The 72,089-nt window shown below is 45.6% G+C and overlaps 1 protein-coding gene across 1 annotated transcript; it reads right to left on the bottom strand.

The window, feature by feature from the left end:
- Positions 1-45,659: 45,659 nt before the first annotated feature.
- STEEP1 (STING1 ER exit protein 1) lies at positions 45,660-70,255 on the bottom strand. Its single transcript, XM_072817318.1, has 7 exons — positions 70,023-70,255; positions 67,122-67,239; positions 53,166-53,207; positions 50,528-50,666; positions 49,891-49,980; positions 49,208-49,300; positions 45,660-48,017 (listed from the first exon to the last, which is right to left on the bottom strand). Exons 1-7 carry the CDS (start codon positions 70,144-70,146, stop codon positions 47,955-47,957), a joined length of 669 nt encoding a protein of 222 aa, XP_072673419.1. The 5' UTR covers positions 70,147-70,255; the 3' UTR covers positions 45,660-47,954.
- Between the last annotated feature and the right edge of the window lie 1,834 nt (positions 70,256-72,089).

Below are 72,089 nucleotides of genomic sequence, written 5' to 3'. Positions count from 1 at the left end.
TAGAACATATGTAATAAAGACTCTGTAAGTGGTAACTGATCATTGTTAGGAGGCAGTGAAGGTTTCAGGGGCTCCAGAATCAGAAGTGCTTGGATTTAAGGGGTGTTTGGCTGGTTCAGCCCATAGAGCATGTGACTCTTGATCTCAGAGCTGAGTTCAAGCCCCACCTTGGGTGTAGAGCTTACATACATACATATATAAATGTGTTAAATTTTTTTTTTAAAAAAAGAAGTACTTCAATTTGGATCCTGGCTCTGCTGTTTACTTAGCTGTATGACCTTGGGCAAATCAGTCTCTCGAGTCTCAGTTTCCTCATTCATAAAATGGGCATATAATGGTGCTAAACATATTTCCTAGGGGTGTTGTGAGTGAGGATTAAGTAATATAAAGCATGTAGAACAAGCATGGCATCTGGCATCCAGTAAGCAAGCATTCCAATGTGGATTTTTCACAATTATGCTCCATTTTGTTGAATGAAGATTTGCCTAAGCAGAGCACTACATAAGAATGAATTCAGCCAACAGACACATGAAAAGATGATCAACATCATTCATCGTAGGGGAAATGCAAATTAAGCCCACAATGAGATGTCCTCCCTCACACCTGTTAGAATGGTTACTATCAAAAAGACAAGAGATAACAAGCATTGGCAAAGATGTGGAGAAAAGGGAAGCCTCTTGCCCTGTTGGTGGGAATGTAAATTGGTGCAGCCACTATGGAAAACAGTATGGATGTTTCTCAGAAACATAAAAATAAAAATGCCATAAGATCCAGTAATTTCACGACTGGGTATTTACCCAAACAAACTGAAAACACCAATTCAAAAAACACATATGCACCCCTGTTCACTGCAGCATTATTTACAACAGCCAAGATATGGAAGCAACCAAGTGCCTACTGATAGATGAATGGATAAAGAAGATGTGGTATATATAATGGAATATTACTCAGCCATAGAAAAGAATGAGATCTTGCTATTTGTGACAACACAGATGGACCTGAAGGGTAATGTGCTAAATAAAAGAAATCAGAGAAAGCCAAGTACCATATGATTTCATTTCTAGGTAGAATCTAAAAACAAAAAAACAAGCCAACAGACACACAAACAGAAACAATCTCAAATACAGAGACCAAACTGGTGGTTGCCAGAGGGGAGCAGGGTGGGGGGATGGGCAAAATAAGCAAAAAGGATTAAGAGATACTAACTTCCAGTTATAAAATAATTAAGTCACAGGGATGTAAAGTCCAGCATAGGGAATATAGTCAATAATATCATAATAACCATGTATGGTGACAGATGGGAGACTACGGTTATCCTGGTGAGCATTGCGTAATGTACAGAATCGTCAAATCGCTCAGTTGTTGTCCTGAAACTAACATAATATTGTATGCCGACTATACTTCAATTTGAAAAAGAGAATGAATTCAAGCCTACTTTTCTTTTTTCTGCAACAGACTAGACATACTGTGTCACATTTATATAAAATAAACTTCAGCTTAGGTATTTTTCAGTTGTATATTTGATCCTGGAAAGGGATAAGGGGCTCTCCTCTTAGGGCCGCCAACCACAACACAATGGAACCCAAACCCCCTCTCCGGTTATTACGATAGATGTGGGCTCACTGATCTGATAGCTATTAAAATAAACCTGGGACCAGGCATTAATGATCAGAAAGCAAGAAGTGGTGCATCCTACAATTGGGTGGCTGACATTGATGAGGGGTTTTTTGTTGTTGTTCTTTCTATTCTTGTTGTTCAATGATTTTTGAAATTTAATTTAAAGACAAAGTGGTTTTAATCTCTCCAAGCTGTGCAGGATAGTGCTATAGAATTCATTATGTCCATTATGTTCATGCGAACATTGATGGTACACAATCTTAGCAACACCCTAATTTATGCCGTTGTTTTGTTACTATTCAATGCATAACAGAATCCGTGAAGCCTGATTCCAGGTGAGAGAGCCAGAATACAGGTCAGCTCGCGCACAGCCGCGCTTTCCATTCCAGGGGCCTCTCCACTCAGTCACTGGAGGCGGTGTGCTGCGGGTGCTCCGGACCGCCGGAGAAAGAAACCAGGGGTGTCTCCCCACAGGGGCAGTTTTCGTGGATGGTAAGTCATTTAAGCCATTATTTTTGTATGAAAAGAGATGCAGATATGTTAGAGAGTCTCTTGCACAATTTGAATGCATTTTAAAAACATAAGCTGCAAAGAGAGTTCTTGTGTACAGAGGACCATTGCTGGCACTATCCCCAGACCCCCGGGGGAACCTATTCAGCTCCTCTGCCATCATGGATACTTTGGTAGAAATTTTTTAAAAGTCCTGCCGTACCGGGTAACGGATTTTCAAGTGTCAGTGTTACTGGGATAAATTTCATTTCTCCTGTGAAGTTTGCAGGTATAGCATTTCTGATTTGGTGAGTTGTTTTTCTTTTAAGATTTATAACACAATTATTATCTCTACATGGTAATCAAAATCAAAGAGTAGAGGAAAGATACAAGACAGAAAGCAAATCTCCGTCCTCCCTCTCCTGTCCCCCGTGCCTCTCCTCAAAAGTAACCATATGAACAGTTTCTGGTAAATCTATTCCCTCCAAAATTGACGGGTATTGTAATAGGACTTGATTTATTTTTATCGGAATCATATTCTGACTGCTTGGATTCAAAATGGCATGGTTCTTTCAGACCAGTGTCAGATTGTGGGGTATACCGGGACTCACAGATGCTGTCAGAGGCAGGAGCATTGTGGAAGGGGTAGCCTCTGGACTCTGAGCAAGGATTTATTTCTAAGTGTGACCCTCTGTTAAAACCCCAAACCAGTGCTTTCCTTTCAGGTTTTAGCTTTGGTTGCTGAGCGACCTGGGGGCAAGCCACTTCTAACATCAGAGCTTTGGTTTCTCCTGTAAAGTCCCTTCCAGTTTCAGATGTTCTCGAGCTCCATCATTTTTACATAAAGCCGAATCGGTGAAAAGACTAGGATTAGGTGATTTAATCCTTCCAGAGAACATTTTTAAATATCTAACACAGTTGTAAGTGAATAGTCTCTGACTCAGAGCAGTCATTTGCAGACTGCGTGGGTGGGTTGGCGTTGGCAAGTAAAATTACAAATGTAAAGATTTACATTAATTTCGGGACCAAGAAGCTGAGCAACAAAATTACAGCTCAGAGTTTGGGTCAAAGGTGACCTGATTTACCTCCAAATAATTAACATCTGTCTTTTCAAAGCCCGATCTTATTATGTATAATGTGCACTTTGGTATGCAGGTGGAGATTTATTTGAACAACAAATACTGGATGTGGCAATTTCTGGACACAAAAAAAATGCCTTGTGTTCCACTTAAAATGTTTGGAGGAGCTTTCCCATCATTTCAGCCATTATTTGCTTTATGTGCAGGTGAACAAGTTCAGATGCATGGTGCTCTTCTTAGCCAAAGGCTTAAAAGAGCCTTTGGTATCCTGGCAACAAATATAAACAATGTTCAAGTGACAGATTGAACGGTTGTTTTTACTGGACCCTCTTCAGAGACAAAACTGAGTTAAATTAAAAGAGTCTATGAATCCATGGCTTTTCCATGACTGTCAAAGAAGGGGACAGTGGAAGAGAGGTCCGATTTTGATGGTCGAACGTTCATTCTGGGATTTCATTTCCTTGGGTCACTTTTGCAACGCAGGCAGAAGATGTGGCATGGTCGAGATTTAAGAGAACGTGCCACATTTGATCATACGACATATTTCACCGACTCTAATGTTTTCACTCCCAAATTGGAGATGGTTGTGGCTGCAAAAACAAGCCAGAGCAAAGTCTGTACTTCACTGTTTACAGACAGATTTCCCAGGGCCCCGCGTTTGGGAGTGAAAGGGAAAAGTCTTCTGTCAAAAGGAGATTCCAGTGGCCTGCTGGGCCAGGAGCAGAGACGTCTCATGGCTGGCCGGAGGCAGATGCACAGCGAAGCTAATGACACTTTGGCTTCAGAGCCACCCCTTGCCCGGTCCCCTTCCTAGCCCTGGAAGGCACCATAGCAACGTATTCATTTGGTCATGTGGTTTTGTCAAATGTTCAAAAAAGTAAGGTATGCTCGTGTTTTTGAAAAGAGGGTTCCAAAATTATATAAGCTGGAGTTGCCACAAAACCTGGACCTACTCCTGCTGGTGGAGTTGGGGTAGAGGAAGGGATTCAGGGCCAGCCCTGTGCATCGGGGCAGAGACCTCACCCAAGCTGGGGACTCCGATCTCCCCACTGTTCCCCACTTTCGCACTCAGGACTCGCTTGTGGGACTCTCGAGCTAGAGGTGTCATTTTTTTTTTGAGGTGTCATTTTCAAACACCAAACTTTCTCAGGTGACAACCAGCCAATTCAACTGCCTTGTGCCTCAGTTTCCCCATCTGGCATATGTGGATACCTAGAGTATCTACCCCACAAGAAGATATTAAAAGGGTTAATATGTGTAAAGCACTTAGAAAAGTGCTGCTTTACATTATTTTCATTTTACTCATGGGATTTATCCCTGCCTTCCAGATTTTCTAAAATAGTCTCAAGAAAATGCCACAGGTACTTACAGAAAGTGAATCACATTCACACACACACACACACACACAATTATAAAGAAAGGGATACTTTTGAACTGGACTGAACTGGAACACGAGGTTATAGTGATAATTCTGAGCTCTAACTCAAAGCACTTCTTTTACAACAATGATTATGAAGGGGAGCAAAGGCCAAAAAAAAAAAAAATTCCTCCTGCCTCACACCCAGACCCCACTCACTGCCGGCCCACTGGGTACTGTGTGATTACCAAGCAGCCTTGGCTCTTATAGTATTTCAGGGAATCCATGGGGTCCCAGCCTGATTTCCCAACCCTGTGACTTCACTCCCCAGGGAAAGAAGCTGCTGGAAAGAGGTGACTTACTAAGACCTTTGAAAGCAGAAGGATCTCTTTTCACTTTTTCAATGAAACTCGGAGCTCAGGAGTGCATTTATTATAAAAATGGAGACTTGGGGTCGATTTGTCCCAGAAGTGAAGGTCAGGGGGTAAAGGCAGGTGCGTGGGCCACTAGGTAAAAGCATGCCATTTGGCAATTAGGATAGAAAGCAGATTAGATAGAAATCTGGCCAACCGACATCATCATTCCACTTCAGCCCCGTGCTTCTCTGTGTGTCTTGGATCACATCATACCTCATTGTGGGCTAGTGCCTTGGTCCGTCCACCAGGAAGACTGGAAATCAGCTTTTCTTGTTGGAGTTACGGTATCATTTCTTAGTTCTCCTACTAGGGGCTTGTGGCCCTTTTCAGAGTTTCCAGAGCCAGACAGATTGGATGAAGCAAAGCCTGTTTCTTGTGATTAAACAACTGATGCAAACAAGTACCAGTGACTTTTAAACTAGAATCAAGATAAGAGCAATTGGACCCCTTCTACGTCCGATGTTGTGCCAAGTACTTCTCAGGACATGGAGGAACTCTCCTGGTCCCCTAACAGGCCTGAGAGATAGGAATTCCAATTAATTCTATTTCACAGCTGACAAGACTGAGGCTTGCCCAGGCCAAGATAATGCACTTTGAGCTGTCTGACTTGACAGAGTTTCCAAGAGCACTGCAAGGTGATCCTGTCCAACTCTTTATGAGGGTCACAAAACATATTAAAATATGAAAGCCAGCTAGTTTCAATAACAAAAGACAGAATCCACTTGACAAATATGAAAGAGAAATTGTAATAACCAAAGTATGGTTTACAGAATCCATTTTTAGAGGATGGGTTATTTTCTCTTTGTAGCCAATTTAAGAATTATTGTTGTAAAAAAAAAAATCACTGGCACCTAAAGCTCTAGTGTAAAATTTTACTTTATTCAAGTTTTATCAACTTTTTCAGGACAGACCCTCCTTCTAAATGAAGGCTCTTAGCAAAGAAAGCTGAGCCCCTGTAAGATTGCAGTCCTGGAGGCTCAAAATATGGGGCCCTTGGGTAGGCCAAACCGAATAACACAAGCACATGGCCAGGTGGTGTTTGGCGCCCCCTCGCCTCTCGCCAGGGTTGGATCCCAGAAAACTGCGGAGACCTGGCTGGGCCTAGGTCTATTTTCCCTGATTGCACCTTACCTGGAGAGACAGTCCTGTGCACCTCTCATTCTACTACGCTTTCTGTGCATGCTTTGCAGTCCCAAACCAAGCCACTTGCATTTGCTGGTCACACTGTCCATCCACTTTCAGGTTTCCAGGCTTTGTGGTACTATTACTACCCCCCCCAACCCCTGCCCCAGCCTGCCTCTTGGCCAGGACACCATCCTTCAAGACGCAGCTGAGATCACACATCCTTGTCCTCCTCGAGCCTTCCCCAGACTCCATCACACGGGCTCTCTGCCCTCTTCTTTGAATGGCTAAAGTAGTCGGTTTGTATCAGTTCCGTGAGCACAGTGACTTTGTCTATATTCGTGGTTGTATCCTCTGGGCCTAGAACAGTGCCTGGCACATAGTAGGTATTCAAGAAATAATCATTAAGCGATTGGAGTACAATGTTTATTTCACAGTATGGTAGCTACGTGTTTATTTGTCTGTTTCCATTAGGGCCTCTGTCTTGATCCTCCCTACATTCCTGACACTGAGCGCAGAACCTGACACATAGTGAATATGTAGTAAATGTCCAGTGGAGAGAAAAAGGAAGGAAGGAAAGATGGAAGGAATGACGGACATGTGGAATTTGTTCCTTTGGTTATCTATCAACATAAGTGAATTTTGGCTGCATCCAGCCTCTTGCTACCTGGGAACAATTCTGCAATAATAAACGGCATGGGGCCTTCCTGACTTGCATCTGTGGTTTGTCCAGTTCCTGGGCTTACAGGGAGGATACAGCAGGGGTTTGGAAATCCTGTACTACTGGTATGTTGTCCATGCTAGAGAACTAGAGAGCCAGGGGCTGGGGACACCTCCCTCCCCAAATCTGCATAAAAACGGGTCTGAGTCCACATCAGGTGCTCCTACCATCCCGGGAACATATGCTGCCCATTTGATCATAACCCCCTAACACAGAGCCCTCCATACCGTAAATACTTGATGGGTATCTGATTGTGATGGTGACAATGCTGAACACTGATTGTCACACAAGATGACTCAGGCCACTCCAGGGGAGAGGAACAGGCATGTTATTGGGGCACCTGAGGACGCTGCCATCAGAGCTGTACCAACTGCACACCCACGTGACCTATTAGGGCTGATTAGACCAGACATACTTCTGCGTCTGGGCCTGATGTTCCCAGCTCCTAAGACAGCATGGTCATTGAAAGCAGTCAGAACCCTAGAATGAACATGACCCTCTTTGACCTGCTCTGAAAGCGAGTGAGTTTGTTCTTTCCCTCCTTCTCCCCCTTTCTCTCTCCTTCCATCTCTGTCTCTCTGTCTCTCTGTTTCTCTGTGTGTGTGTCTCTCTCAGGTGGATGGGAAGTGCCTGGGGGTACCAGGGTCTTGGTCTCTTACTGCTCACCCATAGTCATTTCTTGAGCATTTTCCTGTGGGCCAGGCACTCTTCTAATTGTGTTTGGATTCTCTCATTCAATCCTTTCAGCAGCTTTCTGGTGCGAGTGCTATGATGACCATTTCTCAGGCGAGAAAACCGAGGCACCTGACAAGCCACATAAAGCACCTGCGGCTGGACGCAGAGGCCCTGCCACTTAGAGAGGGCCAGGGAGCAGCGCAGGATGGTTTGGTGCCTGGCAAATGAGCAAGGAGAGCTGAGGAAGGGGAATGGTTCAGTCTGGGAACCATCGGCCTGTTTGGGGACTGATCCAACGTCAGTCAGCCGTGAGAAGCACTCGGTGTAGTGCTTTATTAAGAGCATGACTCTGCCTCTTTCCAGCTGCGAGGTGGTGGGCAGGATACTAAGCTCTCAGGACCTCAGCTTGCTCAGCTGTGAAATGGGGTCAAGAACAGCACTGTAGTGCGGAATAAATGAATCCGTGTTTGCGAGGTGCCTGGGATAGAGCTTGGCACCCAGTGCGTACGTAAGTGGGGAAGGCCTGCCGGGCCAGCCTCATCCTTTTAGAGGCCGGCTTTTTCAAGGGACACTTTGTAGGGGGCGCTCTCAGCGTGCCGGCAAGGTAGTCCGCTGTCAACGGGGGAGTGGCGGAGGGAAACGTCCTCACCTGCCACGGGCGGAACCGAGGGCGAGCACCGGGCAGAGAGGAGGGCTGGGTGGGCCTTGGGGGGAAACACGGCTGTCATGGGCCTCGTGGCGACTGAAAGCTGTTGGCAGTGCCAGGCAGGATGAGAGACGCAGGCTGAGAAAGCCCCAGCGCAGCGGCCGCGCCCCGGCCGGGCTCCAAGCGCCTCCTCGCGGCTGCCTGCAGAGGGCGCGCTCCTGCGCCCCCGCGCCCCTCCGCCCCTCCGCCCCTCCCCCCCGCTCCTGCGCCCCTGCGGCCCTGAGCCCCGCCCGGTCCCCCCTCCCCGCCCCCGCGCCCCCGCGCCCCCGCGCCCCCGCGCCCCTCCGCCCCTCTGCCCCCCCCCCGCTCCTGCGCCCCTGCGGCCCCGCGCCCCTCCGCTCCTGCGCCCCTGAGCCCCGCCCCGTCCCCCCTCCCCGCTCCTGCGCCCCTCCGCTCCTGCGCCCCTGCGGCCCCGCGGCCCCGAGGCCCCTGCGCCCCTACGGCCCTGCACGAAAGCCCTGCACCGCTGTGGCCCGCGGGCCCAGGATGCGGTGCCCTCTGCGCAGGCTGCTCCCTCCCCATCTCCGGCCCCCCCACCTCTTCCAAGAAGCCCCCTCTGACTGCTACAGACTCATGCTTCCGACGACCGACTCCCAACTTTTCTTCCACACTGGCGTAATTTAGAACTTGGATACGTGCTGGCTGGTTCCCTAAGTGTGTGGATGCACAGAGCAAGTCTGGGCGGTGCAACAATAGCATAGCTGGTGTTTCTGCCCCCATCACACTCAGCCCCTGGCACACTGGGAGCGAGTGTCCAGCAAACACTTGACTTGCCTTTCTGAGGTCTCGCTATAGTGACTCCTGAGGGAGACTCTCAGGGTCTGATGTCACAGAGCCTCGGGGGTGGCAGAAGAGATGCCTGGCAGGATGCCTGCATGGCCTCCGTTTTTGCTTTGAACCTTCGCTAACGGGATGGGGGGGGGGGACTGGGAGGCAGAGCCTTGGTGTGGAGGGTACAGGTCTGCAGAAGAGACTACTGATGGGGAACATTTCAGTACAGAGCCCTGTGCTGGGCCCCAAGGGCACAGGTATAAATAAGCTGCTTCCCCTCATGGGAGGCAGCGTGGAAAAATGGAAACGAGAGATTTCAAGTGGAAAAATACCCCCCACTCTAGCTATGTGACCTTGGGCACACCGTGTCACTTCTTTTAGCCTGTTTCCTCACCTGCATCTCTGATGGGGTCTAGAGTGGGGTGGGGTGCTCAAAGAATACTGGAGTCAGGTCTATAATGTTTGCATTTTCATAAGGAGAATATATTTATCTACTAAGTAATTTATATTATATTTTACTATTATTTTTAATTTATTCTTCAAAGATTTTTATTATTTTTTTATTTATTTATTTTTTAAATATTTTATTTATTTATTCATGAGAGACACACAGAGAAAGGCAGAGACATAGGCAGAGGGAAAAGCAGGCTCCATGCAGGGAGCCCGATGTGGGATTCCATCCCAGGACCCCAGGATCAGGCCCTGGGCTGAAGGCGGCGCTAAACCGCTAAGCCACCCGGGCTGCCCTTTTAATTATTTTTTAAAGTAATCTCTGTACCCAACATGGTGCTCCAACTTACAACCCGCGAATCAAGGGTTGCATGCTCTACGGACTGAGCCAGCCAAGCACCCCTAAATTACATTTTATAGTTGAAAAGTAAAATGGCAGTGTAGCATGTTGTAGCAGTCAAATGATAAAATATTTATGAAACCTCTTTGTTCATTCAGAGAGGCTGCACAAGGCTTGATCAGTTTTTCCATTGCTAAAATACATAGTAGCCAGTTGGTAACTGCTTCTCAAGGAGAAAGAAAATGTTTTCCGGGTGATGATGTGAACAGAAGGCAAGTGACAGGATCCATATACAAATGTGAAAGTTAAGAATGCAAGAAAGTCTAACATGTGCCGAATGACTTGTCCAGACACTCGAGTTGTCCAGATGGCAAATGCTGAATGGCTTCAGAGTCGGGAACGATCGCCAATCACTGTGGGCTGGTGGAGGCAAGACTCAAGTCGGGCCTTGAGGACTGGACTGGATTTCAGTAAAGGAGCATAGGGAAGGGCATCTAGACAGAGGGAATGGCAGAAATAAAGGTGCAGAGGCAGGAAGGTATGAATGGTTGGGCACTGCAAGTGCCAGAGGGCAGAGAGCAGGGCTCTGCTTTGGCTCACTATGGTAGCCCAGTGACTAGCACAGTCCTTGGCACATAGTAGGCTCTCAGAGAGTGTTTGTAGAAGGAACCAACAAATGAGCAAATGAATTTGGCCAGGTTTGAAACCAAAGTTTCCCATAAATTCAGAAAGTCAGAGGACGCCTGGGTGGCTCAGTTGGCTAAATGTCTGCCTTCAGCTCAGGTCATGATCTCGGGGTCCTGGGATGGAGCCCCATGTCAGGGTCCCTGCTCAGCAGAGAGCCTGCTTCTCCCTCTCACTCTGCCACTACTCCTCGCTTGTGCTTGCTCTCTCAAAATAAATAAATAAAATCTTTTAAAAGAGAGAAAGAGAGAGTCAGGACAAACAAACAGAAACCAGAAGGACACAGTGACTTAAAGCAAGAACATCACTCACCCACACCCACCCCCCGCCAGATTGGAAGCACCCATAAGGGAGGACAGAGCCATGCCTGGCCTGTTCATCCCTATATCCTCAGCACCAAGACCAGGAACCAACACATAGAAAGAGCTCTAGAAACATTTGACGGAGAAGTGAGTGGGTGGATGTGGCGGTTTTCAGAAAGGTATAGACTGTGAAGTCAGAGAGCCCTGAGTTTGAGTCCTGGCTCTGCTGATTATTGCTTGGCTGACTTCTGATGAGTTGCCTAACATCTCTGAGCCTCATTTCCCCTTCTGCCAATAATACCCACTTCACCGGGTTGTCCTGAAGATGCAGTGGCATAATGTGTATAAAGTGCCTGCTGCCACCCTCAGGAACAGGTCGGAGGCCTCGCCATCACACCCCTTCAGCTGGAGCAGATGTGGGTGTCCAGCTGGGGCAGCGGGAAAGATGGAGAGAAAGGGATGAGGGGAAAGGATAATCAAGGGGCTTTATTTTCAAAAGGAGACCACAGGGCAATGCCTGGAAACTAAAAGGGGAGATAGGAATGAGCTCAGAAAGAGACAAAGAAAAAAAAAAAAAAAGAAAGAGACAAAGACCTGCCAAGTGGGCTTTACCACCGGAAAGCAGGGAGCCCCCAGGCGACAGGCAGGAGGACCCAGAAGACTCACAGGGGGCTCTGCGGTTCCTGGTCAAGGAAAGGCCCCCTGGCTGCTTCCCAGAGCCTGCAAGGTTTTCGGGCAATGGTATTTCCCAGGACTTTTAGAGACTCGCATGCATTGTCTTCTCTTCTCCCCAAATGTCAGAAAAGCACAGTCCACAAGGGGGCAGCTGACATCTGGCGAAGTCCAATCACCGTAGAAACGCGAGGATGTGAAAAGGCTGGCTTCCCTTGTAGATGCCCCAGCAGGAGAGCCACCGGGAGCAGGATCGCCGGTGGCAGTCCTTCCCCCGCCTCCCTAGCCCGGGTGTGCGGGCTGCGGAGCCCTGACTGATGCCAGGGGACCTCGGTTATTGCTCAGACTTGGCACGGCTGCTGGCTTCTGGCCTAGCTCTCCGGCAGCCTTGCTGTTTGCATCTGCCTCGCAGGGCCCAAGGAGGAACAGAAGGGTCTGATGGCTAGCAGGCCTGAAGGGCTGAGCAGAACTCCTGCGAGTAGATGGATCTTGCCTGTGCCCACTCCATGCAGGGCCCCGGGATTGGGTGTTGGGAGGCGGAAATCCAGAAGAAAGCCTAAGATTCTTTTAACGACCTGAATCTAATGGAAGCGAGGAGGCAAGACCACGCTGAGTCAGAGATGGCTCTGGGATCAGAGAGACCTGGGGTCAGATCCCAGCTCTACTACTTCTTAGCTATATGTCCTAGGACAAGCTATTTAACCTCAGTTTTCTCATCAGGAAAATGGGGAGAGTATCAACAGTACACACCCCACAAGGTGGTTGTGGGGTTTCAGTGAGATAATGTGTCAATGAGATAGTGCCTGGGCAAACAATATTCAATAAATGGTAGCTGGAATCCTTGTTACTGTTCGTAGTAACAATGAAACAATCTGGTATTCACTGAATATAGAAAAAACATAGGAAGACACAGTGGCAGGTAGTTGGAGGTGGGTTTTATCCTGAGTTGTTGAAGATGAAGAAGCAGGAGTTGTGAGCACAGAATGGGGAGGGCATCCGGATAGAGGGAAGGAGACAGTGTCTTCAAGGTTGGCAGGTGGCTTCGTTTGGATGGCCCACTACGCCCGCATTGGCAAGGGTGGAGCTGCCTTACTGGGGCTGAGTGGCTGTAGGCACCGGCAGGCCAGACGAGAGAGGCTGCTTGGCTCCTCATCTCAGCATTAAGAAGCTAAGGAAGTGATATGAGGAAAAGAATGTCTCAGGTGTTTGGGAAAGAAGTCTCGTGGTCGCCAGCCTCAACGTTTTAGAAGAGGAAGGTAAATCCAGGTGAGCAAGTACATTCGAGTTTTCTATAGAGCAACAGAGCCAGTAGAAGATCGATATAGATCAATGAGAGAGAGAGAGAGAGAGAGAGAGAGAGATTTATTATAGGAATTGACTCATGTGATTATGAAGGCCAAGAAGTCCCAAGAACTGCCATCTGCAAGCTGGAGACCCAGGACAATGGTGATGTAACTCCATCCAAGTCTAAAGGCCTGGGAACCATGTGGCCGATGGCATGTTCCAAGTCCTAGTCAAAGTCCAGAAGCCCAAGAACCAGAAGCATTGATGTCTGAGAGCAGTAGACGATGGATGTCCCAACTCAAGCAAAAGAAAAAAAATGCAAATTTGCCTTTCCTCCATCTTTTTGTTCTCTTTGGGCCTTCAAGAGATTGGATAATCCCCACCTGCATTGGTGAGGGCAATCTTCTTTCCTTAGCCTACCCATGCTGATCTCTTCCAGAGACCCCCTCACAGGCACACCCAGAAATCATCTTTTACCAGTTAGCTGGCCATCCCTTAACCTAGTTGGCACACAAAACTAACCGGCACAGCAAGCCGAGGAAGAAGAGGCCCAGTGTTCTCTCTGCAGGTGCAGACCCAGGGGGAATAAACTGAGAATAGAGAAAATTCTGTGTTCTGGACCCCAAGCACATACCCAGAATTCCAACGTGGTGACCCAGTAGGACCTAGAAGTCAGCTTCTACCCACAAAACCCTCAGCTGTCAGCTGCAAAATGCTCATCCCTGGGCGGTGCCCTCCCCCCACCCCCACCCCCACCCCCACCCCAGGCCAGTACTTTGGAAGGAGGTTCTCCATATTTTTAGTCCCAGGGCCTGGTCTAAGGCTTCCATTTCCATACTGATTTTATAAGCTTAAATTTCCCTGTTAGCACTTCCTCTCAGGGCCAGCAGAGCTGGGCTTATTTCCTGTCTGCCCAAATGGTATGTACCCCTCGAACCCTTGTTTCCTCAGGCCCTGGGGGGCAGGGGGCGCAGAGGAGGCCTCAGCCTGAATAGCCCCAAACAAGAGAGAATAGAAGAAAGAGCCTTTTATATTTAGCTTTAGGATATCACAAGTGATTTTTTGGCAGCACATTTCCCTTCCTACATAGGATTGGATTGGGCTAAATGAAAATTAACTTCAGGAAAGGCAGGAGAGCAGAGTGGTTAAAAGCATGTGAGCCCAGCAGCTGTGGGCTCGTCACCATGTGGTCCAGTTTCCGGTCGGCCACCACCACTTTCCCAGCTGTTCCATTTTTGTGGGGCTGAGTTTCTTCATCTGTAAAACGAAGACAGCCAGAATGCCTTCCTCGTGGGAGATGTCTGAGAGGAGCGCCTGGGAGGGAATGTATGTAAAGCCCTGAGCTCCATGCCTGCCCCACGGAAACATTCCAGAAAGGGTAGTGGTCATACCTACTATCCCATCATTACCTTTTGCCAGCAGAAGGGATATGCTTGGCAGAGAGGAAGCCTGGAGGTGGCCTGGGGCGGGGCGGGGGGGGGGGTGCGGAGGGGGTGCGGGAGGGAGGGAGTCAGAGCAGGAGTCTAAACTGTCAACATAAAATCCAGAAAAAAACATGCCACACCGGAAAACTGACTTATCCACTTGCCATCACCAAAGCCACCAGAACCTACTTTGGCTCCCCTTAGCAGGTTCCAGCTTGATGAAACAGGAGGCATTGGCCGATGCCCAGCTGGCCAGAGTCGACCGGGAAACACTTCTCCGCACTGGGGCCAGGCCCGAATGGGGACAGGGGCGTGTCTGCTGTCACCCACAGAGTCACCTTTGTCCACGAAGGGCGGACGACGCAGTCAAAGCTCGTGCAAGGACAAACTCCCTTCTGCCTTGGGCAGGGCTAACCTGCCTCCGCGTTTTTGCGGGGTCATCGGTTTCCTCATGCGATGTGCTTGGAAAAACTAGAAAACACACGTCTCTTTCTAGCCAGGATGTGGTTAGAAGACCTCCTGGAAATAACCTCCACAGCGAAAGCCCAAAGTGTGTCGCCCTCGTCCCAGCCCTGGGTGTGTGCAACATCTGCTTGGTCTTGCCACAGGAGTACCGGCGGGCTACCCGTTGGGGCCTGCAGCTCTGGCCATACTTTATCAGGGCTGGGTATACACGGAGGCCACTGAGGCCTTGCTCACGGTCAGCAACTTGTCATCTACTCCGATGTACTCATGTTCTTTACACTTCTGTTCGGGGTCAAGCCAACGCTTAGCTCTGACCGCTCTTTGGTGGTGGCTTTTGCCTGAGGCTAGGGTTAGAAAGATTTCGATGCCATGTTCTTCTTGGGAGAGTCTCTAGGGACACTCAGCTCAGCATTTGGGGTCGGGAAATAAACTGCAGGAGTTTCCACCCCCGCCTCCCTGCCAGAGCTGACTTTTTCAGAAGCATCCAAGCATCCAGGCACTGTCCTCATTCTCTTTCTCCCTCTCCCTGTCTGTGATGTGACTAGGGGACAGGCTGGACCCCTGCACTCACTTGATCCATATAAAAGGGCCTACAGAAGAAAGAAAAAAGGGGAAATGGGAAGGTCGCTCCTTGTCCTGCTCTGTCCCCATAAGGATTATAAGCCCAGGGAGGCAGCAGGACAGAAGAGCAAAGAGAACGGAGTCTGGGGTCACACTACCTGGGCTGGAGTAACTCTGCCATCTATCAGCTGTGTGACCTTAAGCAAGTTATTTACCTCTCTGTGCCTCAGTTTCTTCAACTATAAAATGGGGATGATAACTGGACCTGCTTTAAAGGGTCGTTATGAGAATTAATGAGTTAACAGATTGCAAAGCATTTATTTTTTTTTTAAAGATTTTATTTATCTGAGAGAGAGAGGGAGAGAAAGAGAGAAAGATAGAGATAGAGAGAGAGTGCACAAGCAGGGGGAGGAGCAGAAAGAGACAGAGAAACAGATTCTCTGTTGAACAGGGAACTGGACTCAGGGCTCAATCCCAGGATCCCGGGACCATGGCGTGAGCCAAAGGCAAACACTCAACCGACTGAGCCACCCAGGCGCCCCTGATTGCAAAGCATTTAAAACAGTGCCTGGCATATGGTAAATGTCATATGTTTTAGAAATAAAAATGACAACTTTCATGTTAGTGGTTCCTATGTCGGATCCATGTCCCCCTAGTCCCTGGCTGTAAGTTTCAAGGCTTCCACTTATGGATCTGGGGCCCCTTGGTGCATTTTTTTCATAGTGGAAAAAGCCAAACGCTGTGGTGTATGGTGCATCTCTGACACAGAGGGAAGCCTAAAGGATAGACTCTAACTAGATAAAAACTCCTGTATGAAGGCAGGACTGTGCTAGCTGAAGTCCTACGACAAGGGCTTTTTCCTGGGGCTGCTCTTGGGGCCCCACTCCATCTCTAGGGAGTTGAGAAGAGCTCTCCCGGGAGCCTCCCCAGCCAGTGCCTTCTGGGAGAGGTTGCTCTGGCTGTTGAGCTGGGCTAAGCACTCAGCCTCCCCAAAGGAGCCTGTGCTGCCATGGCAACGGGCCTCCGTGGGGGGGCGGGGGGCTGCAGAACAAGATACCAGCCCGGAATCCAGGTCCAGATCTTGGTGGGCATCGGAGTTCATTCCGCCAGATTGGTAGGCCAGGCCCCAGACAACAGAGGTGCCCTGCGCTCTTCAAAGGGCTGGGTCATCAGCCCAGCACCTCCTAGGCCTTCTCCTGTTTCTGTGTTAACCTGACACAAGCGCTGTGCCATCCAAGTGACCTAGCACCAGAAAGATTTTCAGAGTCAGCTCCACAAGGGGCTCCTGGAAAGTTCCATGGGAGGAGCCAGGGACTGTCATCTAGGAAGGCTTCAGAGCCTCAAGGGTGGGTCCCAGACAGCCTTCGGTCACCCTTGAAGACTCACTCAGGTTTTGGCAACCTACAGTAATGGGAACCCTAATGGCCCTGACCACGTACACCTACATTTCCTGTGCTCAGGCAGGACCAGGCCCTACTGTGCCAGAGCAGTAGGGGTTCAAAGAGTACACCACCTGGTCCCAGGTGTCACCCAAACAGAGTTTAGTGCAGTTCTGTGGAAAAGGGGGGCGGGGTGCGGAGCGTATCCTTACCGACCGATCCACATGGGGACTCATTCAGCAAACCTTTGTTGAGTGCCTGCTGTGCACAACGCCCTGTGCCAAGTATTAAGGGGAGGAGAAGAGGATACAGAGATGGATTAAGTGCGGTTCTTGTCCTAAAGACTTTGCCCTCTACCGGCGAAGCCCGCTCTATGTGTATATATATATATATATATAGCTAATTAGCTAACTAACATGAGAGGGCAGCCCAGGTGGCTCAGCAGTTTAGCGCCACCTTCAGCCCAGGGTATGATCCTGGAGACCCAGGATCGAGTCCCAGGTTGGGCTCCCTGCATGGAGCCTGCTTCTCCCTCTGCCTGTGTCTGTGTCTCTCATGAATAAATAAATACAATCTTTAAAAAAAATAACTATAACATGAGACCAAAGTCCTTTACTGATCTGACATCTGCTGAATACATATTCTGGGCAGGGCATAGCAGAGAACAAGAGAGAAAAGGTCGTACCCCCAAGGAGTAAAGGAGGAAGGAGACAATTACGATCTAGTGTGACAAGGGGGTTGATAGGGGTCTGGAGACACAGCCTTGGGAGCAGAGGACATGAGTGCCTGATCAGTGCTTGGGGAATCTGGGTAAGCTTCCACTTGGCATGGCTGCAATGCGAACGGCGCCCCCTGGAGTTGCACACCGTTTGTGGCAGCCCAGGCTGAGCAACACGTAAGAGTGAGCCAGGGGTACTGGCAGGTGTGGCAAACTGACAGAGGCTCACAATGGCTAGAGCGCAAGTGCCAATCAGTGTCTGTGGGTGGAGGGAGTGTGTCAAGCAGGCTCCACGCTGAGTGCAGAGCCCGATGGGGGGCTTGATCCCAGGATCCTGAGATCACGACCTGAATCAAAATCAAGAGTCGGATGCTCAACTGACTGAGCCATCCAGGTGCCCCAGAAACTTGTCATTTTGTGGCTATCAGTATAAGGATTGGATCAGACAAGAATTATCAATGAATGCTAAAACCGGTGGAGATTTTATTTTTATTTTATATTTAGAGAGGCAGGGGTAGGGGCAGAGGGAGAGAGAGAAAGAGAGAGAGAGAGAGAGAGAATCTTAAGCAGGTTCTACACACCCAGCCTGGAGCCCCACAAGGCCTGGATCTCACCACTCTGAGACCATGCTTGGAGCTGAAATCAAGAGTCCCATGGTTAGCTGACTGAGCCCCCCAGGCGCCCCCCAGTGGGGATTTTAATGAAAAGCAGGATATTTGATGGTCTTAAAGTGTCTCCCCACAGACTGTTTATTATATGTAAGGGGGGGGGAGTAGCTACAGGGCAGAGAACTTGGACATTACCTTGGATTGGTGATCAAAATTATCATCACCAATGAGAGAGAGATATACACTGAGTGCCCCCAGATCGGACCCCATATTACCGACACGGTGTGCCAACAGAAGCAGATCCCCAATCTAATCATGAGGAAGCACCAGGCAAACACAGCATGATGAGCGGTCTGCTGAAAAATGTTGGCAGGAAAGAAAAACGCCAATATGTATGTTGGCAGGAGGGGAAAGTGATTTGTCCAAACCCAGCAAGGTCATAAAAGACCCAAAGATGCTGTGGGGTGTTCCAGATTAATTCAGGCTAAATAGAAAGGACACCTTTCTATTCGTGGGATATCTGACTCTAGAGTAGCTTCTATACTGGAAGGGAAGAAATATTCTAAAGGACATGAGTGTGTCACCTGACAAAACTGCAATATGGACAGTAGATTAAAGTATTGTCATACTAGGGGCACCTAGTTAAGCGTCTGACTCTTGATTTCGGCTCAGATCATGATCTCAGGGTCCTGAGATCAAGCCCCACGTTGTCGGGCTCCACACTCAGTGGGGAGTCTGCTTGAGATTCTCTCCCTCTCCCTCTCCCTCTCCCTCTGCCTCTGGCCCTCCCTTCTGTGCGTTCTCTCTCTCTCCCTCTCTTAAAACAAAAAAGTATCATAACACTGTTCCATGTATGAAACTGAAAGCCCTGCTATGGCTATGGAAGAGGGTATCTCTCTGCTTAGGAAATTCACTGAAGTATAAGAATAAAGGATCATGATGTATACAACCTACCCTCACAGGACTCAGAAAAAAAATGTGTACATGCGTGTATAAAATGGATACACAGATGTGTATATATAATGTGTGTATATATAATGGATATACATAACGTGTGCATGCATGCGTGTGGAGGAAGAACCCAAATGGTAAAGGCAATAGAATAAAATGTTAATAGGCTTCTCTGGGTAAAGGCTATGCAAGTGTTCCTTGTGCTATTTTTATTTTTCCAATATTTTCTAAATTGGAAATTCTTTGCAAATAGAAAGTTAAAAAATGATAACCGGCTGTCAGGTACAAAGGAATGGGGGTTGGAGGAGCAGTGAGGGATGAAAACAGCAGCCAGCCCTTTGTTTTCTCAGCTTTAGGGAGCTATAAGTCACAGATAACATTGTGTAAGTTTAGGATGTACATGATGGTTCGCTACACTTCTCTATTGCAAAATGATGACCACTACAGTGTTGCTAATACTTCCATTGCGTCACATACCATTTCAATTTGGGCCGAGAACATTTAAGATCTACTCTCCTAGCAACTTTCAAGTATATAATACAGTCTGATTAACTATAATCGCCGTTTTGTGCATTAGATCTCTAGAATTTACTCATCAGTGCAAGTTTGTACCCTCTGACCGACATCTCCTCATTTAACAGCAGCCAGATCTTGAAGAGACTTGCAAATTATGATTGGAATCTGGACTTTAATCCTGAGGACAATGAGGTATACACGGCACGTATATACGTAGAAAAACAGACCTTGCACCACCATGCTGACGCATGTTTTGTTTTGTAATTTGTAGCTTTGGGTAGTTTACAGGTTTGGAACCCTGGTCACCTTCAGGGCATTACAGGGCTGCAGGGCTGAGAGAGGTAAAAAGTGCCTTCCCAACAAATGCAGGGAGAGGGGGTGGCCTCGGAGGACGAACAACCACAGAGGAAAGACCGGCCGGTTGGGCTGCCGGCTGAGCAAGGAAGGGAGAGGCATCGGGGTGATCTTCTGAGCCCCTGTTATGTTTGGGGGGCACTTCACCCTGGAGGGACAAAGATGAATGGGGCACGGGCTCCTCTTTCCAGGAAGTCCGGTGGCGTCGCCGTCCTGGAGGACTGGTGGCGTGGAGTCTCCGATCTGTCAGGGGCAGCCGCCGAGGGCTCGGGCTTGCAGAACTGTGCGGGGACTGGCAGGGCTGTGGTGCTAGGGGCCTGTCCCTCCGGATGGCCTACAGGGCCTGCGGGATGCGGCTGGGAAGAGAGACTTGCATTTTGTGAAAAGTTACCACGAAAGGCGAAAAGCCGCCTTCAGACTCCCAGGAGGCTTGGGACCCACCCACCCAGAGCAGAAATGGGGCGCTCGGGCACCTCTTCCGGTCAGAGGTGTCAGAGGAGAGAATGGGAGCTACTTCGACGGCCCCACCCCCAATTTCCTCTCCCGGGTTTCTGCCTCCTTTCTGGAAGGAAGCCCAGACCACATCCTGGGAGATCCTAGCGCTCTCACCCTGGGAAGTCTCAGATGGCTCCACCCTGGAGAGACTACTGGGAGGGAGGTTTCCACCCAGTCCTCAGCCAGGGCAATGCCGTCCTCTGGGCACACTTTCTTCTAGGTAGCCCCCTCAGGACCCAGCCCAGCCCCTTTCTGGAAGCCACGTCTCTTGAGTCCGAGGAATCCCCTCTGGCCCTGCACACATGCTGCGCACAACCCTACTCTGGGCCTTCCACTGACTTCCTCTCTGGTGTCAAAACTTACTTTTCACTTCACATTCCTTCCTTGCCGCCCAGGAAAATTCGATACCAGTAGGATAAATCAGGGAAGCTGGGTTCTGCCCATATGATTGAGAGTGAGCCAGCTCATATGTCAGCCCATGGCCCCAGAAATTACTGAAATAGGGAGAACTTTAGACACCTACGCTTGAACAGAAAGATGCATTTGGGCAAGTGGGCTTTCTCCTCACTGTTTTGGGCACATCGTTGGGGACTAGTTTATGGACAGGGCTGAGGACAGTGTGCGGGGTGGAGTAGGGATGCTGGGAGGACTGGAGGCAAGAAAGCACATGGAGAGGCTGTTACCGCACTTTGAGAGGTTGGTGAGCTGACCTAAAGTCTTGACCGGGTGTGCGGGGCTACCTTGATGATGCACGAATGTGCAGGATAGAACGGGCTTGTCCTGGTGGCCAAAGGAAGTATAGGGATGTGGGGTGTAGGAGTGGCCAAGTTTCCTGATTGGCCAAGTAGATGAACAGCAGTGCAATTTCTTGAGAAAGGGATCGTGGGACAGGACCGACTGTGGGCTTGAGGAGGGAGGAGAGGATGATAAGTGTAGGGTATGTGAAATTGCAGTTGCCTATGGGACGTCCAAGTGACACTTGGATTGGGGGCTCTGGAGCACAGGAGCCAAATCTGGTCTGGAAACAAAGTTTTAATATTTTCACACACACACACACACACACACGGACCACGGACACCAAAACTTCCAAGCTGGTATACTCAGAGGGTCATTCAGCCCAGTATTTGTTGACAGAAGCGGTGGATGTGCTCTCTGGAGACGGGCACAGACAGTCCATGCATGGGGTTTTACGATGCCTCCTTAACTGGAATCCAGCATTATTATAAGGACAGCAGTAACAGCGGGCCCAGAGACATCCCACTACCGGAACTCCAGGGCCATGCCTCTCTGTGGACTTCCTAGTAGGCCACCCCCCACCCCGAACCCCTATGAATGGTGTTGTCCAAAGGCGTTTGCCAGAAGATGTGTGGATGCTGGCATGCATGTTGGATGGGGCGTGGGCGCTTGGCAGGGAGTGGAACGCTTGTAAATCTGTCCCCTTGGATCTTCCCCACCCTTTCAGAGTGTATTGAACTCTGTGTCTGGGTCCTCGCCCTGGTCACTTCCCATCCTGTGTAATATAGAGAGTGGAGCCCCGGCCTCTCGGCTGCACAGGATGTTCTCAGGCTGCTGCCAAGAGAGGTGGCTCCGGGTCAGCACTTGGGCCAGCAGCCTCGGGCAAGCACGGGGTGGGGCGGCGCCCGTGGGGGTGGGAGTAAAGGTGACTTTTCTCTCAGGTTGGAAGGAACGCAACTGGCATCCAAACTTCCTGGTTACAAAGTCTAGCTGGTAAAACCCCTAGTGCGGGTAGGGGTGGGGAGGGGGAGTTTGCTCTCCCCGCAAGTGTTAGCAAAAATAAAGGACACTCCTTATGCAAGATTCCAAAAATGAGCGCTTCCACACAGGGCTCCACACTGTGCTTCTTCTGTTTGACCAGGAAGAAATCTTGAATGTCCGCCAGGCTTGCGCTCATTGATTCATTCAGTCACTGAGGGCTGGTCTTTGTACTGAGTGCAGGGCGGGGTGGGGCTGGGGACTGTGCCCTTGGAGAGCTGCCAGCCTAGGTGCAAATACAGAACACTCATTCATGCAGTGGCATCAGAGCAGAACATCCCAGCATGGCCCAGCTGTATCAGAGCAGTTGGACCTGCTAAGTTGCCTGGGGGTGACCTGGAGAGCAGAGACAAGTGCACGTGGCCTGGAAAGAAACAGGGTTCATCTGTGGCCTGCACACAGAGGATGACGCAGGATGCCGGGCAGACTTTTCCACCAGAGAGAGTCATATTCCAAGACACACCAAGCCAGTCAGCAAGAGGCCCAACCAAAGATCCAAAGTCACTGCCACCCTCTGCTGCTGAAAAGGAAATGGGCTCAAAATGTAGACTCCAAGAGGAAACACCGGACCACCCTCAGGAGTGACTTCCAGGGCTCTGGCTAACATCCTAGAGGCAGGAGGGCAGGGTTTGGCCCCCCTTCCCCAACCTACAGTCTCCAGGGTCACCCGCCCTTCTGCAAAGTCTTCAATAAGAAATTATAGCCCAGGAGTAGAACCAAGTGAACAGAGGGCTGAGCCTGAGCTCTCTCCTCCCTCAATCCTTCATCCTTCTTTCCCCTTTAGTCTTGAGTCCTTGCCAGATGTGCCTTCCAGAGTCACTGTGAGTGTCCCTGGCTCTCTTCCACCTCTGCTCTTTTTTTTTTTTGGCAGAAAGAGGCCACTCATCCATGGAAAAGCCTCTAGTGTCACTCTGTCCCCAGTGCCCTCATTCAAGGTGGCAACTAGGGTTAGCTCTGGAAATCAGGAGCTCCCCATCCACGGCAGTGGGCTGGGAGGTCCTAAATTAATGGCAGGAGTAGGAGTGGGGATGAGAGTCATTCAGGACCTGGACATATAGGCAGGCACAGGGGTGTGCTGGAGCTGGCTCCTTCTAGCAGGTGAGAGCCAAAGGATACATTGTCACAAATGTGAGCTGGTTATAGTTATAATGAAATAAGTTCTATTAAAAATTAGGTAAGAAATACCCTCAGACTCCTCACTTCCTACTCATTTTACTATACCTTTACTCTGATCTGTGCCCTTAAGGTTATTATCTCGAGCATCTATGTGGTTGAAACACTGTATGGTAGTGGGCAGTCGCACATACTCTCTCAATGTAGTGACTTGCTGGTGACTTGCAATTGGCCATGGGCTGAGTGCTCATGACTCAGAGATCAGTAAATACTCTTAATCAGGCTTCAATTTATTTATTTTTGTTGATTTTCTAGACCTAAGAAAGCGAATGGGATTAAACTCAACTGTGAGCCATGTCAGTGGCTGTCACATTGTGAATAATACCAAATAATGAGGAAATGATCTTCCAGCATCTGAAAATCATTATCCTACTCATGAAAGAAGTCATTCACATCACTGATGAATTAATGAAGTTCCAACATATGTTTTTGTTGTTTCACACATAAATGAAAAGATCAACCAACATTTATGTCAGAAATACATTTGTTCAGCAATGGCAACCACAAGTTGGTTACAGATACAAGGGTCTGGCAAAAATCAACGAAAGCATTCTGTGAGAATCAGTTAGCTTAATTTAATAATTAATATTAAAATTATTAATACCAGGATCCCTGGGTGGCTCAGTGGTTTGGCGCCTGCCTTCGGCCCGGGGCATGATCCTGGAGACCTGGAATCGAGTCCTGCATCGGGCTCCCCACGTGGAGCCTGGTTCTCCCTCTGCCTGTGTCTCTGCCTCTCTCTGTGTGTCTGTCATGAATGAATAAATAAAATCTTTAAAAAATAAATAAATAAATAAATTTAAATTAAATTATTAATACCAACAATGTCATTAAAAACAATTTGTTGAATAAATTAACAAAATTTATCAATAATTAATACCTTATTAATGATATTGTGTTTTATTGTTACATGTAATTTGTGTAGTGTACATATTTTATATCAGTAAAATTTAGAATTAACCTATGTACATATATACATGTGTACAGTTCCCCCCAGAGAGCTGATTGTTAAATATTTACCAAGACTCCACCGGTTAAGCCCAAGGTTCAGAACTACTATGTGTTTTTCTAAAAAGCCAACAAATAAAAACCTTTTTTGGCTCTCACGAGGCTATGAAGTCTATGAAGGTAGGTAGGGACTTTGCCCTTCTCTCATAGTGATATCCTGGGCACCTGCTCAGCGCCTGGCTTGTAGAAAGTGCTCAGTCAATTGTTCTTGAAAAAAAAAGAATGGTTCTGGGGCACCTGGCTGGCTAGGTCGGTAGAGCATGTGACTCTTGATCTTGGGGCTGTGAGTTGGAGCCCCACACTGTGTGGAGGTTACTTAAAAAGATCCTTTTTTAAAAAAAATATTTCATTATTTGACAGAGAGAGAGCAAGCACAAGAAAGAGGAAGTGGCAGGCAGAGGGAGAGGGAGAAGCAGGCTCCCCACTGAGGAGGGAGCCTGATGTGGGGCTCAATCCCAGGATCCTGGGATCATGACCTGAGCTGAAGGCACACACTTCACCGACTGAGCCACCCAGGTGCCCCCCCTCAAAATCTTTTTTAAAAAAATGAATGGTTCTTCTATACCAACTCACTTTGATCTAACTTCCTCACAGTGTTACCCAGAGATGGCCCAGACTGGAAACCGAGGCCTATAGGCCTTAGCCTAGAAATTCCCCTCTCCACAGGTTCCTTGCTTTGCCCTCAGTCCAGCCCTGAAAGGACTCCGGCTCTCGCATGCCACGTTGGCACCTGACAGGAAGGTCCACTGCTTTGCTTCCTGGGCACTGGCTCTGCAGAGGTTAGCCTAAGCGAGTTTGGTGCTTCCACCACCTGACAAGCCCCTTTGGTCTAGATGCCAGCTGTGCTGGTATGGACAGAATGAAAGGACATTAGGGTGGGGAGGGAAGGTAGAGGTGATGAGGGAAGTCCAAAAAAGTATATCCCAGATGGGAAGCCATTTGGCTTGGGGGAAAAAAATAGACCAGTCTTTCATCTAGACACCTATGGAAATTTCTAGTTCTACCTATCACTTCGTGCCTGTAAGAACTTTGACAAGTCACTTTACCTCTCTGATCCTTAGTTGGCTAATGTAGAAAATGATCTCGAGGGGCTTCTCTAGACATCCTTCACCAGCTTTGCTGGCACTGGGGGCTGCTGCTGGTACATACACCTGCAATCTAGCAGGGATTCTGATGCGCCAAAAGATGGTATCGCTTGATGCTTGAGAGAGGTGTGTTTTGTTTTTGTTTTTGTTTTAAAGGTTTTATTTATTTGAGAGAGAGAGCGAGCATGCACAAGCAGGGAGGAAGGGCAAAGGGAGAGGGGAAGCAGACTTCCTGCTGGGCAGGGAGCCAGATGCGGGGCTCTGGAACCCAGGCCCCTGAGATCATGACTGGAGCCAAAGGCAGACGCTTAACCGACTGAGCCACCCAGGAGCCCCAGGAGAGGTGTGTTTTTAAGAAAATAATTTCTCTGTAGGAGGAAGCAAATATGTGCGGAAAACATTCCAGTTGGTGAGGCAGACTGAAAAAAAAAAAAAAAAAAAGCACTGTAACATCCGAAAAGCTTGGATAAATTCAAGGCTGACAGTTTACTAAAGGACTCAAGGGTGGTTGGGCCTAGGCATCCCATGACGCCCAGGCCCGAGTCGGAGGAATCGGGGCCTCCCCACAGTGCAGCATATTCATACTCTGGTGTTCTCATGTCCTTCAACGGCCCTGGGTCAAGTGCCTGCTGCCGCATAGGCATGCCCACACCTTCTCCCCACATCCTGAAGCCACCGCCCACAGGCAGGCAAGGTGATCTGCAAAATGAAGCCCAGTGGCTTCTGACAAGACAGGAAGCTTCCTCCTGGCCCCGCCCCCGTCTCGCTACTTCCTGTCCCCAACTGCAGTGTGGGCTCAAGCCCCTGTGAGTGTAAGTCCTAGGCCCCTCGCTCGGCCCCTATCTCATGATGCTGTGGGAAGGGTAAGGCTGGCACTTTTCAACCCGGCCACCACACGGCAGATATGAGTGGAGCCTTCCCCAGGGGTGTTTGCCTCCTGCTTCTCTTCTGTTCGGAATGTCTCTGACTGCCTGCTATTTTGAGTCCAGATTCATGGCCTGACTTGCAAGCAGAAGTTACCATGATTCCACATTCGCTCTGTGCCAGGCATCGAATCCAAGCATCCTCGTACCCCATGAACCCAGTAGCTAGTCTAGGTTAGGCTCTCCGCTATTTGTCAAATGAATGAGTGAAGAAGTAACCCTGAAAGGCAAGTGTTTTTATTCCTGTTCTACCAATTAGGAGAGTGAGGCATAGGGAAGTTAAATAACTTGTCCAAGGTCATGGCTGAAAAAGAGGAAGAGTCAGGATTCAAACCCAGGTCCTTCTGATTCTGAATCCTGGAGCTGTTTTGTATATATACATATATGGTTCTTCAAGGCTCTCCCATGTTCAGCCTCGCTCCCCAGAACCCCAGGAGGGCTCTGCCCTAGGAGACACAGCCCTGCGATATTTTTGGTTCCAGTTATTTCTGTGGAGGCAGCTGCAGCCCTTCAGGCAGGGGCACATTTGCCAGCTGCTCCATCTACAGGCACTGCCCAATGTAGATCCAGAATGGCCTGTCAGATCCAGAGAACTGGCCGGATAATAAGGTGCTGCCCCTGGCAAATTCCCCAGCCTTCCCGGGATAAGTCCCAACCCCTGGTACATCAGGCCAGCAGGCACTTCCTGGAAGTTTCTGGTGGTAGGATTTCCTTTCAGGCAGCTGCCAGGAGGATGGCTCCACCTTCTATTATGAGGGCCGCCTCCAGGTACCCCACTCTGCTGCTATGGAACCTACTGACCCCTTGTGGGCAGAGCATAAATGCACTGTGGCCAGACAGCCTCGGAGGGCTCAGCCCCTCAGCCGGGTTGCCTTTCCGGAAGCTGAGCTCCCTTGTTTTCCTGTTCTTTGGAAGCCGGTTACCCTTACCAGGTTTGATCTGTCTCTGACAGTGCTGGAGCAGGTAGGTCTCTTGACCTCACTGCGCCTTGGTTTCTTTCCCTGTAAAATGGAAATAAAGAAAAAGACCTCCACCGTATTTTAAGACATGAGAAAAAGCTTTGACTGGGGGAAATGTACGGGGAAATCCAAGATGCCAAGGCCCCAAGTGGACACTCAAGAAATTCTTGGTGCCTGACCAGAATTATTAGAGATCATTCAATAATATTAATCAACCTTTTTCATGTCACAGCACACACAGAAAATATTTGGCTAGCACACTGGGATAGAAAGGAAGAGGCTTCTGTGGACCAGAGCTGCCGCAGGCTCGGCCCAGCTCTCCCAAAGCCAAGGGCACGGACGACGCTGCTCTCCGGGAATCCTTGCACGGCACCTGAGGTGTCAGCGCTGCTGTGTAGAAAAGCGGCGGCGGAAGCGGTGGTGAGCCTTGCTGACGTTCTCTTTCCCCTCTTTCCTGTCTGCCAGCCAGCAGAGGGCTGGGGTGGGAGGCCTTGCTTTCAGAGACACGGGTGGGAGTGGTCGCTGAGCAACAGGCGAGGGTCTTCTCTGCCTGGCTTTGGCCACAGGCAGTGCTCTGGACGCTCTGGCTGGCTTCCGCTCCTTTCCTAAAGCGGGAAGGTGAGGCGATCACAGCCACCCACAGACCTCTGGGCAAAAGCAGCTTGCATGTCGGGATGATCTGGGTCTATCAGATGCCCAAGACGGGACATCTAGCGGAGCAAAATCGTGAGATCGGGGCATCTGCCTTCCGTGTCGCCCCAAGCTTCTTGGGAGTTCTCTTTTCTTCTCCTGCTACCCCCTCACACCTCATTGACTCATTCATCCTCAAAGCCCTTAATAAGTGGCAACCACTTGCCAAACGCCGTGCCAGATACTGGGATTATGGGATGGAACTGTTGGCTTCAAGGACCTCAGTCCGGTAGAAAGAAAGACCTGGAAGGAGAGGCAGTGAAGAAGGTGCCGTAAGTCCAATGGATGTCTGTAAAGAGGTGGGGAAAGCCAGGGGCGGGAGAGAGCCTCGGAGTGCCTGGAAAGTTTGCAAGGACTCTTGCAGAATAAATGGGGGGGGGGGCGTGGGGTGGGGAAGGGAGCAATTAGGCAGCTTTCCCGGGGGAAGAACATGTACAAAGGAGGCATTGAGACAGGAGAATGAAGCATGTTCAAAGCACTTCAAGTAGTTCCAGTTGTGCGAGAATAGAAAGGACTAGATGGGGTGGGGTGGGGAATTGGTAGTGAGGAAGCCAGGCAGGCAGTAGCCAGATCAGAGAGGTGCCAATTACAGGAGTTTTTACTTTACGCTAAAGGCAACGGGGCCACGGAAGCATTTTGAACAGGGGAGCTTCATGATTCAAATTACTTTGGAGAAACACCGGTCCAGCAGCAGAGGGAAAGGCAGGTGTCAAGGCCGAGAGAATGCTGAGGAGGCTGTCACCATCATTTGGGTTATACAGGTCCAAAGCTCGAACTAGGACATTGTCAGTAAGGGCATGAGGGAAGGATTCTAGAACCTTTGAAGAGGCGGGATCAACAGAACGTGATCGTTGTGCAGAAGTAGGTGACAGGGAGAGGGGTCATGCCGAGAATAGTGCCAGTACTGGTCTCGAGTATGAGGTGGTCCCACTCGCAGGGAGGACCTGGGCAGGGCAGGGGTGAAGACAAGAGCCATGGTGGATAGGCTGGCTTTGAGGTACTTGTGCGACATCGGGGGGTGGGGGTGGGGGATGTTTAATAGCCACCTGGATATGACAGTGTTATCACGTAGCAGCAGAGGTCTGGGCTGGAGATAGGCATTTGGACACCTTCAACATATGGGGGTAGTTGAAGCCATGGTCATGAACGAGATCCAGAATAAGAAGAGAAGAGGGCTAAGGGTGGAGCTCTGGACATCACAGCATTTTAGGAACGTAAAGCAAGTGGGAGGGAGCCACGTGTCCTGGAAATGAAGATCGGAGAGAGTGGCCGTCAGAGCCAGATGCCCCAGGGAGGTCAAATAAGATAGGGCAGAAGCCAGACTGCAGTGGGACGGTTCCAGAAGCTTAGACCGCCAAGTGGAAGAAACAACAGAGGCTAGAAGGGGGCCCTGTGTCAAAGGTTTTTGTTGAAGATAACTGTTCACATTTCCATGCCAATCGGAGGAGATGGAGGGGTGGGGAGGTTGAAGCTTCAGGAAAGAGAGCAGATGTGAGTGGTGGAGCAAGGCCCAGGGGAAGGGGAAGGGGACTGAACCTGAGCATGCTGGGGAGGTGGGCCTCAGCCTTAGGCAGGAGGGAGGGGGTTGGGGGCAGGAGACGGGGGTGTGGCAGGTCGGCTTTGCTGGGAAACCAGTTCTTTTTTTTAAGATTTTATTTATTCATTTGAGAGAGAGGGAGAGGACAAGCAGGGAAAGGGGCAGAGGGAGAAGGAGAAGCAGGCTCCCCGATGAGCAGGGAGCCTGACACGGGGCTCGATTCCAGGACCCCGAGAGATCATGACCTGAGCCAAAGGCAGACGCTTCAGCAACTGAGCAACCCAGGCATCCCAAGAAGCCAATTCTGAGATAAAGATCAGCAGGTTTATTAGGGAGTGCTCTTGGGAGCACTACCACCACCCATGGAAGGGAAGGAATGGGAGTAGCATGGGAGGAAAGAGATGCCGGGCTGCACCATAGGTTCCCCAAAGCCTCAGGTGGCCCCATGGGAAGCTCTGAAGCTAGGAGCTGGGACCAAGGGGCTGAGCCTTTCCACCCCATCAGTCCTTCACTGGGTGCAGGCTGCCCTAGGAAGGGAGCATGCCCTTGGGCAGAGCAACTTTCTTCAGCTGAGATGGTCCCCACAAGGGTCTGAGAGCTGAGGGCTGCTGGCCATAGGAGTCCTTCAGTCCTGAAGGGGGTCCCCAGAGCACATCCAATGCCAGCTACGGAGGGGAAGGGGGCGCTATTGCATTTCAGTTGAGCCTGTGGGTCAGCCGGTGACAGTGAAGAGTTGCTGATCAGGGACATACAACAGGATTGCCAAGTGGTGCTGGTGTCCTAGTTAACACGAAGGATTTTGGCAGCCCCAAATAGTATTCAGATTTCAAGGTCCCTCATCCTTGGCCACATGGATCTGTCCTCTCTCCCTTGGATTAGTTTGTAGCAGGAAACGTGTATATTATTTAGAGAAGAACATTGTAGGACACTGTGTTCCTAAATTCCCAAACTTTTTACCCAAACTATTTCCTTTTTTAAGATTTTATTTATTTATTCATGAGAGACACAGAGATAGAGAGGCGGAGACACAGGCAGAGGGAGAAGTAGGCTCCATGCAGGGAGCCCAATGTGGGACTCGATCCCTGGATGGGGATCACTCCCTGAGCCAAAGGCAGACGCCCAATCGCTGAGCCACCCAGGCATCCCAACTATTTCCTTTTTTTAAAAAGTTTCTTTTTTGTTGTAATCTATACCCATTGCGGGGCTCGCACTTACAACCCCCGAGATCAAGAGTTACATGCTCTTCCAATTGAGCCAGCCTACCTAAACTATTTCCTAAACAGGACTCAGATCCAAGGATCTGGGTAGATAACCGTTATTTCTGTTATAACAATAGTTACTTATGTTCATGACAATAATCTAGCTAATAGGCAAATAAAATTATGCGGATATTGCATGTTCTAAAAAATCAATCAGAAGACTATTTCTGAGCTGACAATGAATAAACACTTGTCTCTGAGCAGATGAATGAAAACTACAGGCGTCAGGATTAAACCTCATTACTAGGCAAATACAATATGTAGAAAATGACAAAGGAAAACTAATTATCAAGCTACAAAGGAAGGCCCACGGCGATGGTGACCCAACTTAGAATAGGTGGCTCAACAGGTACTAGAGTGATAAAAGGTAAGTATGCTGCCCAATTAAATGGGCTTTACAAATCCATGCAGGGATTACATAGATGAACGTTCAAAAACAGTGCCGTGCTGTTCTGAAAAGAAAGGGTCCCTGCATGAGGGGGGTGGTGTGGGCAGAATGAGAACTCCCTCGGCTTACAGTGTGGGCAAGGCGGCCAACTGTGCCTCACTCAGGAAGACAGCTTGACACCGATGAGCAACTGTGAGTGAGTAGCAACAACTTTTCTAACCAGCAGTAGCAATATGGCTCCTAGGGAAAAAATGAAATATCCAAGGAACAAAGTCAACCTTTGTGACGGGGCTCACCCTGTGTCCCTGCACACGTTCGCCACTGAGCTTGCATTTTAACAAAGCCTTTGTGGCTCAAGCAATGAGTGACGCTGATCGGAGAAACGTTAGGACACAGTGGCTGATCCGTAGGGGAGCTATTCAGGAGGGATCACCTTGGTGTGCCCAAAAATCATTCTAGATAGGAGGGGAGTCAGTCCTGCATCCAGCCCCGCCTTAGGGGAGAGATGGGGCTACCTATGCCTTCTATGGGGCAGATCCGTCTTAGCAAATACTGTCTGGTAGCTCTTGCCACCAGCCTGCCAGACCACTAGGCATGAATTCTGGGAGGGCCAACTATTGTTCCCCATCCCCAACCTCAGAAACACACACACACACACACACACACACAGGTGATCTTCTGAATTGCCAATGATAATACCTACCTTACCATGTTCCAAACAAGCTACTAGGGGCTTTGCCTTGTCTGTTTCCCTCGGGAACCCTATAAAGTAGGTCCTGCTGTTATCCTCGCTGTATCGATGAGGACATTGATGCAAAGAGGTAAAGTGAGCTGCCCAAGATCACAGGCGGTTATGTGACAGAGCAGGCATATAAACATTAGCAAGCTGAAGGTAAGGTTGTGGGTTTCCCGTATGCTATTATGCCTCCCACATTTTGAGTATCAGACTGGTGACTCCTGACTGTTCTTTCTTCATGGGACCCTCTGGTGAAATCAGTGAATCTCCTTCACAGAAAAATGCCCACCTCTCACATGCACACAAAACATATTTGATTTCAGGGAGTCCAGGGACTCTCTGAAGCTCCACCTGAACCCCGTGGAACCCAGTTTAAGAACTTCTGTTGTAGGCTAGGCCACTCCCAGGCAGCAGCTTGGCCCAGACCCAACTTGGTTCATTGTGCCCCTAGCTTCCCCTGGGAGAGCTGATGTCCACTGCTTTGGGGCTGCCCTCACAGCTGAGGTTCAAAATACTCTGGCTTGTAACCCTACCCTCGTGCCGTCCTATTTTCCCCAGCATACCGTGTCTATGCCAGCTCCTGCCGCACTGGGATGAGGTTTCCAGTGGGCTAGCTCAGCCCTGGCTCAGAGAAGATAAGAAAGCTCTATAATTTTCCACAAAGAGACTGGGGCACTGTCTCCAACAGCAGAAGCCAAGAGGGAGGGAAATAGAACTCCCCAGCAGAGCCAGTGAAAACGGGTGATGCCAAGGGCACCCCAAGCACTGCCACAGGTCAGAACTGGAAATGAAGTGGAGAAAGGATACAAGGGGCCCCAGACAGAAACTTGCTCTGAGGGCATCTAGGAGGGGTGCTGCGGCTTGGCTTCCCCTCCCAGAACTGCAGTAGGTATGAGCTGGTCCAGAGCTCGAAGAGCTGGCTCTGTGGCAAAGACGGGCGAGACTCCCCCTTGAACTCAGGACGAGTGGGGGCAACCACATTTGCAGCTCATTCACTGAAGCAACAGGTAGTGTCTGGCATTTGTTTAGTTACCCAGCACGTACCAGATACCCGGCGCCTGTTCTAAGCACTTTACAAATATGAACTCGCTTAACGCCCCTAACGCCAGACGGGATGGGTGCTACCATCGTCTCCACTTGACGGACGGGAACCAAAGGCACCAGGGAGATAAGGGGACTTGCCTGAAGTTATGCGGCTAGTAGGTGGCAGAGTGGGATTCAAACTCAGGCAGTCCGGCCTGCAGCGCCCATGCTCTGCACCACCATGCTCCACAGACAGGGTGATCAGGGACTGGGCCAGTGACCAGAGACGGAGCTGTGAGCCATCCCTGCCCTTGAGGGGCTGACATTTTAGTGGCCCCAGGGCGACCAACGGGTGATCCTGGGCTGTCATGATGCATTCCTCCATCAGGGTGGGGAGGCTGTGGCCATGCCCCAGAGTGGGCCGAGGGCCCAGGCCCCAGGGCAGCAGCCAGCAAGTTGTAGGGACTCCTTTACTCAGGCCCAGGACCAAGGGAGCCACACGGCAGGTGTGGGACCACCCGTTCAGCTCCCACTCCGAAGCCTGGAATCCAAACAGCTGCGAGTGAGGCTCCCGTCAGGCGCGAGAGGAGCGCGGGGGGCCGAGCAAGCATCCTCACTCCTGTCCGGGGTATCAGAACAGGGGGTCCCTGTCTCTTCATCACTCGCCCCTTGCAGAGACAGTGAGCTCCCTGAGAGCAAGACATAGGCTTGTGTCTCTCTCCATCATACCTGCGGTGCCTAGCACGGGGCTGGCACCTAGTCAGCACTCAGTAACTGTTGATTCCATTCACTCATTCAGCCAATGTTTACTGAGCATCAACTATGTTACCAGGACCTCTCCTAGGTTCTGGGATACAACGGTGCACCCCCCCCCCCCAGAAATCCCTCTCTTAACTTACATTACAGTGGAAGTGCCAGACAATAAAAACGAGCAACAAAAATATATGGGGCCTCAGGGGGAAATAGAAACAAGGAAGGAGGGGTTAGGAAGTGTAGGGAGGTGAAGACATTTTAGATAGAATGGACAGGAGAGATTTCTCTGAGGAAAAAAGACATTGAAGTCAAGACCTAGGGCTGGTGAGGGAGCAGGCCATGCCAGATACCTGAGGGAAGAGTGTTCCAGGCAGGGGAACAGCAAATGCCAAGGCCTCAGGGAGGAAAGTGCCTGGTGTGTGTGAGAACCAGGGAGGAGACCACAGTGGCCAGAGGTGAGTGAGTTGAGGGGGATCAGAGTAGGAGCTGGGAGTCAGAATGAACAAACCAGTAGTGGAGATTGTGTGTGGTGCCTACGAGCTGTGGCAACTGGTTCCATAGCTTGGAAGCCCTCCAAATCCTGCTGGGACTCACTGGGGGAGGGCGGGGAGGCCCCACAGGAAAGTCTATTAATAACTCACTCTCTCTGGAGCTCCATTCCAAAGGCATGACTGGATTCCCTACTCCACCCCCAACCCCAGCCACGGTGGAGGACAGGCAGGTGCTTCCTGGAAGCTTATACTCCTCAGTCGGAGACTGGGGCTGGGCTCGCAGGAGCAAGCTGAGATTAAGAACTGACCTTTAGGGGTGCCTGACTGGCTCCACCGGTAGAGCATGAGACTTTGGCCTTAAAAAAAAAAAAAGAATTAACCTTTCAAGTTTACACAGCCTATCCGACCTCCAGAGAGTACTCCACTCACTTGTCCTTTCAGAGTGTGATGGAGGGCACGGTGGGCTAGAGGCCCCTATTCCCTCTGGTCCGAGAGAAAAAACCCTTTCAGTTGGGGTCTTCAGACAGCAAAATCTCTTTCCAAGCCCTGCTTTCCCACTTCCCTTCCACTCTCGGCTCTACTTTCAGAAGCAAAAAGAGTAAGTGTCCTTGCCCTCTCTCTGGGATGTCTGTGTCTGAGTCCCCTGGCCTGCACTGTCCCCCAAAGAGTCCAAAGTTAAAAGATGATTTGATTTAATTAAATCAAATCTTTGATTTAAAAGATGATTTGATTTGATCATTAAGAAGATGATTTGTAGTTCTCTAGAGATTTGGGACATGAGATTTATACTTTTCCATATTATAGGTATCTTCACCCACTCTGTGGTTTGCTTTTACACTCTCTTAATGGTGTTTTTCTTGTTGAACGGAAGCTCTTAATTTTAATGCAGCCAAATGTATACATCTTTTATGGTTAGTGCTTTTTGTGTAATGAAAATATTTTACTGTATTATTTTCTAGACTTTTTTAAGAAGTTTTTTTTTTTTTTAAAGTAAACTCTAGGGATCCCTGGGTGGCGCAGCGGTTTAGCGCCTGCCTTTGGCCCAGGGCGTGATCCTGGAGACCCGGGATCGAATCCCACGTCGGGCTCCCGGTGCATGGAGCCTGCTTCTCCCTCTGCCTGTGTCTCTGCCTCTCTCTCTCTCTCTCTCTGTGACTATCATAAATAAATTAATTAATTAAAAAAATAAATAAATAAAGTAAACTCTACACCCAATGTGGGGTTTGAATGCATGACCCTGAGATCGAGAGTTACATGCTCTACCAACTGAGCCAGCCAGGTACCCCATTTTCTAGAAGTTTTAATTTTACCTTGCTCATTTAGATCTATGATTTATCTGGAATTGATTTTTATGGATGATATGAGGTAGTGGTCAAGTTTTCTTTTTGCCATGTGGCTAGATAATTGTCCTAGCAAAATTTAAAAAAAAAATTCTTTTCCCATGGAGGAGCAGTGGCACCTTTGTTATATATTTGTTATAACTGTATGGATCTGTTTCTGGACTCCCCATTCTGTTCTATTGATCTATTTTGCCTATCACTGGGCCAATATCTTCATTGTTTCAATTACTTTCACTACATAATAAGACACTATCTAGTACAACCATCTTTCTACCTACTTCTTCAAGAATGCCTTGGCTATTTTTGGACCTTTTCCATAGAATTTAAATTACCTTGTTAAGTCTCCCCCCCGCCACACACACACACATACACACAACTGTTGTTTTCTTTTTTTAAGATTTTATTTATTTGAGAGAGAGTAAGCAGGAGGAGAGGCAGAGAGAGGGAGAAACAGATTGCCCGCTGAGCAGGAAGCCTGACATGGGGCTTGATCCCGGGACTCTGGGATCATGAGCTGTGCCAAAGGCAGACACTTAACTAAGCCACCCAGGTGTCCCACAACTGTTGGGATTTTTGAATGGGGTCTCATTGAATCTATAAATCAGTCTGCAGAGAATTGATACCTTTTTTTTTTTTTTTAGAGAATTGATATCTTAAAGCTATCAAGTCTTCCAACCCATCAATATCACTCCATTTATTTAGGTTTTAATTTTTCTCAATAACCTTTTATATTTTCTATGTTTTCCTAGATTTATCCCTAGGTATTTTTTATGCTACTATAATGACTAAATTTTTTAATCTTAGGTTTCCAAATGCTTGTTGCTTATATAGAGAAATGCAATTGATTTTCCATATTGACTATGTGCCCAGCACCTATCTAAATTTATTTATCATTTAAATGTTTATTCTTCAATTATTTTGCATATTCTTTATACACAATTGTGTTTCTTACAAATGATGATGGAATTTTTTCCTTTCTAATCTTTGATGTTTTTATTTCTTTTTCTTCTTTTATTGCACTGGCTAGGATTTCCAGTACAATGGTAATAGAGGGAATCCTTGTCTCATTTCCAATTTCAGGAGGCAAGCTTTCAGGTATGATACTTGTTGTACAATTTTTTGTAGATATCTTTGATCCTAATTAAGAATTTTCTTCTATTCCTAATCCCTTACTCCCATGTATATCCTTACAATAAATCTCTATTATTTAAGAGAACTTGAGTATCTGTTCCTAATGTCCAAAAAAACCTAATTATTTTTTTTTTCAAAAAAACCTAATTAAAACAACATTTTGTCACTTCCTTTTACATATTTATACCTCTCAATTTTTCGTATTTATTTCAGTAAGGTAGAACTTCCAGAATAATATTGAGTAATAGCAATGATGGCAGGCATCCTAGTATTATTCCTGACATTAATGAAAATGCCTCTAGAATTTCACCTAAATTCTACTTGTTAATATTTTATTTAGAACTTTAGAACATCTAGGGATGCTGGGGTGGCTCAGGGGTTGGGCACCTGCCTTCGGCTCAGGTCGTGATCCCGGGTTCCGGGATCGAGTCCCGCATCAGGCTCCCTGTGAGGAGCCTGCTTCTCCCTCTGCTTATGTCTCTGTCTCTTTCTCTCAGTTTGTGTCTCTCATGAATAAATAAATAAATCTTTAAAAATATAACTTTAGAACATCTATATTCAGGATTGATTGATTTTAGGGGAGAGTGGTCCATACATTTCTTTTTCCTGCTATCATTGTCAGGTTTGGTATCGGTTATCCTATTTTCACATGAAGAATTGGGGAAAATGATCTTTTTCTATTCTCTGAAACAGTTTAAGAACTGTTTGTCGAAGTTCTGCTAGAACTCAGTGACACATTCTCATTACCCAGAGGTTACTGCTGTTAATATCTCAGTGCACGTCCCTCCGGATCTTTCCCCTCCCCATGTGTATGCACACATGAACAGATATACAATAAACCAAGTAAGATCACTCCATATACTGTTCTGCAAACTGTTCTTTTCACTCAATCTTCATCATTTAATACATTTTCTTCTCATCTAATACCACATATTTATTTTTTTGATTGACCCCAAAAGGGCCCTTATGGTTGGTTTATCCAAAGTATGACCCAATCCAGAATAAGGCATTAATTGCATTTGATTTCTTTGAAAAGGAAAGTTTTCCTAACAATTATATCTGCCTTAAAATGGAAATGGCTGCTTTGGGAAATTGTAAGACTGGAGACTCTAAAGCAAAGGCTGGATCAATGGGGGGGGGGGGTGTTGCACAGGGAATTCCTGCATGTGGGAGGTTAGAGTACATGAATTTTAAGGTGTTTTTCCAAAGTTGAGTGATGATGCTACTGTGTCTGATTTTCTACAAATCGTATTATTGTATCGCTTACGCATTGGATCCTATCCTCTTCTGTCTACTCAGGTAGATTACTCCAATAATTCTCTCTCTCCTGCATTATCAACTTTTACTTCTCTCTTGGCTTTTTCCTCATCAGCATTCAAATATGCTGTTTTTTCTTCTATCTTGAAAATACCTACTGTCAATCTTATTTCCCACTCCACATACCACATTTCTCTTTTCCTTTTACAGCAAAACTCCAAAAAAAAAAAAAAAAACCCAAAGTCATCTGTATTCACTGCCTCTAATTCCCCTCCTCCCGTTTTCTCTTGAACTCACTCCTGTCAGGGTTTTGCTCTCACCACTCTATTGAATTGCTTGTCAAGGTCACCAATGATCTCCAGTAAATGCAACACTTAATTCCAAGTCCTCATCTTACTTACACGTGCTAGCCATTTGCCTATTTGCTCTTGGAGCCATTCCTCCCTCCCTCAGCTCTGTTGTGTAGTATAGACAACTGCATTTCCCAGGCTCTCTTCCTCTCTGACTTCCTGACAGGTTTGGCCAATGGGAATTACTGGCTAAAGACTGGAGAGCAGGAGAAGGGGGAGAAGCCAGGGAACTCCCCTCCCTTTCCCTCTGTATTGAGGGTCATCTCTAACAGTGATTGTATCTCTTCTGTGGCTCCCCCTGGATAGGCCCTCCCTCCACAGACCAAGCTCTTCCTGGGCCAGCCTTCCTGCTTCTGCTGGGTGGTCCCTGATCCTAGATTTGAGTAACACCACCTTCTACTTTTACCTCCTGTACAGGCGAAGCAGCTTCCTGCTGTTGCTAAATTTCTGGGTTAATTCATCATCCCCACCTTGGCTTGCCAGTGCTTCCTGAGAATAGCTCTTGCCTGAGTAACCAATTCCTTAAGTTCTTTCTATTTAAAATTCTGAATGTGAATTTTTCTAACTGGCCCCTGGCTGATATAAAACACCCACTTCTCTTAGCTTTCAGGATAGTTCCATTTCCCTCCAGCCTTACTAGCCATTTCTATTCAGTCTTCTTCACTAATTTCTCCTCATCTCTTAACCATTAAATGTTGGGAATGCCCCAGGATTCAGTCCTTGCACCCATTCTCTTTGCCATTTACACCTAACGTCTTTGGGAATCTCATCCTGGCTTGTGGCTTTGAGTAACATCTATTGGGATGCCTGGGTGGCTCAGTGGTTGGGTGTCTGCCTTCGGCTCAAGTTGTGGTCCTGGGATCGAGTCCCATATCGGGCTCCCCACAGGGAGCCTACTTCTCCCTCTGCCTACATCTCTGCCTCTCATGAATAAATAAATAAAATCTTAAAAAAAAAAAAACCTTGAATAACAGCTATCTGCCAAAACCTTCCAAATTTATATCTCTAGGTAGACCTCCCCAGTTTAGCTACAGACTACATAGTCAACTGCCTACTTGACATCTCCACTCTGATAGCCAGTAGGCATTTCAAACATAACATATCCAAACCATGTGCTTGGCTTTCCCCTGAAAATTTTCTCCCCATCTCAGTAAATGTTACTTCAATTCCCCCCCATTATTCTAGCCACAAATCAAGTTGATTTCCCTCTTCCCATCGCTTCCCACATCCAATCCATCAGCTCGATCTAGTAACAAAACCTCCCAAACACATCTCCATTCACTTTCTCCAACTCTTCCTTTCCTGCCCTAGTTCAGCCACTCTCATCTCTTGCCCGGGCTATGACAGTAGTCTGACTGGTCTCCCTGCTTCCATTCTGGCCTCCCAATGACAAGCCTTCCCTTGGTGGCAGCTGAATCATTTTAAAGTGTAAATCATGTTAGTCCTCTGCCTAAAAGTCTTCAATAATTTCCCATTGTGCCTTTAAGGTCCAATGGAACCTGCTCCCTCCTCTGACCTCACTTTTTGCTGCTTGTTCTTTCTCTCCCTCAGTACAATCAAGTCACAGCGGCCTTCTTTCCATTCCTCCAACATGCTCAGCCTCTCCCTCCGCAGAGCCTTCGGATTTCCTACTGGCCTCATCTGGGTTGCTTCTTCCTTCTTTACCCGGCCAACTCATTCTCATCCTTCAGGTCTGACGGGCACGATCCCATCCCCGACCACCCGCCATTCTGAGAGCCCATCCCCGACCACCCGCCATTCTCTATCACATCACACTATTTGAACTGATCTATTTCTGGTTCACTTGTCTGTCGGGCACCTCTGCCGCCAGAACATGAGCTTCTTTGTTCTCCACTATCTCCCAGCTCCTCGTGCAAAATCTAGCTACTCAATATACAGTAGCTGACTGACTAAGGTATGAGATCAGCCTTGAGCAGAAAGAGGGCCACCTCTTCCTCTGAGACTGGAAGGAGAGAAGGTTGGGAACAGATGCAACTAAGGGTGCCCCTATGTCCTTGGTGCTTTGGGAAGAAAAATGTCTGCTGAGAGGTGGCTTGCAGGCAGAGAGGAAGGGGGAAAGTGGTGAAGGCTCTAAATTGTCCCAGGGGAAACAGGAGGGTTCCCGACCTAAACACTCAGAAGGATTGGCTAGCTGTGGCGAGAACCTATCTGATACTGGAACCATATATTCATGATGTCAAACTGCACCCATTTACAAGATATGGACACTCATCTATTTGGGTAAAAGGTCAGAGAAGGCAGATTGTGGGACTGATTCTGAATTGGGAGTTTGCAGAGCAGATATTATAATATCAAAGGGATTTAAGATTTATCTATCTATTTATGTTTCCAACAAAGCCCAGTTGCTGTAATAAAAAACAAGTCCAAGGTATTTTTTTTAATTTTTACTTTATTTATGATAGTCACACACACACACACACACAGAGAGAGGCAGAAACACAGGCAGAGGGAGAAGCAGGCTCCATGCACCGGGAGCCCAACGTGGGATTCGATCCTGGGTCTCCAGGATTGCGCCCTGGGCCAAAGGCAGGCACTAAACCGCTGCGCCACCCAGGGGTCCCAAGTCCAAGGTATTAATCAGAATGTTTGATAATTAGGAATCATTGGCAATGGCTTAGAATATTTGGGCAGAAGACTGTTACTAAATATAAATCTGTGTATTTTTTTTAAAAGAATTGTAGGCCTCTGCACATCTAACTGTAATTGCTGTCACTATGATGAAGTGGTATTGCCTCTTACCCACTTCCCAGACCTGTTTTTTTTAAAAGATTTTATATTCATGAGACACACAGAGAGAGAGGCAGAGACATAGGCAGAGGGAGAAGCAGGCTCCCTGTGGGGAGCCCGATGTGGGACTCGATCCCAGACCCCGGGATCATGACCTGAGTCAAAGGAAGATGCTCAACCGCTGAGCCACCCAGGCGTCCCTTCCAAGACCTATTGTAATTCCAGACCAGTTTACCTAGAAATCTCTGAGCCAAGAGACAATGCATCACCTGGACATTGCCACAAATACATATTGCAAAGTTTCTTTATGGCCTTCTCCAAAAGGTCCTACAGCTATTGACCAAAACTCTTGTTAACTAGAAAAGGAGAGCCAGAACACTCACCATAAGACAGAGGTCAGACTGGGGGCTTAGAGCATGGGGTCAGGAGATAAATGGAATTTCAGCCTGAGTTTGTATCAGAACAGGTCTCAGTGAGTTTGCAGATCTACTCTGAGATTATTTTTCTCATTTAAAAGGAAATAAGATTTGGGGCATCTGGCTGGCTCAGTCAGTAGAGCACGAAACTCTGGATCTCGGGATTGTGAGTTTGAGCCCCATATTGGGTGTAGAGATTACTTTAAAAATAAATAAAAATTTAAAATTTTTTAAAAAGGATAAGGTTGGGGAGCCCAGGTGGCTCAGCGGTTTAGCACCGCCTTCAGCCCAGGGTGTGATCCTGGAGACCCGGGATCGAGTCCCACGTCGGGCTCCCTGCATGGAGCCTGCTTCTCCCTCTGCCTGTGCCTCTACCTCTCTCTCTCTCTCTCTCTCTCTCTGTCTCTCATGAATAAATAAAATCTTTTAAAAAAAGGATAAAGTTTACAATAACACCAGAGAAAATGAAGTACTTAGATATAAATTTAAACAAAATATCCTTCTGATATGTACAAGAAAAACTACAAATCACTGATGAAAAAAATCAAAGAGGGATGCCTGGGTGGCTCAGTCGGTGAAGCATCTGCCTTTGGCTCGGGTCATGATCCCAGAGTCCTGGGATTGAGCCCTACCTCAGGCTCCCTGCTCAGAGAGGAGCCTGCTTCTCCCTCTCCCTCTGCCCCTTGCCCCCACCACTCATGCTCTCTCTCATTCTCTCAAATATATGAAAAAAAAATCAAAGATCTAAATAGAGAGATAGCTGTGTTCATGGGTTAGAAAATGCAGTATTACTAAGATGTCAATTCTCCCCAACTTGATCTTTAGATTTTACACAATTCCAATCAAAATTCCAGCAAGAATTTCAGAGATACCAACAAGCTGATTAGAATAAACAAAACAATTTTCAAAGATTTATTTATTTATTTATTCATGATAGAGCGGTGAGTACTCAATTTCAAGACTCATTACAAAGCCATAATAATCAAGTCAAGATAGGATGGTACTAGTGCAAGCATAGACAATAGACAAAAGAAAAAGTCTAACAATATAGTCAATTGACTTTTGACAAAGGTACAAAGGCAACTGAATGGAAAAAAGAAAGTCTTTTCAGCAGATGAGGTTGAAAAACTGGACATTATATGCAAAAAAATGAACGTTTATACATGTATCATATCTTATATAAAAATCAATTCAAAATGGGGGCACTGGGGCGCCTGGGTGGCTCAGTCAGTTAAGTGTCTGACTCTAGGTTTTGGCTAGGTCATAATCTCAGGGTCCTGGGATCAAGCCCTGTGTCAGGCTCCATGCTCAGTACAGAGTCAGTTTGAGACTCTCTCCCTCTATCCCTCTCCCCCTCCCTGATTTCTCTCTCAACAAATAAATCTTAAAAAAAAAAAATAGGGGCATGTGGGTGGTTCAGTCGGTTGAGCATCCAACTCTTGGTTTCAGCTCAAGTCATGATCTCAGGATCATGAAATGGAGCCCCGTGCCAGGCTCTGTGCTCAGCAGGGAGTCTGCTTGACATTCTCTCCCTCTCCCTCTACTCTAAAATAAAAACTAAAAAATCTTTTAAAAATTCAAAATGGATCACAGACCAAAATGTAAAATATAAACCTTACAGAAGTAAATCTGCATGATCCTGGGTCATGAAAACTATTACTTGTCTTAATATCCTATTAAGAGAATAAAAAGATAAGCCCCACACTGGGAGATGTTACAAATCACATATCTGATAATAGATTTATATCCAGATTATACAAAGAGCGCTTAAAACCCAACAATAAAAAAAGATACCCAGTTTAAAAATTAGCAAAAGAAGGATGCACGGGTGCCTCAGTGGTTGAGCATCTGCCTTTGGCTCGGGTCGTGATCTCAGAGTCCTGGGATCAAGTCCTGCATCGGGCTCTGCAGGGAGCCTGCTTCTCCCTCTGCCTTTGTTTTTGCCTCTCTGTGTCTCTCATGAATAAATAAAATATTTGAAAAAAAATGGGCAAAAGATCTGAACAGATGCTTCTCCAAAGAAGACATACAGATGGAAAATTAGCTAATAAAAATATGTTCATGACAACAAATAATCAAATAATCCAATTAAAAATGATTATAGACCTTCCTCCAAAGATAGTATACAAATGGCCAAGAATCATATGAAAAGTTACTCAACATCACTAATTGAAATGCAAATGAAAACCATGAAATACTACCTAACACCTATTAGGATGGCTACTGTCAAAAAACAGAAAGTAAGTGTTGGTAAGGATGTGGAGAAATTGGAGCCCTGTATATTACTGATGGGAACGTAAAATGGTGCAGCCACTGTGGAAAAGCCTATGGTGGTTCCTCAAAAAATTAAACATAGAGAGGTGCCTGGGTGGCTCAGTCAGTTAACTATCTGCCTTTAGCTCAGATCATGATCTTAGGATCCTGGGATGGAGCCCCATGTCGGGCTCTCTGCTGAGAGGGAGGTCTCTCTGTAATAAAATCTTTTTTAAAAAATGAAACAGAATTATCATGATCCAGAAATCCCCTTCTGGGTATTTAGCCAAAAATGTTAAGTAGGGTTGCAAAGACACCATCTGTCATTAGGGGAAGACTCGGTTGCAAATTAAAAGCACAAGATACAAAAAATAAAAAAATAAAAAAAAAAGCACAAGATACCACTGAGAAACTGTCATAGATTAGAGGAGACTAAAGACACACGGCAGCTAAATGCACCATGCAATTGTAAAGAAGGTCCTGGAACAGAAAGAGGACATACTGGAACAACTGGTGATATCCAAATAAAGCATGTAGTTTAATTTTATCATACCAATGTTAACTTCTTAGTTTTGACCACTGTACTATGGCTTTATATATATTAGTCTGTCTGGGATGCTATAACCAAGTATCATAGACCGAGTGGCTTAAACAATAGACATTTATTTCTCACAGTTCTGGGGAAAATTCAAGGTCCAAGTGCCAGCTGATTCAGTTCCTGGTGAGAGTGCTTTTCCTGTCTTGTGGATGGCCACCTTTTTGCTGTGTCTTCATGTGGTAGAGAGAGAGCTCTCTGGTCTCAAGAGCACTAATCCCATCACAAGAGTCTCACCTCATGACATCATCTAAACCTAATTACTTCCCAAAGGCCCATCTCCAAATCCCATCACACTGGGAGTTAGGGCTTCAACATAGGAATTTTGGAGGGGACATGATTCAGCCCATAGCATTATACAAGATGGTAACAGTGGAGGAACTGAGTGGAGAGTATACAGAAACTCTCTGAATGATCTCTGGTACTTTTCTGTACATCTAAAATGATTCAAAAATTTTTAAGGTAAAAAACTGAAGGTCAGGGGCACTTGGCTGGCTCAGTCGGTAGAATGGAGACCCTGGATTTCAGGGTCCTGAGTTCAAGCCCCACATTGGGTGTGGAGCCTACTTTAAAAACAGAACAAACAGGGATGCCTGGGTGGCTCAGTGTTTGAGCATCTTGCCTTGGCTCAGGTCGTGATCCTGGGGTCCTACGCTCCCCACAGGGAACCTGCTTCTCCCTCTGCCTATGTCTCTGCCCCTCTGTCTCTCATGAATAAGTAAAATCTTAAAACAACAACAACAACAAATAAACAAACTCAGGGTCGGAAGTGTTGAAGGTAAGACACTTCAGATCCCCAACCACAAGATCAGGCTGGGTCAGAAAGAAGACAGGCAGTAAGAGAATGGCAATACTGGGGGAAAACAGGAGGATCGAAGTTCTGTGAAGTACAGAAGCAGGTTTAGTTCACCCTAAGTGATGTTTTTTGTTTTCCTGGAGGAATATCAAACACTAAAAGCTCAAATGTAATGGACTGTGCTTTGTTAGAACTGAGTAAGAAGATGGAGTAGTCAGGTAAAGAAGCAGCAGAATAAAACATCAAGGAAATTAAGAAAGGAAGCTTTTTCCTTGAGAAAAGGAGGTGGTCCACAAGTGATAAGGATTACAAAGTGGTGGAGACAAGCTAGTTTTTAAAAAGCTTTTCAATTCCTCTTATGCAGTAGAATTACACTTTCAAATGTCACCATTATTACAGTGGAAAATTTTTACATTTTACTCTTTCATTACAGTTTGACAATCTGCAAAAACAAACACAAAAGAAAGCAGGCTAAGACTCTCCAAAATTTCAATATGGTTCTTTATAGTAACATTAAAACACTGTATTTGCTGCTAATATCCTATAAGAAAATAGAGACTATTTGCTGCTAATATCCTATAAGAAAATAGAGACTAGAGAAACCATGTCATATCATTTTAGTAAGTATTTCAATATGAAAGAAAACATTGAGGAGCACATCTTTATTTGGTGCTAATGACACACTGATTTACAGTCTTAAAGATGAAACAAAATGCGTAATCTGAACCAGATGTCAAAATGGGTTTAGGGTCAGTAGCTAAGGACAAATAGTTCAGAAAATATGTGGAAGGGTAACGACACAATTGCTACAAGGAGACCTCTATGTGTCTTTATATCGCATTTTACTTGGTTTCTCAAAATGAAATTGCTATCCACTCTCAATAATAGATTTAAAAAAAAAATCCCGTAAGACGGCAGCCCGGGTGGCTCAGTAGTTTAGTGCCGCCTTCAGCCCAGGGTGTGATCCTGGAGACCCAGGCTCGAGTCCCACGTTGGGCTCCCTGCATGGGGCCTGCTTCTCCCTCTGCCCGTGTCTCTGCCTCTCTCTCTCTCTCTGTGTCTCTGATGAATAAATAAATAAAATCTTTAAAAAAAATCCCATAAGAGTAGCAATTTAGCCTAGTTCTATAGTCAGATTTCTGGCTTGATCACTTCCTGGCTATGGGATCTTGTGAAATTTACACTCTTAGAGCCTCAGATACTCATTTATAAAATGAAAATGAGAACAGTTATATCTGTCTCATAGTACTGTCATCTTGTTTAAGATAATACCCATAAAGCACTTTCCATAGCATGTGACACATAGTAAATACCCACTAGAAAGTATTATTATCATCAGTAAACTACTACTATTTTTTATTATAAGTACTAATAAAATTATCACCCTTCAAATCTAAAAACAAACAAAACAGGTTTAGTGAACTATGAGCATGATAATAGCAATGTTAGGAGGTTGTGATGACAAAATAGAATTCTGGATTTCTAGAATTTTGGATTTCAGAGACTCTGGGCATGGCAGCCAGGCTGTAGTCACAGGAGTTTGTGACTAAAGTGGTGTGAAGGTAAAGGTCACTGTTTAGGGGTGAGGTTAAGGAATTGTAAGGAGATTATGGTTGGCTCTCCATATAATGTCAAAGTATCTTTCAGAATGAGGATAGGAAATGAGATGGAGAGGAAGACTCGGTTGCAAAGACCTCACTGGATGCAGGGGAATAACTTGGGAAGATGGTAACACAGCCCCACCCAGGATTTCCCAGGATCCCTGCCGCCCTTCTTTCTCCCAGTTCTCGCTAGCTCACATCTACTCCCCTACGCTAAATGAGGAAAAAAAAAACAAAGAAAAATGCCCAATTATTTCCCAACAGCACCTCACATATAGGTCCTGGGCGACTGCTAAGTGCAACCCATTGTGGAGAATACAAGGAGGTTAAAATCCTCTTCCAGCTGCAGTAGCTTGCAATAAAGTGAACAGATAAAAACATGTATGTAACACTACATATTGCTGTCTCTGAAACAGCATGATGTTAAATTTTTTATTTTTAAAAGATTGTATTTATTTGAGAGAGAGAGAACATGAGCGGTGGGGCGGGGCCAAGGAAGAGGTAGAAGCAGGCTCCCTGCTGAGCAGAGAGCCCAACTTGGGGCTCACTCCTCAGGATCATGACCTGAGCTAAAGGCAGATGCTTATCCGACTGAGCCACCCAGGCATCTCTAAATATTTAAATATACAACACTCCTCTACAAATAGCAAATGTGAAATACCAGACAGCCAGTAGATACTCTCAGTATCGGTTCTTACTGTCTCTCTCCTATACCCATGTACGGAAGCAGTACTCTTCTGAGCTGCTCACTGAGATGGTACTTACTTCGGTGGCTTACTGAGACCCCGTTTTCATTTACGATCTGAGCTGCTCTCCCCCACCCCTCATTCCAATTGGGCTGTTCCTTAAGTACGAAGTCTGATAAGGAGTAAGTCACCTATTGCTTTAACACTTGAAATAGAGGAAGCAAGGCTATGCTTTCAGGGATCATTTCTGTAATTTGTTACCAGGGAAGTTTCTCTGAACATGAAGTGAAGGAAGCTTTATGTAGATTCTGGCTTTTTGTAGATTTTTTTCTGACAGCAGAGAGATTCAAACCATAGCCAATTCCTGCCAGTCTAATAATAGAGTCACTTAAAAGAATCAGAATTGCTGCAACTTTAAATATAATCCATGATACTTTTCTCTGTGGCACATCATAATGCTTTTTTAAAACATCTTTAAACATTATATTAACTGTGAAGAAGGAAGGAGAATGGCTACTTTAGAAACTAGAGACACTCCAGCACTGATGTATTCATAGAGTTTCTACATAGCTGAAGAAGTTTGCATGAAACAGATAAAAAATAGTACAGAAGACCTATATACAGAAAGATTTAGAAAACCCATCTCTAGAAAGCAGGTCAGATAGACTCAAAGACCTCACCGAAGGTAGGAGGAATCAATGGGAAGCAATGTAAAGCCTTCTGCTGGGGCAAAAAGGTGGGCACCAGTCCATGGAGTCGAGACAAAGTTCTTTTTCCTCCTTATCTAAATGCTTGCCACCGGTTGGGGTTGAGAGAAAGGTCCTGATTCACTTGAACTGGTTGTCAATCAAGGTCCCCTTCATTTTTGCTTTCTTGGCTTCTAGTTCAGCCTGGAAAGGAAGACAAATATATGCCCCGGTAGGTGACACAAAATTCTTACTTTCCTTCCTTATTCTAACTGCCCAAACACTATCCTTTGGGTGCATTTAGTACAGAAACTTGGAACGGTGGTTGTCAAATCATTATGAATCTCTAGCAACTGCTTTCCAACCTGATATAATAGTCCACACCGAAAATGATGGGGTATGCATGGGGAGATGGAGTAAGTACGAAAGGCTGTGGTCAAAGGTGATCAGTGTGGGGCCCCTACATACCCCAGGTCCCTCAACGGGCTGAGGAAATCAGTATTGTGGTATACCAGTATCCCATTCCTGGATGAACAGGAAGAGAAACACGGTTCTAGAACAGTGTTACTTCAGGTTGTACAGTCCCTGAACTGTTTGTTACTGGCTCATGCAAGATATGTAAAATTGAGAGTCAGCACTTAGAAACTTCTATAGTAATTTGACAGAGCAATAATAAAATAAAATAATTGGAGTAATTGAGGCAAATTCCTTTTTACTGCACTTTATAAATGACAGATCTATTCTTGACAGATTGAAAATTTTTAAAAAGAGGAAAGCCCTGGTCCTTCATCTCAGAAAATCTGATAAGCGCTGCTCTAGACCACCATGGCAAGGTAATGTAGCTCCCAAGACCCACCACCACTGTCACCAAAAAATCCTCCACAGTCATTCTAGAATGAACTGGTCCACCCTTAAGGCACCAATGCAGTGATGTCTGATTTTAAAGAAATACTATAAGCACATCATCATCAAGAAAACACAACTTGCAGGCACCATCAAACATAAGTGTGCATGCTCTATGCTGAGCCTGTGAACGGCACAGAAACTTGGGGTGGTACCTGGGCTTTAAACAGCAATGAAGGCCCTGTCCTGGTAATGCCAATGTAGCACTACTGTATGCCCTCACATCGGAAGAGTGTCATGAAGCCCGATCTTGAACTCCTGACCTTGGACCACAGGCAGCAGATTAAAGTATCATTCTGGTCAGGGCTAGCTAACGAGTATTGTAACTTAGGGCCTGAACCCTGTGCTCACTAGAGCGGGGTACACCAACATTTGGAGTCCAGGTGGCAGCCAACTACACCAGTAACCCCCGATAGACTTCCTCCAGGATTTGCCTGGCTGTTGGAGGGCCTTTCAGGCTAAGACATCCATGCTGCCCCCACGCCACTCACCAGCTCTTGCAGCCGCCTTTTGCTCATGCCTTTGCGCTCCAGCTGTTTTTCAATCACCTTGGCATTCTGTGCATACGAGTCGGCAACTTCTCTCTGGGGGGGGGAAAGAAGCACCCCTGAGCTGACAGTACTGATGAGTAACAGAGACGGCAAGTAGCCATTTATACTACTCGGGTCTCAAAATTTTTACTGAAATGGACTCTGTTCCCTTTAAACTCTTCAGCTTTTCAATAATCCAAGAGAGCTCAGGTTTCAGCCAAAAGCATTTGAAAAAGAACAGATAACATCTCTCTGTAAACCTCATTATACTTAAGTACCATAAAGGTAATTGCTACCACTGCTGAGGAGAGCCTCGTAAACCACTCAAGCTGGACTGGAAGGGACCTGAAACTGCTGAGTCCGATAGGTTTCAAACTGAAGAGGGATGAGAGATTTGCCCTCTGAAAGCATCTCAGAACACAGTATGAAAATACTAGTCCAACTCCCTGGTTGGCATTTTACAGATGTCCTTGAGATCTAGGGAAACAGGACCTGGCCCGGTGTCCTCTAGTCTCTTCCCAGCTGAGTGAGGCCTATGAGCAAAGTTTCTAATTATTTTGCCACTTGAATGGGCTGGCTTTAGAATCCCCTTCCCTTCCAGGTCCTCCCCCCAACCCAGCTTCCTTGAGAACAGAAGCACTCACAGCCTCAATTTCCTCTTCTTCCTCATCAATGGTAGACACCGTGACGGAGCTGAACTTGCCCATGTCTTTCGTCCGTTTGGTCATCATCACCTGGAGTCACAGGAGGAAGAATCAGTCTCACTCTCTGCAAGAGGCTCTGTGAGCCGTGCACACGTGCATGCATGTAGTGTGTGCATGGCAACACACATGCACATGCCTGACTACAGTGGGAGGAGGTTGGGGGTGGTGACACACCTCTCTGGGACAGACTGGTCTATCTAAAAAGGCCAATGGGGTTTTTTTTTTCCTATTTGGATTATATTTTTTAACATTTGCCATCAAGGCTTTTAAGAGTATACTTAAAAATGAGCCTGATTCTTTCGTCTTAACTGTCCACACTGAAAAAAACAAGACATTTCAAAGAAAACCAATGTGAATCAAAACCATACAATTTCTAATGTTACTCATGAGACAGCTATAAGAAAGAGAAAAGAACACATAATGGATGTTACACTGAACATCTGCTTACACATAAAAATGTCATTCTCTTAATTAAGAATTCATCCATAAAGGGCACTTTCTCATTATAATCTTATTTAAAAATGTAGGGCAATCTGTAGATTTGTGGCTATATTAACCAGTCTCCTTCAATAATTACCTTCTTAGGAGGCTCTTGTTTCTGAGTATAGATATTCGTTTTGCCAAAACCCTGGCCAAACTTGACCACTGCTCCATCCACAATGAAGGTCACGGGGGCATTCTTCGGCTGGGACTGATAGAAGAGTGGCAGTCCACACCTGCAAAGAGCAGAGTGTGAATCTCTAGGAAGTTCAGAATACAAATCTCCAAAACATGGATTCACAAAGTGAATCTACTTCATAAGAATCACTGAGGAATCACTTTAACAAGTAAGAATTTGTTAAAATTGCTGCTCAGATTCTCAGGTCCCTCCCTCAGAAGATCCTGATTCAGCAAATCTGGGAGCTGAGGCCTGGGAATCCGTCATTTTCCTCAGCATCTCAAGTGATTCTTATCATTAGACAAGCTTGGGAAATGCTAGTTCCTGCTACTGATTGCTTTCAAGTTAAAACTGCTGCCATTCTGGGGCACCTGGATGGTCTGGTTGGGACAGCATGTGACTCTGGATTGTGGGGTTGTGAGTTCGAGCCCCATGTTGGGTGGAGAGATTACTTAAAAATATTTTAAAATAATATAAGCTTCTAAAAATATATATTTAAAAAACTGCTGGAGTGCCTGGGTGGTACATCCAATCCTTGGCTCAGGTTATGATCTCAGGGTCATGGGATCGGGCTCCATGTCAGGCTCCACACTCAACAAGGAGTCTGCTTGGGCTCCTCTCTCTTGCTCTAATAAGTAGATATATCTTTAGGGAAAAAAAACTGCTGCCATTCTTCCAAGAAGTAACTGGTGTAAAGGTTTTGTCTAGTTTTGTTTGGGTTTTTAGTGTCAAGAGGGAGTGTAAAGGCCCCACTGCAGTGGTCAGCAAACTAATCTGTGGAGTAATTGTTACCGTCATACTTTCTTTGGTTGGTCAGTTTTATTATACTTTGTCAGGTACATGAGGTAGACTCATTAGACATGATAAAATGGAGGGGGGGGGGTGAGGTGCCTGGATGGTTCAGTGGGTGGAGTGACTCTTGATCTTAGAGTTGTGGGCTCGAGCCCCATGTTGGGTGCAGACATTACTTAATAAACAAAATCTTTTAAAAAAAAGACATAAAACTAAGTAATAAGTTTCTCTAGTGTGGCTGGGAACTAAAAGGCCTTCTTAGCCATTTCCAGGCCTTGATTCTCCTAGCCTGAGCCTTCTGTAAGCCAAGATGTAACTATCGTTCCATCAACAAGATTAAACTTACTGTGGTTTTAGTATTCTCACTATTAATAGCCTAAAGCCAAAATGTATATATAGCTTTAAAGAAGAGTCTCTAAAGTTCTTGGGTCTGTGGTCCTATAATAGGCTTTATAAATAAATCTGGATTACATTACACTATGTTCCATTCACCATATGACCCAGCAATTCCACCCCAAGAGAAAATGCATATCCCCACCAAGATTTAAACTGGAATGTTCATAGCAGCTTTATTTAGAATAGTCCAAACCGTTAACAACTCAAATGCTCTTCTATGGGTGAAAAGTGAAACTGGCACCATAGAATACTACTCAGCTATAAAGAAGAACAAACTATTAATAAACATAACAACTTGGGGGCGCCTCAGTGGCTCAAGTAGTTAAGCATCTGCCTTCAGCTCAGGCCATGATCTCAGGGTCCTAGGACGGAGCCTAGCTCAGGCTCCTTGCTCAGCAGAGAATCTGCTTCTCTCCTTCTCTCCTCCTCCCTACCGTGCATTCTCTCTCTCAAATAAATAAAATCTTTTTTAAAAATATAACAACTTGGATGAAACCCAGAAGCATTATGCTGAGTGAAAAACAGCAATGTAAAAGATACATATTGTATGTAATAGAACACATGTTGCAGAATTCAGGAAACATTCTTAGAAAAGGCAAAATCATAGTTGTAGAAGGCAGATCAGTGGCTGCCAGAGAGGGGGAAAGAAGGGGACTGACTGCAAGCAAAGGGCATATAGGGGACTGGAAACGTCCTGTAGGACAGGTGGTGGCAGTGGTAGTGTTACAGGACTGCATACTTCTGTCAAAACTTATCAGATTGTATGCTTAAGAAGGGCAAATTTTGGGGGCACCTGGCTGACTCCGTCGGTATAGCATATGACACTGGGTCTTGGGGTTGTGAGTTCAAGCCCTACACTGGGCATAGAGATTATTTAAGAAAAAAAAAAAAAAGAAGGGTGGCTCGCCTGGGTGGCTCAGTGGTTGAGCACCTGCCTTTGGCCCAGGGCGTGATCCTGGGGACCCGGGGTCAAGTCCTGCATCGGGCTCCCTGCACAGAGCCTGCTTCTCCCTCTACCTATGTCTCTGCCTCTCTCTCTCTCTCTCTCTCTCTCCCCTTGTGTCTCTTATGAATAAATAAATAAATAAAATCTTTAAAAAAAGAAGGGCAAATTTTATATATAAATTATATCTCCATTTTAAAAATGACACTATGTTAAAAAAAAATTCTGTGACCAGCTGGTCAGAGATGTGATTTTGACTAGTCTGTCCAAGGAGCATATTGCTATTTGTGAAGTTGAAGTTCAAAGGCAGTTGAGATTATAAGGATAAAGATACAACAGAGGATTGTATCCACATAATTCTTTTCCAAACACATTACTGTCTCTACTTTCTTATGCTTGGAAACCACCACGCTGTTAAACACTTACTTTGCACACTTCTTCCTGTACTGTCGTTCAATCCCTTCAGGCCTGTACAGAAAATGGAATAAAAAAAACAGATATGAACAAATCTCATAACCTACCTATCCTCACTACCTCATTTCTTCATATGCTAAAAGGGCCTTTCAAAAGTTTGCATTTCCTAGATCAACCAGTTAGTTAGTTAAACCTGTTATTAATTTTAAAACATTCCTGCCTCCCACGCATTTCCTGAGCCCCTAATATGGGTCAAGCATCATCCTGACACAGGAGGGGAGGAGCAGGAGCTATAGTCATAGCAGCGGGCAGGGTCATGGTGATAAGAATAACAACAATAATAATACTAGCAACCACGTATAGAGCTTTTACTATGTGCCAGAAGCTGTGCCCAAGTATATATATATCAAGTCAGTTAAGTCCTATATCAACCCTGTGAGGTAGTCCTATTACCACTCCCATTTTATAGATGAAGGCTCCCTAAGTACAAACCAATCACATGATTTGTCCCAGGTCAGAATAGGTTGAATTCAAGCTGAGGCCGGCAAGCTTAAGAGCCCTTAAGGCTGCCTTCAGTAAGCAACTCTTCCACCCACCCAGATGCTTAACAGAAACCTGGACTCATCTTTGATTATTCTCTTTCCCTCATTTCCCACACCCAGTCCATCAGCAAATCCTGTGGATTTTTATCTCCAAAAAGATCTCAAACCTGTCTGCTTTGCTTCACTTCCAGCCACTATTATCGCCCAGGCCACCAGTAGTTCTTCCTTGGACGACTGTCACAGCTTCCAGACTGGTCTCACTTCCCCTCCCCTTATTTGTTTCAATTTTTTAATAGGTAAAATGTATAGGGACACCTGGGTGGCTCAGCAGTTAGGCGTCTGCCTTTGGTCCAGGGTGTGATCCTGGGGTCCCAGGATCAAGTCCCACATTGGGCTCCCTGCATGGAGCCTGTTTCTCCCTCTGTCTAGGTCTCTGCCTCTCTCTCTGTGCCTCTCATGAATAAATAAAATCTTTTAAAAATTTTAAAAAATAAAATCTATACATAGTACATAAAAAAAGAGTACAAAGAAAAGTAAATACCCTCCCCACCCACCCTTCACCCACCCAGGGGTGGGTGCCTCTCTTCCCTGGAGGCAAATATTATTTCTGGTTTCTTCTGTTCCTCCCAGAGACAGTTGATGATACAAGCAAAGAATCCTTATTGATATATAAAGAAAATATACTTTATTTCTTTTCCTTTTTAGACAAATGTTGCATACCTTATATTGTTCTCTACTTTTTTTAAGCTTTATTTTTTTTATAAATTTATTTTTTATTGGTGTTCAACTTGCCAACATATAGAAAAACACCCAGTGCTCATCCCATCAAGTGCCCCCCTCAGTGCCCGTCACCCAGTCACCCCCACCCCACGCCCACCTCCCCTTCCACCACCCCTAGTTCGTTTCCCAGAGTTAGGAGTCTCTCATGTTCTGTCTCCCTTTCTGATATATTTCCCACTCATTTTTTCTCCTTTCCCCTTTATTCCCTTTCACTATTTTTTATATTCCCCAAATGAATGAGACCATATGTTTGTCCTCCTCCGATTGACTTATTGTTCTCTACTTCTTTATTTACTTAAAAATGTGTCCTGGTTAGAAAATATTTATGCAACTCTTCCTTACCAATTGACACAGGAGGTGCCTCATTCTTCATAAGGGCTGCATTGTATTCCTTTGTGTGGATGAACTGAAATGTCTTTTTACCTGTTGGATAAATTCCTAGAAGTGTATCCACTTTAAATTCTGATAAATACTGCCAAATGACTCTCTAGGGAAGCTGAACCGATTTACATTCCCACCACCAATGTGAGAGTTCCTGTTTTTCTCCAGTCTCACCAACACAGTATGTTATTAAAATGCATGACTGCCAATCTGGCACGTGAAAACTATGCTCTCATATTTGCATTTCTTATTTTAAGAAGTGAAGTTAGGCATCTTTTCATGTTTTATAGGCATTTGTGTTTTCTTTTTGGGGGTGAACTGTCAGTTTCTATCTTTCGCATTTTGAGTTGCCTTTTTACTTTAATTAAGGAGACTTTCAAATATTGACGGGCCATACAAATATTTCTTCCTCAGTTTGACATTTGTCTTTGACTAGCCCCCACCATGTGGAAATTTTAGAATTTTGTGCAGTCAAATCAATAGTAAGTGCATGCGAGCATGTGTGTGATATTCATTTAGGCCTTCCCTATTCTAAATTCATAGCTAACATACAAACTTTAACTGCTATTCTAGAATCTGCCTCCACTACTGTTTTCACTCCAAACCATTCTTTAAACATATGCAAGAGTGGCTTCCTAAGACACCTAGAATAAAATCCAGACTCCTTACCATGGCCTACCAGGCACCAACTGAGCATGTAACTGGTCCCCCTTCCCCGTTTTATCTCACAGATGCCCTCTTTACCTTCCTATGAACAAGCCACACCAGGCTTCTGTTCTTTGAACAAACAAGTGGTTTCCTACCTCTGACCTTTCACATATACTCTTTTCTCTCTTCCTGGAATGCTCTTCTCACTTCTTTCCGATTCTCATTTTTGGGGTCTCAGTTCGAATACCACCTAGTCATAGAGACCTTCTCTGACCAACTTTTCAAAGAGGTTTTCATGAGATTCTCTGTATGAGCCCTTTGTTTCACTCACAGGACTTCCCATAATCATAATTACTTTATTTTTCTGTTATCCCATTGGACTGTAAGGTCCATGGGATCAGAGATTAGCAGAGATCATGCCTGTCTAACTACTCTATCCCCAGAGCAAAGTACTAGAAAGAAAACAGACATGCAATAAACATTGGTTTAAAGAATTCAGTTTAGTGAGGAAAATTAAATGGAGGTTAAGTTCTTTTTTTTTAGAAGACTTTATTTATAAAAAAATTTTTAAAAATAAAAAATAAATAAATAAAGACTATTCATGAGAGATACAGAGAGAGAGGCAGAGACACAGGCAGAGGGAGAAGCAGGCTCCATGCAGGGAGTCCGATGTGGGACTCAGTCCCAGGACCCCGGGATCATGACCTGAGTCAAAGGCAGATGCTCAACCACTGAGCCACCCAGGCATCCCTGGAGGTAAGTTCTTAAATAGAAAAATGTATACTGTGTAATGGGAACACAGAGGTGGAAGCACCAAGCCTATGTGAAGCAGTCATGGAAGGCTTCATGAGGAGGTGACTGAAAGTCAACAGTCCTGGGCAGTGGGTGGCTCAGTCAGTTCAGCATCTGCCTTCAGCTTAGGTCATGATCCCAGGGTCCTGGGATCAAGCATCTGGCTCCCTGCTCACCGGGGAGCCTACTTCTCCCTCTCCCTCTACCCCTTTCCCCTGCTTGTGTGTGTGCTCTCTCTCAAATGGATAAAATCTTAAAAAAAAAGAGAGAAAGAAAGAAAGCCAACAGTCCTGATAGAAACTAATATTTCAAGCAGTGGGACTACTATGTGCAAAGCCAAAATATCACAGCATATTTAGGGAGTTACAAATAGTCTAATGTTATTAGGACTTTAAAAAATCAAGAGAGTATTACTGGTCTGACAGACAAAAAGATGTGTAAGATTATACTACGAATGACAGTACGGCAACAAATTAGGTAAGCTAGATGAAATGGACAAACTCCTGGAATAGAATAACCCAAACTACCAAAAGTCACTGGAAAAGGAACAGAAAATCTGAACAGACTATCCCATGTAAAGAGATTTAATTAGTAATCAAAAAACTGCACAAAGGAAAGCCCAGGACAAGTGGCTTCACTGGTGAAATCTACTAAAAGAATTAATATCAACGCTTCACAAACTTTTCAAAAGAGGAGGAAACACTTCCCAGCTCATTGTAGAAAGCCAGTATTATTTTGATAGGAAAATCAGACAAAGGTTGGGGATCCTTAGGTGGTGGCTCAGCAGTTTAGCGTCTGCCTTCGGCCCAGGGCGTGATCCTGGAGTCCCGGGATCAAGTCCCACATCAGGCTCCCTGCATGGAGCCTGCTTCTCCCTCTGCCTGTGTCTCTGCCTCTGTGTGTGTGTGTGTGTCTCTCGTGAATAAATAAATAAATAAATCTAAAAAATAATAATAATAAAAGAAAAAAAGAAACCCTACAGAACACACAAACATACATACAATTAGCACTAATAAACAAGTTTAGCAAGGTTGCAGGTTACAAAATCAATATATATAAAAATTAATGGTAGTACTATATACTAAAAATGAATAAAAAATAAAGTTGGGCAGCCCGGGTGGCTCAGCGGTTTGGCGCCGCCTTCAGCTCAGGGTGTGACCCCGGGGTCCCGGGATCGAGTCCCACGTCGGGCTCCCTGCAGGGAGCCTGCTCCTCCTTCTGCCTGTGTTTCTGCCTCTCTCTCTCTCTGTGTCTCCCATGAATAAATAAATAAAATCTTTAAAAAAATAAAAAAATAAAAAAAAATAAAAAATAAAAAATAAAGTTAAGAAAATAATTCCAGTTACAATAACATCAAAAAGAATAAAATACTTAGGAAAAATTTAACAAAATAAGTGCAAGATTTGTGCACTATAAAACATTGCTGAAAGAAATTAAAGAACACCCAAGTAAATGGAATGATATCTCATGTCCGTGGATTGAAGATTTAACATTATTAAGATAGCTATACTCCCTAAATGAATCTATAGTTTCACTACAAATTCAAGCTGTATTTTTTTTTTCAGAAACTGACAACCTGATCCTAAACTTCTCATGTAATTGCAGGGAATCCAGAATAGCCAAAACAATCTTGAAAAAGTACAAAGTTTGAGGACTCACATTTGCTGATTTCAAAACCACAAAAGCCACAGTAATCAAGACAGGGTGGTACTGACATAAAGATAGAGCAATAGAATGGAACTGAGAGTCTACAATAAATCCATACATATATGGTTAATTTATTTTTAACAAGGGTACCAAGACTATTCAAAGGAGAAAGGACAGGCTTTCAATAAATGGTACTGGAAAAATTGGATATCCACATGTACAAAGATGAATTTATTAGATCCTTACTTCACATCATCTAAAGAAATTAACTCAAAAAAAGTTTAACTAGGGGATCCCTGAGTGGCTCAGTGGTTTAGTGCCTGCCTTCGGCCCAGGGTGTGATCCTGGAGTCCTGGGATCGAGTCCCACATCAGGCTCCCTGCATGGAGCCTGCTTCTCCTTCTGCCTATGTCTCTGCCTCTCTCTGTGTCTCTCATGAATAAAAAAATAAAATCTTTAAAAAAAAAAAGTTTAACTCAAAATGGATGAAAGACTTAAACTAAGAATTAAAAATATAAAACCTGGGACACCTGGGTGGCTCAGGAGGTTGAGCATCTGCCTTTGGCTTAGGGCGTGATCGAGTCCCACATCGGGCTCCCTGTGAGGAGCCTGCTTCTCTCTCTGCTTGTGTCTCTGCCTCTCTCTGTCTCTAATGAATAAATAAATAAAATCTTTTTAAAAAACCCTATAAAACCCCTACAAGAAAATGTAGGCACATACCCTCAAGACTTTGAATTAGGCAATGGTTTCTTAGATAACACTCCTAAAGCACAAGCAAAGACAAAAAAATAATAAATGGGACTTGATTAAATTAAGGGCTTTTATGCGGGGATCCCTGGGTGGGTCAGTGGTTTGGTGCCTGCCTTTGGCCCAGGGCGCAATCCTGGAGTCCCAGGATCGAGTCCCACGTCGGGCTCCCGGCATGGAGCCTGCTTCTCCCTCCTCCTGTGTCTCTGCCTCTCTCTCTCTCTGTGTCTATCATGAATGAATGAATGAATGAATGAATGAATGAATGAATAAATAAATAAATCTTTAAAAATAAATAAAGACTTTTATGCTTCTAAGAATATTAGCAAAATACGATGAAAAGGGATTCCACAGAATGGAAGAAAATATTTGCAAATCATATATCTGATACCAGGTTTGAATCCATAATATGTAAAGAATTCCTACAACTCAACAATTAAAAGAACAAATATGCCAATTAAAAAATGGGCAAAGAATTTAAATAGACATGTTTCTAAGGAAGATATACAAATGGCCAAAAGGTACATGAGAAGATGCTCAAAAAAAAAAAAAAAGAAGATGCTTAACATCATTAGCCAGCAGGAAAATACAAATCAAAACCACAATGAGGGCTCAGCAGTTTAGTGCCACCTTTAGCCCAGGGCCTTATCCTGGAGACCTGGGATCGAGTCCCATGTTGGGTTCCTTGCGTGGAGCCTGCTTCTCCCTCTGCCTCTGTCTCTCTCTGTGTGTCTCTCATGAATAAATAAATAAAATCTTTAAAAGAAAATCACAATGAGATACTACTTCATTGTGGTACCCTAGCTTCACACTAAGATAGCTATCATCAAAAAGATAGATAACAATTATTGGTGAGAATGTAGAGCAATTGGAACCCTCATACATTACTGATGAGAATGCAATCACTTTTGAAAATATTATACAAGTTCTTCAAAAGGTTAAACATAGGGCAGCCCTAGTGGCTCAGCGGTTTAGCGCTGCCTTCAGTCCAGGGCGTGATCCTCGAGACCTGGGATCAAATCCCACGTTGGGTTCCCTGCATGGAGCCTGCTCCTCCCTCTGTGTCTCTGCCCTTCTTTCTTTCTCTTTCTCTTTCTCTCTCTCTTGTGAATAAATAAAATATTTTTAAAAAGGTTAAACATAGAGTTACCATATGACCCAGTAATTCATAAGTATACACCCATGAGAACCAAAAACATGTTCCCACAAAATTCTGTACACGCTTACAGCAACATTACCCATAATGGTAAAAAAAAAAAAAAAAAAATCTAAAAATTTAAAAAAGGGAACAGTCCAGTGCCCATCAACTGATGAATGAATAAACATGTGATATGTTCATACAATGGAATGTCATTCAGCCACAAAAAAGAATAAAGTACTGAGTCATTGTATATCATGGATGAACCCTGAAAACATGCTAAGTTAAAGATACTAGACACAAAAAGCTACAACATTTATGGTTCCTTTTTAGTCAAGTGTCTAGAATAGGCAAACACACAGATTAATGGTTGCCAGGGACTGGGTGAAGAGGAAATGGGGGAGTGAATATTAATAGGTACAAGGTCTGTTTTAGGGCAGTGATGAAAATGCTCTGGAATTGGTGATGATAGTTGCACAACCTTGTGAATATACTAAAACCACTGAATTGTACACTTTAAAATGGTAAGTTTTATGATATATGACTTACCCTCAACTAAAAATACTACATCTCTGAGGGTGGAGCTGAGACATTAGGACTTTTAAAAAACTACCCCAGATGGTACTAACACACCCAGGGTTGAGAGTCATTTCACAAAGGTGTATATGAAGAGTAGAATTGCTGAGGAATAGATTGTGTGCATCTTTAGCTACACAATAATGCCAAAGGACTTTCCAAAGTCATTGTAACTATTTATGGTCCTTCTACTACTGCAGAGACTCCTACCTGCTCTTTGACAACACATGGGTATTATTTTCCCAGCTGAGGGATAAAGAAACTGGGACCCGTAAAGGTTAAGTGACTTGCTCAAGGTCACAAAGTAGTGCTGCTTGGAATAGAACTCCAAAGTCTGTGCTCTCCACTATCTTTAACATTCCGCCCCTCCACTTACAAGTATCGCTTATGTCAAATGTGCAGTGACTCACTAACATCATGCAACTAGGGCCCTAGCACGATTTATGGTTCTGTGTAACTTCTGGTTCCTACTGGGACTCTAAATTCAACCTCAGCCTGAAGAGAGAGATTCACTATACAACAGACTTCTAGAATCCTGAAGTCAGCCAATCTCATAAGCTTGAGCTTTTAAAACACAGGATTTCAAATATAGGGGACTATATAATTCTCACTGAGTTAATTTTCAAATACCAATTCCAAATGGGATTTTGTCAAGTTTACAAAAATGTATCTATTCAAACTATGTGCCAAGAATCAAACAAGATATATGAAGGGTTTTGAAAGTATAAGGCAGGATTCTTGCTCTCAAAAAGTTCATCTTGGGCAGCCCCGGTGGCTTAGCAGTTTAGTGCCACCTTCAGCCCAGGGCGTGATCCTGGAGACCCAGGATCAAGTCCCACGTTGGGCTCCCTGCATGGAGCCTGCTTCTCCCTCTGCCTGTCTGTCTCTCTCTCTCTGTGTCTCTGTCTCTAATAAATAAAATCTTTAAATAAAGTTCACCTTGATACCAAGATGCTAATATAAGTGAGACTTGATATTTAACTGATATAAGGAAGTAATTAATATGAGCTAGATCTCTGCACTAAATGACCTTGGTTTTCTTTCCTACCCTTAATCTCTAGGAATATGTGAGGGAGAGAAGGCCCAAAACAAAACATTCTCCTGGTTGTGGCAGTCTCTAAGATGGCCCCCAATATTCCCTGCACCCTGGTACTGATACCCTGCATAGTCCCCTTCCAAAACGAACAGAGCTGACCTGTAATACCAATAGGACACTGCAGAAATGATGGTGCATGACTTCTGAGTCTTAGTCACAAAATATATCATGGCTTCCACCTTGCTCTCTCTTGGATTACTCATGCTATGGGAGGCTAGCTGCCACTACACAAGGATATTCAAGTGGCCCTATGGAAGATCATTGTGGTGAAGAACTGAGGTTAGCACTCAGCTGCCAACCATGTAAGTTTCACCTTGGAGGTGGAACCCCCAGCCCTAATCAAGACTTCAAAATGACCATACCCATGGTTGACCTTTTAATCAAGCCTCATGAAGAGACAGGAACCGCCCAGCTAAACTGCTGTTGAATTGCTGACCCACGGATACCATATGAAGTGATAAATGTTGTTGTTTTTTAAAAAAAAAAAACACATCAAGGGGCACCTGGCTGGCTCATTTGGTAGAGCAAACGACTCTTGATCTCAGGGTCATGACTTTAAGCCCCACTTTGAGCGTAGAGCTTACTTAAAAAATAAAAAGAAAAAAAAATCAAGAAGTACCAGGAGATGAGGATGAACAGGCAGGCCAAGGTGAAATCATAGAGAGCCTTCAGACTTTCATTTTACCCTGCTAACCATTATTTCTAATAATGTACTCCACCATAACTCCTAAATGAAACTGGATAGGGGAAGGGGAGGAGTCCTTAAATGGTTGGGCTCGACTCTTCCCCAAACACAGCAGCTTTCCGCTTATGTATACTTCTGGACAAGCACTTCATTTGAAGAAAGGATTCATTGTCTAAAGATGTTTGAAAGCACTGCTGTAGGTGATGAAGAGTCACTAAAAGATATGCAGTAGGAGACCGATGTAACGTGCATTTGAGACTACTCAGGCAGTAGACAACATACTGGAGGAGAATAAAATGAGAGGCAAAAAGACCAGGTAAGAGGCCACTTCAACAGCCCAAGCAAGCGATGGTAGGTACTGGAATGATGGCATTGCAGCAGGGCTAAACAGAAGGAGGTAACCACAAGAGAGATTAGAAGGTAGAGTCAACAGGACATGGTGAGCGACTGGATGTGTGCATGGGATGGTGGGGTTGGGGATGGACCAGACAAAAGGAGGACTGGTTTGCAGATTCCAGCTTGGGCCACTGCACGAATGGAGGTGTCATCACAGGAGGAGAAGGAAGGGGGATCCCTGGGTGGCTCAGTGGTTTGGCGCCTGCCTTTGGCCCGGGGCGCGATCCTGGAGTCCCGGGATCGAGTCCCACATTGGGTTCCCTGCATGGAGCCTGCTTCTCCCTCTGCCTCTTTCTTTCTCTTTCTCTCTCTCTCTCTTTCTAAGTCTATCATGAATGAACAAATAAATCTTTTTTTTAAAAAAAAAAAAAAGGAGGAGAAGGAAGGAACTATGTTTGGCTGATAGTTAGAGACCTGTCTGCAGTGGCTTCAACACAATGGTTTGTTCTCCTATAAAAGACATCCAGAAGGGGGAGCGCTCAGGGTTGTGAGATCAAGCCCTACATGGGCTCCATGATGGGCATGGTGCCTCCTTGGGACACACTCTGTTTCTTAAAAAAAAAAAAAAAAAAAAAAAAAATTGTGGTTTATGGCAGTGACTGGGACCTAATAATGACAGTGATAGAGAAAGCTCTGCAATTCTTGTGGCCTTTCCTTCCTAGTTCCAGGATGGCTGCTGGTGTTCCAATTATGTCCATTTTCCCAAAAAGCAGGAAGGAATAAGAATAGAAGAGTAAAAAGGCCTTTCCTCAGAAGCCCTACCTAACAACTTTGACTTCTATCCCTTTTACTTGGCAAAAGTGAAGTCACATTCAGAATCTTAAGGGTTTTTTTTGGGGGGGGGCGCTGGAATATATATCCTAACTTTGCAGACACCAGTATATAGGTGGGTATAAAAGAAGAGTGTCACAGTGGTACCAGGTCAGCTAAACTGCAGTATTTCCCATATTAGAGAAATGATGAGCTTGGCCTTAGTCATGTTGGATCTGAGATAGAACATCAGGTGAAGAGGCAGAGGAAACAGATCTACAGTTCTGGGTATGGGAGAGAAATGTAGGCAGATCTAGATTTTATGAGTCATCAGCATATAAGTGTAACTGATGCCATGAAAGATCATGAGAACGTCCAAGGAGAGTATAAAGAGAGAGGGGATAAAATCAAGGTCAAAGCCCTGGGAAATACCAACATTTAATGGGCTCACAGAATCCAGAAGACTGAGAAAGCCAAAACATTGGGAGAATCTCAAGAGCAGCTTCACAGAAATCAAGGAAGGAGAGCATCAAAGGAGGCATGATACAGAGATACAGACAGAAAAGCACTGGGTTTACAACCATGGGACTGGTGGATGGGAAAGAGGGCTGGGGGAACAAGAGTGTCAAAAGAGAGGAACTTTAAAAAAAAGAAGAGAGGAACTTCAGAATGGAAGACTTGGAGGTGGACAGTGATAGGTTCCAGGGCATACGTACTCTTTTTTTTTTTTTTTAAGTAGGTTCCACGCATGGAGCCCAACGTGGAGCTCGAACTCATGACCCTGAGACCAAGACCTGCGCCAAGATCAAGAGTCGGGCATTCAACTGACTAAGCCACCCAGGCGTCCCTTGGCTCCAGGGCATATGGCGGGCAGACTGCTTCATGTTTAGCAACCAGTGCTCTCAAATACAGCAGGCTAAAGAGGAAGAGCAGGCTGAAATTCCACCCTGGCCTGCAGGGGAATGCACTAGAGTGGGCCACTGGAAAGACTGCTCATGATTAGAGCAGGAACTATGTCAACTAAAGGGGAAGCTAACCCTGCCTTGTTGGTAAACTCTAAGAACTCTCCGGCCAGGGGCACCTGGGTGGCTCAGTGGTTGAGCATCTGCCATTGGCTCAGGTTGTGATCCCGGGGTCCTGGGATCGAGTCCCGCATCAGGCTCCCTGTGGGGAGCCTGCTTCTCCCTCTGCTTATGTCTCTGCCTCTCTCTGTGTCTCTCATGAATAAATAAATAAGTCTTTAAAAAAAAAAAACTCTCTGGCCCAACAGAGTCACTTGGCCAGAGGCCACAAGCCTGGGCAATACCTAAGGCTCAGTCCCAAAGCTGGCTCACTTCTAGGACCAAGTTGGTTGGATTCCAGGGTTCCTACTTCAGCTTAAGGCCACTCCGTTTTCTGGCTTAGAGGTGAGGGCACCTACCTTTCAGTGCCACAGGGACCTGTGGCCTGGCTGTGTTGTTAGATCAGTTTCTGTATTTTTTTAAACATTTTATTTATTTATTTATTTAAGAGAGAGTATGTGTGCATGCAGAAGCAGGGGGAGGGACAGAGAAGCAGACTCCCCCCTGAGCAGGGATCCTGATGCAGGGCTCAATCCGAGGACCATGAGATCATGACCAGAGCTGAAGGCAGATGCTCAACCAACTAAGCCACCGAGGTGCCCTTAGATCAGTTTCTGTATTAAGTGAATAATATACATCCATTCAATATATACTAATACTGTTACACATTGCTATATGTAATTATGATATACATATTAAATACATAATATCTTAGTGATCTTAAAGACAGTGCGCAATTTTCAAAATCAGAAAACTAAGTAAGGGTTAATGAAGGGAGAAAAAACACAAGACAACAGGTTTTAGATTGAACATCTTACTTGTAAACTTCCTATGTATCATAATGAAGGGTTTCCCCATGTATCCCAAAGGATATTCCTTTGTAGATTTCATCAAATTTTATGATCTGGTTGTATTATCAGCCTAAAGTTGTATCTTGTATATAACCAACTTTCTCTTCTGCTGCACAATTCTAGAAGCCCAGTTGTCAAAATGGTGCTCAAGGCCTGATTTGCTATTGAATGTCACCTAGCGGTACTTCTGATTCTTTTCTTTAGTATGGGTTGACAAGAGTTTGGTTTCTTAACATAGTACCATGTCAGCCTGTCGCTTTTCCCAGCTCAATAGTAGAATACAAGCTCCATACAGGCAGGGTTCTTTGCTTGTTTACTGGTTGTACTGGGTTGGATGGTATCCCTTAAAGCCATGTCCTTCCAGGAACCTCAGAATGTGACCTTATTTGGAAAGAGGGTCGTTGCAGATATAATTAGTTATGATGAGGTCATGTAGATAGGCAGAATGTGCCCTTAATCCACTGTGAGTGGTGTCCCTATAAAAAGAAAAGAAGAAAAACAGAAACAGGGAGAAGGCCAAGTGATGATACAGAGACCTTAATGTTGCATCTACAAAAGCCAAGAAATGCCAAGGACTGCTGGCAACCACCAGAACTAGGAAGGGTCAAGGAAGGATCCTCCCCTAAAATCTTCAGAGAGACCATGGGCCTGACAACACCTTCATTTCAGACTTCTAGCCTCCAGAAACGTGAGACGATTTCTGTTGTTTTAAGCCACCTAGTTTGTGGTACTTTGTTACAGGGGCCCTACCAAACGAATCCACTGGCACATCGTAGGCTTCTAGGACAGTACCTGGCACAGAGAAGGAGCTCAGGAAATGAAATGTACATGAGGGAATGTATGGACTTTTTAATTCCCTACAACCGACTTCTCTGTGGCATCAGGCACCTGTTGATGACCACTCTCCCCAGAAATACGCACTTCCTGATACTCTCTCTTCCTGTTTCCCACATGGCCAGGTTCCAAGTACTCTGCTTTTTAAATGCCAAAGTTTCCCAGGACTATATCTTCAGTCCACTCTCTTCTTGCTCCATGCTCCACATAATGTTAGGCCTTTCCAGGTTTCAATTCCTTATCTCAACCAAGGACTCCCAAATCTAAAACAGATCTAGACATGTCAGTCCCCTGCTTAAAAGAGAGAGATGTCTCTCACTGGCAGGTAAGGTCCAAACTCATCTACTTTGGCATTTCACTCTGTCCCCGTCTCAGGATGCATGAACCCCTTCCTATAAAGTAACCCAGGCTATAGTCACCAAGGACCATTCAAATTTCCCAAGCACACCATAAATGCTCCTTTCAATGCTTCCATATTCCCTCCATCTGGGATGCTCCTCAGCCCCCTTCATCTCCTTAGTGAGATCCTAGTTCAAGGCCAAACTCAAATGCCATCATCTTTTGGTGCTTTTCCTGACCACCACTCAGGAGAATGACCCACTCCCACCTGTTCTCCTGTAGCTTTCTGCTCACCACACCAGCACTTTATCATATCACAACAGGTGGCCGGTCCCCCCCACAAAGCCATGGGCTCTTTAATGGTAAAGGCAGCACCTTATTCATCTCCACAGAGGCAGTCTCTAGCTGAGTACCTGGCACATGGCATGCTCCAAGAGATCACAGGCTGAATAAACTCATTCTACTTGGGAAAAAACCCCACCAAATTACAGCTCTCAAATAGCAACAGAATCACATCACAACAGCATTTTAACAGAGCACAGCAAAGGTACTGCTGCATTAACAGAAGGTAGAGAGCTAACACAAACATCGAAGGGCTGGGCCCATAAGGAAGACCTGGTTAGCACGAGGTAGGGTACTTATATTCTGCACAACCTGACCAAAACACATCAAGGAAATCCTAGACAGAGGGCATCGACCTCTTACCTCCGAAGATACATGGTCTCCTCATCTTCTGTGTTACAAAACTTGTGGGCATGTTTGGCAGCATCAATCACACGGGACCGATCCCGGGGCCTCATGGGCAATTTCTCTAACTGACAGTCTGAAGAAATGGAGAAAGATTCGGTCACTAGAGCCACTGAAAAATACCCTGGGGCAGTTGCAAGTGTTCAGTGGGGCCCTCGGCATTGTAACTTTTTACTAAAATTACTGTGCTTGTTGAAGCCTATTATTCAATTCCCCAACTGAAAATAACTTGGTGTCAGAAGATCTGGAGCTCTGTGACCATCTTGCCATCCTTGGCAAATTACTTCCTTTGTTTTTTTTTTTCCCTTAAAGGATAATAAGTAGGTGACAATATCTCAAAAATCCTTTCCAGCACTGCGAGTTTGCTATGAGTGTTTCTGTGATTGTGGTATGCTTAGTTTGTGTTCTAATGCCTGAGAACCAGACAATCAAGCATCCGGAAATCCCTAAGAGGAAAGCATTGGGAAAAGTGGTTAAGTGCTTAGAAAAGGAGAGAGGGTCAGTGATGTGCTACATGTGGTATGCAAATGACCTCAACCAGCTCGAAGAGTGTCAACCTGAAAACAATAAAAACATACAGGAAATAAATGAGGAGCATTTAAAAAGCAGATGGAAATTGATATAATGCAAATTAAGTACCCACAGGGTTACAGGGAAGTGATCACAGTGATTCGAGATTAATAGAGGAGAAGGAGGGGGAGTTAGAGAGCACCAGGCAGTTCGCATGTTCATTAATCTTCACAATGACCTGCTACAGTAGACATTTTGTATTCCTAATATAGAAATGAGGGAATTCGGACACCTGGGTGGCTCAGTGGGCTAAACATCTGCCTTCGGCTCAGGTTACGATCCCAGGGTCCTGGGATTGAGCCCAGGCATCAGGCTCCCCGCTGAGCTTCTCCCTCTCCCTCTGCCTGCTGCTCCCCCACCCCCCACCGCCGCTTGTGCTCTCTCAGTCTCTGTCAAATAAATAAATTTCTAAAAAGAGATTTTTTAAAAAATAGAAATGAGCGTATTGAGGCTTCCTTGCCACACACTTACTAAAAACACCAAGAATTCAGGTTCAACTCTACGTAATCAAAAGAGAACTCATTTACACAACTAAGATGCGAGGGCATTCTCCATACCAGGTGCAGTGTACCAGGTGCAGTTCAAACACGGTGCTGGGGATTCAGCAAAGGGCAAAGCAAAGTCCCTGCCCTGATGAAGTTTACATTCTAGTGGAAGAGGCAGAAAATTTAACAACAAAAATTATATAACATGACCTTGGATAATGATAAGTGCTAATAAAAAAATTAGCAGGATATTAAAGAGGATGGACAGCAATCCCAGAGAGTCATAAGTGCTACCAAGAAAAATCCGGCAGGGTAAGAGAACAAAGAGTAACAAGGTGCCATTTTAGATAGTCAGGGAAAAGCTTTCTAAGGAAAGGACATTTCAGCAGGGACCTGAATGAAATAAGGAAGCACCAAGGGAAGAGGTTCGAGGCAGGAAAAAATACCAATCCCAAAGGCCCTCAGGGTAGAACATTTTGACACAATGAAGAAAAATCAAGAAGGCTACTGTAACTGGAGTGCAGTGAGCCAGAAGAGTGTTAGGAGGTGAAGTCGGAGAGGTAGCTGAGAATCTGATCATGCAGGGTCTAGGTATGGACTTTGGTTTTACAGGAAGACACCAGTTTGGAACAGGATTCTGGTTGTGGTGTGGAAAACAGACCACTAGAGACAAAGAGTGGACAAGAATGGAGAGTAAGAGACTGTGGCAATTCCAGGTGAGGGACAATGGTGGCTTAGAGTAGAGTGGCAGAAATGGAAGTGGTAAGTAGTAGTCAGATTCTGGATAGATTTTCAAGGAAGTACTGGCAAAATGTGTTGATGGATTGGATGTGTGTAAGGTAAGAGAAGTCATGATTGATTCTGAGATCCTGGTGAATAGTGGTACCACTGATTGCACTAGGGTGGAACAGTGGAGAACTGGACTTAGGAGATCATGAAGTCGATTTGAACACGATCGCTTTAAGAGACCCATTAGACATCCAAGTGAAGACATGGATGCTGGAGTTTGTTAGGGAGTACGGACTGCGAAGAGGTGAGAGGACTGAGCCCTAGAACATTGCAATGCCTAAAAATCAGAGTCAGAAAAGGAGCTAGATAGTGACCAGGGGCAAAATCAAAGTAGGAGGAAAATCAAGAGTGGAGTCTTGGAAGCAAATGAAAAAAAAAAATGTTTTAAGAAGGCTGGAACCATCATCTCTATCAAATGACAATGAGAAGAGGACTAAAATGAGCACTGATAATTGACCACTGAGACTACTAACAGGTTCCGTTACTGACCTTGACAAATATGGTTTAGATGGTGAGTGGGGAAGGGAAGCCTGCCTGAAGTGTAAACAGGGAATGAGAAGTGAGGATGCAGAGACAGCCAATACAGGCAACTCTTTTTAGAAATGTTGCTATAAAAGAAGCAATGAAATGGGGTAACAGCTGGACAAGGATGTAGGATCAAGGGAGGGTTTTATTCTCGTTTAAGATAAGAGCTATGACAGCATCTCAGCATCCAGCAGAAAAGTTACAAAGGTTCTGAAGGCGGAATGGGAGGAAAGGAAAATAAACAGTTTATTTTTTCTGCAGAAGGAATTTAGTTTTGAGGGAAGTCTGGATACATTCACAAGGTTAAACAGAAAAACAGAATAGCTGCCCCGGAGTGGGGGCAGGGATGTGTAGCGAGGATTTCGGCGGAGCGGCAAAGCCCACCAATCTTTAAAGAGACGCGCCTCCCAGATCCCAGCCAGAGGAAATCCACCCTGGAGACCCCGAAGTTTGGCTTCTTGCAGGCGCCCTCGGGTTCCCGACTACTCACCCAGCACCAGGACCATCTGGCCACACAAGCAGTAGTAGACGTGGAGGGGCTTCTCGCCGTCGTCATACTCCTCCCGGTCCCTGGTGTCGGAGCACACTACCGACCGGGACACTACTTTAGGCATAGTTCGGGGGAGAAGCACAAAAACTCAAGGCCAAAAAATTGTGGTCGCGCAGAAATGACGGCAGAGACACGCGTCGAGCCCTTTCCCAGCCGCAACGCTGGTCACGTGTCAGTAGGAGTCCGGTGGACTTCCGGGCAGTACCATTAGGCCGGGATGCGCGGGGGGGTCCTCAGCCTCTCAGAACCTCCTTTGCTTTGGCCTGAGTTAGCTGGGACGGCTTTACTTGGGACGCCCTTAGTACTACTTCAATTATTCACGTGTATTTCTGTACACGTACGTATATGCAGACACATAAAACCAGGTAGAACAAAGAACTGCATTTACACGTTATAGGCATAATACACGTTTTAGGTGTGCCTCTAAATATGATTTTGATTTTAATGGCTGTATTCTGGATGAGTCCCTGATGAAGTAGAGGTATTTTTAAACTTGAGGTAGAATTCATATAACATGAAGTTCATCCTTAAAAGGGTATAATGCCATGGTTTTTAGTATATTCACAAAGTTGTGGGACCATCACCACTATCTAATTCTAGAACATTGGGCAGCCCTGGTGGCTCAGCGGTTGAGTGTCTGCCTTCAGCCCAGGGTGTGATCCCGGGGTTCCGGGATCGAGTCCGGTGTCGGGCTCCCTGTATGGAGCCTGCTTCTCCCTCTGCCTGTGTCTCTCTTTGTGTCTTTCATGAATAAGTAAATAAAATCTTCAAAAAAAAATTCCAGAACATTTTCATCATCCCCAAAAGAAATCCCATATAGTTAACAGTCACTGCCCACTTTTTCCCAGCCCCTGGCAATCAATAATCTACTTTTCATCTCTATGGAGTTGCCTCTTCTGGACATTTCATTCGAATGAAATCATATAGAATGTGCCATTTGGTGTCTGGCTTCTTAGCATAATGTTTTCAAGGTTTGTCCATGTTGTAGTGTGAATGGGTAAAAAAATAGTAATGAATCAATAAAAAGGAACTTCATTCTTTTTCATGGCTATCTCACATTTTGCTTATTTTTTTAAGATTTTATTATTATTTATTTATTCATGAGACACAGAGAGGTTGAGACACAGGCAGAGGGAGAAGCAGGCTCCTTGCAGGGAGCCCGATGTGGGACTCGAGCCTGGGGCTCCGGGATCAGGCCCTGAGCTGAAGGTGGCGCTAAACCGCTGATCCACCCAGGCTGCCCCCACATTTTGTTTATTCATCAGTTAATGGACATTTGGGCTGTTCCCACTTTTTGGATATAATGATCAATGCTACTGTGAACATCAGCGGACAAGTTTTTGTGAGGGCATATGTTGTTAGTTCTCTCTGTTGCATACTTAGGAGTGGAATTGCTGAGTTATGTGGTAACTTTGTTTGACGTTTTGAAGAACTGCCAAGAATGTTTTCCAAAGCATCTCTATCATTTTACATCCCCACCAGAATATATATGGGGGAGAGGTCTGATTTCTTTACAGCCTCACCAATAATTATTTTTGTCTTTTTGATCATAACCATTCTGGTGAGTGTGAAGTGATATCTCACTGTGGTTTTTCCTTTCCCTGCTGGCTCATGTTGAGCACCTTTTCACATGCTGATTGGTCACTTATGTATCTTTGGAGAAATGTCTATTCAAATCCTTTGCCCATTTTCAAATGGGCTGTCATTTGATTGTTGAATTGTAAGAGCTATATATTGTGAATACTAATTCATGTAAATGATTGGCAAACAGAGGCATCTTAATGATCCTGTTTGCCACAGCCATAAGTGGACATCTTCCACTCTTCCTTTCCCAACCCAGAAATTCCCAGAACATTCTTTGTGGAGGACATTGCCTGAAGCAATCCAGAATAAGGACACTGAGATAGAGTCCATTAGATAACTTCAAAAATCCAAATGAAGACACCAAATAGTGAATTTTTTTTTTCAAATAGTGAATTTTTAACAGAGAACTTACTGAAGGCAGCA

The sequence above is a fragment of the Canis lupus genome, chromosome X (assembly GCF_048164855.1).
Source record: "Canis lupus baileyi chromosome X, mCanLup2.hap1, whole genome shotgun sequence".
Taxonomy (NCBI): domain Eukaryota; kingdom Metazoa; phylum Chordata; class Mammalia; order Carnivora; family Canidae; genus Canis; species Canis lupus.
Note: the sequence above shows the minus strand (reverse complement) of the source record. Positions and strands in the feature narration are given on the sequence as shown.

Excerpts from the sequence above, each read along its gene's own strand:
- STEEP1 (XM_072817318.1), bottom strand. The coding sequence starts at position 70,146 with ATGCCTAAAGTAGTGTCCCGGTCGGTAGTGTGCTCCGACACCAGGGAC. Across the intron at positions 67,240-70,022 it reads CCAGATGGTCCTGGTGCTGG|ACTGTCAGTTAGAGAAATTG; the intron begins GTGAGTAGTCGG and ends CCATTTCTTCAG. Across the intron at positions 49,981-50,527 it reads AACAAGAGCCTCCTAAGAAG|GTGATGATGACCAAACGGAC; the intron begins GTAATTATTGAA and ends CTGTGACTCCAG.